This window comes from Balaenoptera borealis (assembly GCF_965194805.1).
Source record: "Balaenoptera borealis genome assembly, contig: HAP1_SCAFFOLD_1368, whole genome shotgun sequence".
In the NCBI taxonomy this organism is placed as follows: Eukaryota; Metazoa; Chordata; class Mammalia; order Artiodactyla; family Balaenopteridae; genus Balaenoptera; species Balaenoptera borealis.
This window is the reverse complement of record NW_028122853.1, coordinates 72424-142947: the sequence shown is the minus strand read 5'-3', so window position 1 is coordinate 142947 and position 70524 is coordinate 72424. Positions and strand designations below refer to the sequence as shown.

At 46.9% G+C, this 70524-nt stretch overlaps 2 protein-coding genes and 4 pseudogenes across 6 annotated transcripts; 4 read left to right on the top strand and 2 right to left on the bottom strand.

Moving 5' to 3' along the window:
* Positions 1 to 2732: 2732 nt before the first annotated feature.
* Positions 2733 to 6979, bottom strand: LOC309622007 (uncharacterized protein CXorf49 homolog pseudogene; annotated as a pseudogene). Its single transcript has 5 exons — positions 4557 to 6979; positions 3951 to 4027; positions 3590 to 3682; positions 3011 to 3052; positions 2733 to 2906 (listed from the first exon to the last, which is right to left on the bottom strand). The product of its transcript is annotated as an uncharacterized protein CXorf49 homolog pseudogene (transcript).
* Positions 6980 to 18723: 11744 nt separating this feature from the next.
* Positions 18724 to 24174, bottom strand: LOC309622006 (uncharacterized protein CXorf49 homolog pseudogene; annotated as a pseudogene). Its single transcript has 5 exons — positions 20548 to 24174; positions 19942 to 20018; positions 19581 to 19673; positions 19002 to 19043; positions 18724 to 18897 (listed from the first exon to the last, which is right to left on the bottom strand). The product of its transcript is annotated as an uncharacterized protein CXorf49 homolog pseudogene (transcript).
* An 879-nt stretch (positions 24175 to 25053) lies between these two features.
* LOC309622003 (uncharacterized protein CXorf49 homolog pseudogene) lies at positions 25054 to 51522 on the top strand (annotated as a pseudogene). Its single transcript has 2 exons — positions 25054 to 32327; positions 47264 to 51522. The product of its transcript is annotated as an uncharacterized protein CXorf49 homolog pseudogene (transcript).
* On the top strand, positions 32325 to 35515 carry LOC309622002 (uncharacterized protein CXorf49 homolog pseudogene; annotated as a pseudogene). Its single transcript has one exon. The product of its transcript is annotated as an uncharacterized protein CXorf49 homolog pseudogene (transcript).
* On the top strand, positions 35546 to 37592 carry LOC309622004 (uncharacterized protein CXorf49 homolog). The gene is made up of 5 exons (XM_082409232.1): positions 35546 to 35768; positions 36298 to 36374; positions 36643 to 36688; positions 37273 to 37314; positions 37419 to 37592. Exons 1-4 carry the CDS (start codon positions 35648 to 35650, stop codon positions 37311 to 37313), a joined length of 285 nt encoding a protein of 94 aa, XP_082265358.1. The 5' UTR covers positions 35546 to 35647; the 3' UTR covers position 37314; positions 37419 to 37592.
* Positions 51523 to 51555: 33 nt separating the features above from the next.
* LOC309622005 (uncharacterized protein CXorf49 homolog) lies at positions 51556 to 53601 on the top strand. The gene is made up of 5 exons (XM_082409233.1): positions 51556 to 51777; positions 52307 to 52383; positions 52652 to 52697; positions 53282 to 53323; positions 53428 to 53601. The coding sequence occupies exons 1-4, from the start codon at positions 51657 to 51659 to the stop codon at positions 53320 to 53322; spliced, it is 285 nt and encodes a 94-aa protein (XP_082265359.1). The 5' UTR covers positions 51556 to 51656; the 3' UTR covers position 53323; positions 53428 to 53601.
* Positions 53602 to 70524: the final 16923 nt, after the last annotated feature.

Below are 70524 nucleotides of genomic sequence, written 5' to 3'. Positions count from 1 at the left end.
TTAGGAGCTATCCCACCATTTTAACATCTAGTGAAAACCGTCTTTCAGACCTTGAAACATACACCCAAAGGTTATCAAACATTAGATAGGATTAATTTGGGATTTAAAAACATTGACTAATGTGGATCTGATGCCATCGTTCTGCAACTTGCAGCTTGACGTCAGGCGGATGCTTTCGAAAGCTGTGAGAATGGCCTGATGCATTCCTTTGGACTGCCACGCTTTATGCTACTGGATGCTAAGCCACGTTGCATTCATCCATTTCCTTACTGATGGGAATTTGGAGTGTTCCCAGTTTTTCCCATCACCAACACCCTTGTGCCTGTGTTCTTGTACACTACAGGTACCAGCGTGTCTCCGGAAGAAGTACCAGGCAGCGGACTTGCCGGAACATGGAGGAAATAGCTTTTATTTTTCCTTCCAGTTTTAAGATCTTGGGCTCAAAGCAAGGACTCTGGAGTCCCAGAGCAGGGATTAGGATTTGGACATCTTTGGGCATGATTACTCTGCCCACCACACCCAGCTCCCTCTCCAGAGCTCACCTACACCTACCTTCTTTGTTTGTATCAGTTCCCCCCAAGAGTCAGAGAGAGCAGTTGGCCTGTGGTTGGGCTGGTGCTGGTGTGGAGCGGGTGGGGTGGGGAGGGGGCATCTTCCCAGTAATTGGGCAGGGAGCAGAAGCAGGCAGGATGGGGTCTAGGGCTCTCCAGGCCAGCCGCCACTGTCTCCCAGGCTGGAGAAGGGGCTTGAGGGGAAAGGCAAATGGGGTGAACTGAATGAGGGTGGGGTTCTGACCTCCTCCTACACACGGGGGCCAGATGTATGACCTGCCACTATTTCCCTCTGGAACTGGAAAGCTCAGGGCCAAGCCACAGCCTGTGATATACATGTTTCCAGCAACATTTTTCTGTGGTAGTTGGTCAGAACACGGAACAGAGAGATTGTGTGCTCAGTGGAGGGAAGGGAGGCAGGGAAAATGCATCACCAAGGGTTGAGGTCACGCCCTCCCATGTCACCTCCCTTTCAACAAGCTTCTCTATTTCCTCACACTGGTGACCACAGCCCCGAGACCCCCTCTGCCGACAGGCGGTGCTGGTGCTGGTGCTGGACTTCTCCCCGGGCACAAGTTGCCTGCACGTCTCGGTGAGCAGAAACCTCAGCTGGAAGGTCTCTGCCAAACTTAGTTACGCAGACAGCAGCGAGATGTGCTACACCGCCAAGCAATAACCAGTGGATCAGGTTCAGGGTCAAAGCTGTAAACTAAGCAGTCAAGCCCACCTTCTCCAGGGAGGGGTTTGAGTGGAAGGATTAAGTCCCACGAACGTTCTTTTCTCACCCTGAGGTCTGTGACTGTCCCATCCCACATGTGGTCTGTCCGCCTGAGCTCATGCCATGAACTCTGGAAGCGAGTCAGGGTGAGAATATGGGGGAAGGGTGGACCCAAGTGCTTCCCATTGTCCAGGTGCAGTCACTCCTTACTTCCCATCCTCACTGCGCCCATCCCGCCCCTGTCCCGGGTAGCTCATGTTGGGTGGTCTCATATATGGGTCCCCTGATTCTAAGATGAGCTACTCTGAGGAGCCACCCTTCCCAATCTCATTCCATCCACACCCACAGTAGTTGTCAGACATCATAGGATCACAGAGTAGGATCGAGAGCCTCCTCCAGCGAATCCAACATTTTGAGCATCCCGACACCCTGTCGTGGGGTTTGGTGACTTCCGCATCATCCCCCTCCTATGTTTTGGGAATTTAACAACAACCCTTGAACAAAACAGATCCGACCCTTGCTTTTGCTCATTCAATGCCTTACAGAACCTGGACCAGCCTCTACTCCCTTTACTCCCTGAATCACATCTTTCTCCCTCAAGGGAGATTATCCCTGATTACTTTTATTCACACACAGGGACACACAGTCACCAACCTGGAATGTCCTATCTACCATCATACCCCCTTTTGTGTAGCAAAACACCGGTCTTTCGGGAAGGCGGTCAGGCAGAACCACCCTCGCCTCACTCAAACACAAATCTGTCCCTCTGAGTCTCAGGCTGGTACAGCCCTGGGTCCCGGCTGAGGGAAGGAAGTGCTCCCCAACCTCCAGTGAGGGGGAAATCGAACATGGAGTTCAGACTCAGTCTCGTGTGTCCTAAAGAGGCAGTCTGGGAGATTGAGCTGGCACACGGAAATATCATTTCCAGGAAAATCTGTGTCATGGGGCGGGTGGAAGAGTATTTGACGGGGACCATGCAAGAACACAGACCTACTAACCACACTTGCCATAGAACCTGACGGGCCAATTTCCACTCAAGGGTATAGAGACGACCAGGCTGGAGGAGGGTGGTCAGCTGGCTAGGGCAGGGAGGATGTGAAAGCTTCCAGATTGGAGCTCTGGAAGGGGGTCATGAGTTCCTGCTGATGGGGAGGGGGAATGGCAGAGATGAATGGGAACCGCCAGACCCCAAAGGAGGAGGGGGGTTTGGAGAGAACTAGAAGAGGGCCTTCGGGGGAAAGGGAGGACGTGCCAATGTGGCCTGGCAGAGCACACACAGGACCCAGACCTGGGACACTCCGCTGGCTTGACTGCAGGGATGGTAGCAGAGGCTGGCCCAGAGTCCCCACCACAGGATGCCAGAGATACTGTTCTGGAAAAGGCTCTGACGTGGAGCAGCGCCCCGCCCCGGCCCCCTACCCCTACCCCTACCCCTCCAGAGAGAAGGCAGAACACAGAACACAGAATAGGAGAGGTACTTTAATTGGAAACTGCTGTGAAACTGGGGCGGGGCGGGGGCAAAACAAGGGGGAGAGGAAGCCCTAGCTGAGGCAGAACAGGAGGGAACGAGCTTGGCCACAGCTCCCGGGCCCCAAAGGTACCAGCTGCTCCTCTTGCAGGAAGACGCTGGGCTCAACCTGTGAAACAGCGGAGTCAGGGAAGAGCCTCAAGCCAGGGCCAGCCCCCAGCCCTGCTCAACAGCCAGGACTGTGGGAAGGGGTACGGCGTGTGTAACACTCACTTCAAAGGGTCTGGAACTTGTCAGCCTGGTACTGCATGGCGGCTGCAACAGGGACAGGCATTAGCAGGCGCTCCAGACAGAGGGATATAGAAGCCCGTCCCCCTATCCCCGTGAGGAACCGCCTAGCCCTGCAACCTGAAACCCCCTCCAGACCCGATGCAAAGAGCTCTGGGCCTGATCACTCCCCACCACCCAAATTGAATGTGGAACCGGTTCCTAAAGGGAAACAAAATGTGCCAGCAGCTCTCATGCTGTGGGCCGTGCCACAACCAGTCAGAACTCGTCACACAAACAAACAAACAATCCAACAAGAACCTTAGAAGCCACACCAAGCAGCAGTTCAAGGAAAAAATCAACGAGGCATCTCTAAAAGTCCTATCAGAAGGAGATTCCCTAGGACTGGTCTGGTTGGCAAAGTGTGCATGCAGTCCAGACAGTACTTTGCTACTTGTACACACGCCCAGCTGTACATGCACAGCCGGCTTCAGGGCCAGGCCTGCTAGGTTCTCCTCCCCACAGGGATGTTGGTCCCTGCGAGGCCGACTGCACCTGCAGCCCACCCCCACCCCAGGTGCCCACCTGGGTTCTGCACTAAGACACCGCTCTCCGTCCCTGGTTCCTCATACCAAGTTGCTCCTTAAGGTCGTCTATTTCTCTCTGTAGCACGAGACACTAGGCCAGCAGACACAGGAGGAAGAGAAATGATTAGTATACTCTGGCCTCCTCTCTCCTCCACCTTCTCCTCTCTCCAGGGCCCTCCATCCCAAAGCCGGGTGGCTAGACTGGCAAGGGCTCCTCAGTGGAAAGGAGGTGGGCTCCCCTCCGTGGGGTACGCGATGGGGGCAGGGGAGGGGGGGCCCCACACATGTCAGTTGAACTTGGACCCAGATCCCGCCCTCGAGTTTGGGCCTGCATTTCCAGGAGCCAGAGGAAGCATTACCCAAGGACAGCCCGGCGTTCCCAGTGGCTGCTGCTGCCTTTCCGGTCTTGGGGGATGGTCAAGTGGCTCCCGGTCACCTGAGAGGGAAAGGACACACAATCCAGCTTCCCAGGCTCCCAGTGAGGTGGAAAGGGCCAAGCGGGGTCTAACGTGAGGTGAGGCAGCACCACCCTCCGCTGGCAACAAGCCGCCCCTGCTCTGCCCAGCAGCCCGAACCTTCTCTCTGGGCCTGCCTCCCCTGTTCCCCGGGGGCAGCCATTTCGCCACCGCGGTCCCCAAAGACTGTGGCTCTGGATTCGACCCTCCCAGAGCTGCAGCCACAGCCAGCACGTGGGAGAGCAATGTGGGCGAACAGGACTTAACAGAAAAGGCTGTTCCCCTGCAAGTCTACACCCGGAGGAGCTGTTTGGGGCACTGCCACCGATCACCCCGGCCGCACAAACCCCACACAGAGGATGATGTGGCTCAAGGCCAGCCCTGCCAGCACCCCGTCTCCTGTGGGAGAAGCTGCCTGGGAGCAAGGCTGTGCCCCCAGCAGAGACAGAGCCAGAGGTTTCTGTCCTCAACCCCTCTCCCCTCCCCTCATATCAAACCCACGACACTCACCTGAGGGGACAGGCCCCCTGGGCATGACTTCTCCTGGGTTCAGGGCCAAGGGCTCTGAGTTTCCTGGATCTTGGGGGCCTCTGGTGTTGAGGTCGCCACTGCTGGCTTTTCCACGATGCATGCGTGGAAAAGATGTGCCTGGCCTGTAAGCTGGCAGCTGAAACAAGAATTTCTCACCGATTTGGACTAAGGATGTGTGTGTGTGTGTGGGGTGTGTGGGGTGTGTGTGGGGTGTGTGTGTGTGTGTGTGTGTGTGTGTGTGTGTGAGAGAGAGAGAGAGAGAGAGAGAGAGAGAGAGAGAGAGAGAGAGAGAGAGAGAGAGAGAGAGAGAGAGAGAGTTGTGTGATTCGGGGCCGGGGTGAGGCAGGGAATTGGGAAGGGAATTGAAAGGCTGATCTCATTAGCACTTTCTCCCTCAGTCAGCCCCAGGCCAGCAGGCAGAGCTGATCTAGGGACAACAGTGGGGCACTGAGAAAGCCCAGGTCCCCTGCAAGGAAGGTCTGGGGAACAGCTAGGAAGTAGGAATCAGGAAGCTGGTGAGTCTAAATACTGAGGCTTTTGGGGGAAGCTTTTAAGGGATCCCCCGACCCAATTCAGCTACCAGCCCTCCCTTCCATCCCAGCCCCAGTCTCGCAGAGGAGGCTGGAAACAGGCCAAGGGTGGAGAACCGGGCCCAGCACACCCGAAGTGCTACCTTAATGTTTGTCCCTAGTAAAAGGAGCCCGACCTGGCATCCTAATGACCCAGTGACCGAGGGGCACCCAATGACGACCCCTGAGGGATGGACAGAGGCAGCATGGGTGAAGACGTGTGTCCTGGGGGCGGTTGGAGCGGGGGTGGGGGAAGAGTGGGGAGAGAGGAGGAGCATGGCCTACTCACTCGGCGCTTTGCGGCTGGGTCTCTATTTGGGTCCTTATCTTCTCCCGCCACCGCCTCAGACTCCCTTGCCCGCCTGGCCACGGATTTCTTCCCAGCGCCGGTGTGCTTGGACTGTTCGGTTCCCAAAGGGACCAAGGTATACCTCTTGGATCTCCCAAGCAGCAGAATACCAGAGATTGGGGGCAAGGTGGCCGGTTCCAGGGCAGTTGCCGAGATTCGCTCTCCCCCGGAAGGGAAGGTTGTCCCCAGGGCAAGTTTGGAGGCTCCCCTGAGGGATTTCTTCTCCTGGGCTCCCTTCTTCCTAGGAGTGACCCGCGGCAGGCCACCTGCAGCAGCAGCAGCAGCAGCAGCTCCCGGGTAGCTGGGCCTGCTGCCCCCCTTCCCCCAGAGCACGCTCCGCATTTTCTTAGGGGAAGAGATGCCCTGCTCTCCCACGTCCTGCGTTTCCACAACCGAAGTGAGTCCTCGTGGAGCCGAGGACAGGGAAGAGCCTGGCACGTGAAGAAAATTCTCCCTGACTTGGAAATTCGAGTGTCTGGGAGTGTCCCCGGGATCCTCGGGTGTGCTGGGCTCGGCCTGGCCTCCTCCTCTGGGGTAAGTGCTCACCGTCATCAGCTGTGTCTCACTGAACTCATCTGAGGACTCGGGGTTGGACAGCAGCCAGGCCAGGCCTTCCTCGGGGAGCCGCTGGCGATCCGCAGCCACGTTCAACCTACGCTTAGGGCCTCTCTCAGGGTTCGCCCAGGCCCGGCCCGCTTCGGGCCCACCGAGGTGGAGAGGGCGGGCCGGAGCTGGCGGCGCTTCCCCACAGCTCTGGTCGGGCGCTCCTCGACCGCCGGGACCCGCCTCGAGGCCGGCCCACACGGCGGACACTTCGAAGGCGGCGCAGCTCGCCGGGGACGGGTGTCTGCGGACGCCCAGCACGTCGCACTTGGCCAGCTGCAGCAAGATGGCCGCCGCAGACTCCTCGTCCAGGAGGTCCCTCGTGTCGTCAGCCGGGGAGCCAGGTCGGCCTTCGGGGCCCCACGGCACCGGCCCTCCCGCTTCCAGCATCTCCCGCTCCGACTGGAAGCCCTCGGGGTCCGGGAAGCCGCCCCCGCCCTCGCCGCTCCGCGGCTCCCCGGGCTCGGGGCCTGGGTCGGGTCCCCATGGGACTGTGGGGCCGGCCGGGCCGACGCCGGCCCGCTCCCCGCCCTCTGGGCCGAAACCCGTTCCCCACACAGACACCTCATCGGGGGAGCTCATGTCGCGACCCTGGCGGCGCCGGAACCGGGGCGACGGTCGATGGCCCGAGTCGCGGTCGCGGGCGCGGTCACGGCGGGTGAGGCGGGCGGCGCTCAGAGGGCAGCGGCAGCCACCTCACGCGCCGCACGAGCTCGCCTCAAACGAGACGACGCGCGGCTTCCAGCGCGCCTCCCACGCCCGCGCCGCGGCCTCCTCATTGGTCCGGGCCCCGCCAACCAGCGGGCGCCTTGTTCGCCTGCCGCCTCGAGGCCTAACCAATGGGGTCGAGGGCCTCTGGTTTGCCCCCAAGCCTGTGGGCGGTCCGGCCAGTGGGCTGGTGAAGGGGATGGTGGGAGTGCCTCCCTCTGTCAAGCCTCTCGGCCCGCCTCCTCCTGTCCCGCCTCCCCTTTCCGGTTAGAGTCACAGCTGCTCTGAGCCTCCGTCTCCCATCTACACAGGGGGTCGGGGAGTTAGGGCGCTGGGCTCCACGGGTGGTGAGGATGAAACGTCAAGATGGAGGCGCTGGACGCCTAGCACGCGCCGAAAGCATTTGCCAGCCTCCCTTCCACCGCAAGCCTTACGACCCGACAGGAGAATGGGCACGGGAGTCCCGCAGTCAGTGATCAGGGGTCGGCCAGAGAGCAAAGGGATCGTATTTTCGTTCTGTAAGGTCTCTGTCTCAACTGCTCCATCAAATGTGGCTCAGCAAACGTTATTGGCAGGCGGGTTTGCCGGACAGACTGGGGTTGGCCTCGCTCCATCAGCCCTTCCCCCGCTCTGAGGCAAATTCAAAGAAGAGGAAATCGCAGTGGCCAGTTACACCCCAAGAGATGCTCCCCACCGCTGATCCTGGAGATGTGAGCTAAAACCACGAATCGGGTTTCACACACTAGGTTGACAACCTTCAAAGAGCTTAACCATTCCGAGGGTGGGAGAGGTTAGGAGCAAACCCCTGTGGCGGTGGTGCAAGAGATCCATTTGGGAGGTAATCTGGCAGAATCCATTGAAAGCAACTTAGTGCCAGCACGGACTCTGTGCCTGGCACTCTTCTAAGCGCTGGGCATAAATAGTAATGCATCCGCGTGACACGCCTAGAACTATAGTACCAACTATTACTGGCCTCTTACCGGTGAGGAAACAGGCACTGAGAGGTTCAGCCACTGGCCCAAGGTCATTCGGCTCGTGGGGATCAGCGGCAGGATTGAAACCAATCAATCTGACTCCAGAGTCCTTGCTTTGAGCCCAAGATCTTAAAACTGGAAGGAAAAATAAAAGCTATTTCCTCTATGTTCCGGCAAGTCCGCTGCCTGGTACTTCTTCCGGAGACACGCTGGTACCTGTAGTGTACAAGAACACAGGCACAGGGTGTTGGTGATGGGAAAAACTGGGAACACTCCAAATTCCCATCAGTAAGGAAATGGATGAATGCAACGTGGCTTAGCATCCAGTAGCATAAAGCGTGGCAGTCCAAAGGAATGCATCAGGCCATTCTCACAGCCTTCGAAAGCATCCGCCTGACGTCAAACTGTAAGTTGCAGAACGATGGCTTTGGATTCACATTTGTAAATTAAAGCACTTGCGTGCGTGGGCACACACACACACACCAGTCAATCCTATGTAATATATGAGAATTCATTCAAGTATATGTACAAGTATGTTTTAAAGTTTTGAAGGACGCACAACCAAGGCCTACCAGTTGTGATGGCGGTGGGTGTGGATAGCCAGGTGTCTCTCAATTTTTCTTGGAACTGTCAGTTCTCAGCTTCCCTGAGCTGAGCAGTACTGATGTCTGGGGAGTGGTCCCTCTCTTGGTTTCTATATGGCCCATGGATGTTAGAATTTCCCTTGTCTGCCACCCAACTCCTACTCTGACACCCCTCCATTCCTCCCATACCTTCCTTCTGCTCTTTCCCTTTCATACTCCTCTGCCTTCAGTCACCTCTCTCTCCTGCATCCTGCTCTGGCTGACCTCCTGGAGAGTCCTGGGATGTCTGAACCCCTCTTGTCTGTGGAACTCAAAGGCCCAGTTTTCTGGGTCTGCACCTGAGAAGCTGGCCATGCTGGAGAAGTTACAGAGCAGGGGAGATTGGGTGCACTGTAAATCTGCAATCCTCCTCCTCGAGCCTGCCCCCGATGGTGCCTGCCTGTTTGTGGATACCGCCCTCTTCCACTTCTCCCAGTGACTTTTTAAGTCATGGTGTGCTATTTCAAATATGTTAAAATGAATAAGGAAGGATATAGCAAAATCTCCTGCATCCACCAGCATCCTATGAAACATTACCGGTGGATCCAGTGGAAGCCTCCGTCTTCCCTCTCACCATTTCCACTCCCTTCCTCCCTCCCCCATAGAGAGACTCCCAGAACTTCTTCTCACCTTCTCCACTCTCTTCGTCCCTGTGGCTCTCCTACCTGCTCTTCCCCTGCATCCCATACGTCTCCAATGATGTCACTAATCTCTGCTTTACCCCCCTACACTCACCAGGATCCAATACTGGTTTTGACTTACTCTCTTGGCCTGGGGTGGGAGCCAGTGTCAGAGGTTCCTCTTGGCCTTCCCAAGGTGATAGCTCTTACTCCACAGACCAATGACCCAATGTGCAGGTCATTGCTCCAACTGCCAAGTGTATCACTTAGAATTATCAGCTTGGGGACTGGAGAAATGACCACTATGTTGGTCCAGGGACCCAGTCAGCTCACCGTGAACTGATATCTATCCCCAACTCCTTTTACTGCCAGAACCTCATAAGCCCCACTCTAACAGGGCCCCATCATGACACTTTGGGCTTCCGGGATCAATGTCAGCTCAGAACCTGTGGCCAGTAGTCCTAGACATGTCTGTGTCCAGTGCCAGTGTGCAGTCACCCAAGCATCAAAGAAAACTGCTATAAACATTTGCATACAGATTTTTTGCGAATGTAAGTTTTCATTTCTCTTGGGTAAATATCTAGGAGTTAACTTGCTGGATTGAATCGTTAGTGTAGTTTTAACTGTTTCCAGAGCGTCTGTACCATTTTTTGCATTCTCACCAACAATGCAGGGGAGTTCTAGCTGTTCCTCAGTCTCTCTAGCACTTGGTATTGTCTGTATTTTGTTTTTATTTCAGCCATGCTTATAGCTATGTTGTGGTATTTCATTGTGGCTTTAGTTATTTCCCTAATGACTAATGAGGTCAAACATCTTCTCAATAGCTTACTGGCCATCCAGTAAGCACAATGTCAGTTCGATTTTTTTTTTTTTGCTCATTATTTATTGGGTTGTTTGATTTCTTATTACTGAATATCGAATGTTCTTTATCTCTTTCGGATACAAGTTCTTTACCATGTGTGCTTTGCAAATATTGTTTCCCAGTCTGTGGCTTATGCTTTCAAAAACAAAGAAACAGACAACACAATTTAAAAATGGGCAAAGGAATTGATTAGATATTTCTCCAAAGAAGACACATAAATGGCCTACAGGTATATGAAAAATGCTCAACATCACTAGTCATCAGAGAAATGCAATTCAAAACCACAATGAGTTATCACCTCAAAACTGTTAAGATGGCCAGTATTAAAAAAAAAAACAAAACAAAACTTAAAATAGCAAGTGTTGGCAAGGAAGTGAAGAAAATGAACCCCTTGTGCATTGCTGGGGGGAGTGTAAAATGGTGCACCCACCATGGAAAACAGTATGGAAGCTCCTAAAAAAATAAAAATAGAACTCCCATATGATCCAGCATTCCCACTTCCGTATATTTACATTTACATTACAAACTAATTGAAATCAGGATCTTGCATAGATTATTGCACTCCCATGTTCATTGCACCATTATTCACAATAGCCAAGAGATGAAAACAACCTAAATATCTGTCAACAGGTGAATGGATAAAAGGTAGTATATATAATGTATACATATAACAGAATATTATTCAGCCTTTAAAAAGAAGGAAATCTTGCTATATGCTGTAGTATGGATGAACTTTGAGGATATTATACTAAGTGAAGTAAGCCACTCACAAAGGACAAATACTGCATGTTTCCACTTATATGCGGTATCTAAAGTAGTCAAACTCTTAGAAGCAGGAAGTAGAATCCTGGTTGCCAAGGGCTTGGGGGAGGGGGAAATGGGGAGTTGTTGTTCAATGAGTATAGATTTGCAGTCATGCAAGATGAAGAATTCTGGAGATCTGATTACAACAATGTTCATATAGTTAACAACATTGTACACTAAAAAATTTGTTAATAAGGTCGGTTTCATATTATGTGTTTTGGCAATAAAAATAAGTTAAAAAATAAAATGCCTTATTCAGTGGCTTTTCATATATTCCCAGTTGTGCATCTATCACAATCAATTTTAGGATATTTTTGTTAGCCCAAGAAGATGCCCTGTATCCCTTAGCCATCACCCCCTACCCCCCAACCCACCCCAGCCCTATACGCAAGTAATAAACTACTTTCTGTCTCTATGATTTGCCTAGTTAGGAAATTTTGTATAAATGGAATCACACAATATATAGTACGTTTTGTCTGGCTTCTTTCACTTAATATAATGTTTTTGAGGTTCACTCATGTTGTAGCATGTATCAGTACTTCAGTTATTTTTATTGCCAAATAATATTCCATGGTATGGCTATACCACATTTTATTTATACATTCTTCAGTTTATGGGCATTTGGGTTATGTTTAGTTTGGGAATATTATGGATAATATTCCCAAACTAAATGCTGTTACGAATATTCATATACATTTTGAGTTCATGAGTTTTTTTGTGAACATATGTTTTCAGTTCTCTTAGGTAGATCCCTAGGAATGGACATTCTGGATCATATGGTAACTCTATGTTTAACTTTTTAAGAAAATACCAGAATATTTTCCAAAGAGATTCAACTATTTTACATTATCACCAGAAGTGTATGAGGATTCAAATTTCTCCAAATCCAAATATTTGTTATTATCTGTATTTTGGATTATAGCCATCCTATTGTTTTTGCAACATGGTATCTCATTATGGTCTTGATTTATATTTCCCTACTGACTAGTGGTTCTGAACATCCTTTCATATGCTTATTAACCGCTTCTATACCTTCTTTGGTGAAATGTCTATACAAATCTTTTACCCAATTTTTTAATGGGGTCATTTTCTTATTTATTTATTATTCTTATTCTTTATTCTGGATACAAGTTCTTTGTTAGATCTGTGACTTTCAAATATTTTCTCCCAGTCTGTACCTTGTCTTTTCATTTTCTGAATAGTGCCTTCTGAAGCATAAATGTTTTAAATTTTGATGAAGTCCAATTTATCAAGTTTTTCTTTTATGGATCATGCTTTTGGTGTTATATCTAAGAAATCATTGCCTAACTCATGTTTACAAAGATTTTTCTCCTAGGGTTTCTTTTAACAGATTTATAGTTGTAGGTTTTACTTTTAAGTCTCTGATCCATTTTGCATTAAGTTTTGTGTGTGCTGTGAAGTAAGGTTCTAAGTTTGTATTTTTGCATGATATCCAGTTGTACCAGCACCACGTGTTGAAAAGACTATCCTTTCCCCATTGAATTGAGAATCATTGACCATAAATATAAGGAGAGTTCGTTATTTCTGAACTCTCAATTCTGTTCCATTGATCTCTCTCTATGTCAGTACTACACTAACTTGATTATCTGTATTTTTATAGTAAATAGTTTACTATTATAGTAAACTATTACTATAATACTACTAATACTATAGTAGTATAGTATACTATAGTAGTATTATAGTAATAGTTTATAGTTTTGAAATCAGAAAGTGGACGTCTTCCAGGTTTGTTCTTTTTCAAAGTAGTTTTGGATATTCTGTTTTGTTTTGTTTTGTTTTGTTTTTCATTTCCATATGAATTTTTGGATCAGCCTGTGAATTTTTACAAAGAAAGCCTGCTGAAATTTCGATAGAGATTGAATTGAATCTATATATCAATTTGGGGAGAATTACCATATAAATATTGAGTCTTACAACCATGAACATGCAATGCCTTTCCATTTATTTAGATCATCTTTAATTTCTCTCAACAAACATCAATTTGTGTTTCTCAGTGCATAAGTATTACATTTGGTTTGTTAAATATATGCCTAAGCATTTTATTCTTTTTGATGCTATTGTAACTAGAAGTAAGTGTTCCTTAATTTCATTTTTGGATTATTTGCTACATGTATATAGCAATAAAATTTGTTTTATGTATTAATCTTGTATTCTGTGATCTGCTGAACTTCCGTATTAGTTCTACCATTAGAACCATTTTTGTGGATTCCTTAGGATTTTCTGCATATGAAATCATGTCATCTGAGAATAAAAAAATTTCCTTTTTTATTTCCTATCTGGATGACTTTTAGTCCTTCTTCTTCCCTGTTTGAACTGGCTCAAACTTCCAGTGCAATAATGAATAAAAGTAGTGAGCATGTCTTTGTTGCTGACTTTAGGGGAAAAGTATGCAGTCTTTCACTACTAAATATGATGTTAGCTGTAGGTTTTTCATAGATATTCTTTATCATGCTGAAGAAATTTCTTTCTATTCCTAGTTTTTTATTGTTTTTATCATGAAAGGTGGTCGAATTTTGTCACATGCTGTTTCTGTGTCAGTTAATATGATAATGTTTCAGTGCTTTCTTCTTTTAAAATAGTGTATTACATAAATTGATTTTTAGATGTTAAACCAACCTTGTATTTCTAGAATAAATCCCACTTGGTTATGGTATATAATCCTTTTTATATGTTTCTGAATTCAGTTTGTTAACATTTTCTTGAGGGTTATTTCATCTATATTCATGAGAAAGATTGGTATGCAATTTTCTTTATTTTGGATGTCTTTGTGTGTTTTGGGCATCAGGGTAATTGTGCTGGTCTCAGCCAATCGATAGTGATCCTGTCAGCTAGAAATACCTGGAGGCACTCACCTGGACTCCAAGGCGAGCCCCCACAGATATTTCCCCTTTCAGAACCAATGTTGTGGTTGAACTAGCCCTTGTGGTTCTTATTATAATTGCAAGATGCACCTCAGCAGTAACCTTTAGGAAACTTTGAAAGGAGGAAGTTTATTACTCACAAGTCCTGGAGGGTACATGGCATGCCTTGGACCACACAGAAAGGTTGTGGGTGGAGAAAGAGAGCTGGGACCTGGGGTTATGTTTTTATCGGGGTCAAGAGTGAGGGGCCTAGGGTTTCTCAGATTCACTCTTTATTGATGAATTTAAAACAGAATGGGAATTAAAGTACAAGAAGGGAAAAACAAGCAGCCAAAGGGTCAGTTATCTAAGTCAATCAGAGATCTCTAAAACAAAGGAAACTTCAGGGGTGTGGTGGCCTGGCTCTTTACCTAGTCGTGTAGCTGGCAATTTGTTCTTTTTGATATAGCTGTCTTTGAAGTGGTGCCTCAGCAATCAGAAGCTTAATGTCAGGCACTTGCATTACAATTAAAAAAAAAAAACTGTCAGAGGCTCACACTACAGTAATATTGGCCTACTAGAGCTATTTTGAAAGTGTTCATTCCTCTTCTATTTTCTGGAAGAATTTCTGGAGTGTTGCTATTATTTCCATCTGAAATGTTTGATAGCATTCAGCAGTGATGCCATCTGGACAGGAGCATCATTGTGGGAAGATTTTTAATTATTAATTTAATTGACTGTCTATTATTGAGTCTGTTTTGAAGTTTGTGTCTCTCTACAAATTTTTTCATTGCATATATGTGTCTAATTTGTTGGTATAAATTTTGTCATACTATTTTCTTATAATTTTTAAAATTCAATAGGCTCAATGGTGATGTCTCCTTTTTCAGTCCTGATTTTAGTGATTCCTTAGGAATCTCTTTTTTTCTTCTTGGTCAGTCTGCCTAAGGTTTGTGATTTGTTATCTTTTGGTTTCATTGTGTTGTCCAAAAAAATTAATCAATAGTCAATCTAAGAAAAATGGAAATTTTTATTTGAGCCAACCTGAGGACTATAACATAGGAGACAATCTTCAGAAAACTCTGAGGACTGTTCCACCCATTGGAGGTAAAACCGTTATATAAGTTTTTGAGACAAAGTAGCATATTAATAGTTTACATAGTCCAACAAGGCGAGTAGTGGGTATTAATGACCCATTACAGGATTGAGAAAGGAAAGTTACTCTTAAGGAGTTACCTTGCTGGTTCCAGGAGGAAATTTCTTTTCTTTCTTTCTTTTTTTTTTTTTCTGTTTTTTTTTTTTTTTTGGCGTGTGGGCATTCCTGTATCTTTTAAGGGGATCTAGTTAATGTATAATGTGATGCACAAATCACACTAAAGGGGAGGGGGTAGTGGCTCAAATGGGCAGAGAGAATTTTATGTTTAAAATTTTTCTTGTCCTGCCTGAAAATAATTTTATTTCATTAATTCCACTTTTGATCATTAATCTTTCAATAGGAAGCATTAGGTGATCAAGTATTTGGTCCCTAAATGTTAGGGTGATTCTTTACCTGCCTTGGGTCCATCATGTCCCTTGATGCTGGGTCCTAATAGCCCGGTTCTTTCTTTCCTTTTAGGGGGTGGTACTAGTAAGATGTCTGGCAAGGAATAACGGTCAATTCCAAGTTGTCCAATAGGACTTGCACCAATTTTACCTTGCATGTGCATTGTGCATGTCCATTATTTTATAGAGAACTATAGATGTGATCAATAGTTCCCAGTTGTTTAGATATCATTATCTTAGTAGGAGCAGGTGATACACAGTGCAAAAAACAAGAAACTAAAACTTTATAAGTTACACAAACTGTAATCAAAGTGGGCAATAGGAGGAACAATATCATTAGTAAAGATTTAAGCCAATATCCTCTTGAACCAAACCATTTTCCTAGCATTTCCCTTAAACTGGGAAGAGGATCATTCAGAGTGGAAATCTGATTTTTCAGACGCACCATAAGGGGGGGTTGCATTACAAGACTCATCAGGTATAAAAACACAACATTCACTATGTATTATAGCATAAGCTCCCCCTTGAGAGGTGTTAGAATATTGAGGGCCATGCAATTCTGTAGGACTGCTTTTCTCATCATGGAAATTTCTGAACTGAGCAAACAAATGGCTTGGTTACTATCATTTAAGGATTGCTGGGTGAATTTTGTTAAAGCCTCTGTATGAGTAATGATATCTTCTATTCCAAGTGAAGGAATAAATATTGCAGCCAAATAATCATACCATTGGAAAACTGATTGAACCCAACATGCCAACATTGAAAGCAGAATGACAGCAGCTGTTTTCAAGGCTACCTGTAGGTGACATTGAGCCTAAAGGAAACCAATTGTACACCATCCTAACCAATCTGGGGAGATCCAAGGCCATAAATTTGTTCCATAAACCTATTGGGTCCTGTTAGGAGCTATCCCACCATTTTAACATCTAGTGAAAACCGTCTTTCAGACCTTGAAACATACACCCAAAGGTTATCAAACATTAGATAGGATTAATTTGGGATTTAAAAACATTGACTAATGTGGATCTGATGCCATCGTTCTGCAACTTGCAGCTTGACGTCAGGCGGATGCTTTCGAAAGCTGTGAGAATGGCCTGATGCATTCCTTTGGACTGCCACGCTTTATGCTACTGGATGCTAAGCCACGTTGCATTCATCCATTTCCTTACTGATGGGAATTTGGAGTGTTCCCAGTTTTTCCCATCACCAACACCCTTGTGCCTGTGTTCTTGTACACTACAGGTACCAGCGTGTCTCCGGAAGAAGTACCAGGCAGCGGACTTGCCGGAACATGGAGGAAATAGCTTTTATTTTTCCTTCCAGTTTTAAGATCTTGGGCTCAAAGCAAGGACTCTGGAGTCCCAGAGCAGGGATTAGGATTTGGACATCTTTGGGCATGATTACTCTGCCCACCACACCCAGCTCCCTCTCCAGAGCTCACCTACACCTACCTTCTTTGTTTGTATCAGTTCCCCCCAAGAGTCAGAGAGAGCAGTTGGCCTGTGGTTGGGCTGGTGCTGGTGTGGAGCGGGTGGGGTGGGGAGGGGGCATCTTCCCAGTAATTGGGCAGGGAGCAGAAGCAGGCAGGATGGGGTCTAGGGCTCTCCAGGCCAGCCGCCACTGTCTCCCAGGCTGGAGAAGGGGCTTGAGGGGAAAGGCAAATGGGGTGAACTGAATGAGGGTGGGGTTCTGACCTCCTCCTACACACGGGGGCCAGATGTATGACCTGCCACTATTTCCCTCTGGAACTGGAAAGCTCAGGGCCAAGCCACAGCCTGTGATATACATGTTTCCAGCAACATTTTTCTGTGGTAGTTGGTCAGAACACGGAACAGAGAGATTGTGTGCTCAGTGGAGGGAAGGGAGGCAGGGAAAATGCATCACCAAGGGTTGAGGTCACGCCCTCCCATGTCACCTCCCTTTCAACAAGCTTCTCTATTTCCTCACACTGGTGACCACAGCCCCGAGACCCCCTCTGCCGACAGGCGGTGCTGGTGCTGGTGCTGGACTTCTCCCCGGGCACAAGTTGCCTGCACGTCTCGGTGAGCAGAAACCTCAGCTGGAAGGTCTCTGCCAAACTTAGTTACGCAGACAGCAGCGAGATGTGCTACACCGCCAAGCAATAACCAGTGGATCAGGTTCAGGGTCAAAGCTGTAAACTAAGCAGTCAAGCCCACCTTCTCCAGGGAGGGGTTTGAGTGGAAGGATTAAGTCCCACGAACGTTCTTTTCTCACCCTGAGGTCTGTGACTGTCCCATCCCACATGTGGTCTGTCCGCCTGAGCTCATGCCATGAACTCTGGAAGCGAGTCAGGGTGAGAATATGGGGGAAGGGTGGACCCAAGTGCTTCCCATTGTCCAGGTGCAGTCACTCCTTACTTCCCATCCTCACTGCGCCCATCCCGCCCCTGTCCCGGGTAGCTCATGTTGGGTGGTCTCATATATGGGTCCCCTGATTCTAAGATGAGCTACTCTGAGGAGCCACCCTTCCCAATCTCATTCCATCCACACCCACAGTAGTTGTCAGACATCATAGGATCACAGAGTAGGATCGAGAGCCTCCTCCAGCGAATCCAACATTTTGAGCATCCCGACACCCTGTCGTGGGGTTTGGTGACTTCCGCATCATCCCCCTCCTATGTTTTGGGAATTTAACAACAACCCTTGAACAAAACAGATCCGACCCTTGCTTTTGCTCATTCAATGCCTTACAGAACCTGGACCAGCCTCTACTCCCTTTACTCCCTGAATCACATCTTTCTCCCTCAAGGGAGATTATCCCTGATTACTTTTATTCACACACAGGGACACACAGTCACCAACCTGGAATGTCCTATCTACCATCATACCCCCTTTTGTGTAGCAAAACACCGGTCTTTCGGGAAGGCGGTCAGGCAGAACCACCCTCGCCTCACTCAAACACAAATCTGTCCCTCTGAGTCTCAGGCTGGTACAGCCCTGGGTCCCGGCTGAGGGAAGGAAGTGCTCCCCAACCTCCAGTGAGGGGGAAATCGAACATGGAGTTCAGACTCAGTCTCGTGTGTCCTAAAGAGGCAGTCTGGGAGATTGAGCTGGCACACGGAAATATCATTTCCAGGAAAATCTGTGTCATGGGGCGGGTGGAAGAGTATTTGACGGGGACCATGCAAGAACACAGACCTACTAACCACACTTGCCATAGAACCTGACGGGCCAATTTCCACTCAAGGGTATAGAGACGACCAGGCTGGAGGAGGGTGGTCAGCTGGCTAGGGCAGGGAGGATGTGAAAGCTTCCAGATTGGAGCTCTGGAAGGGGGTCATGAGTTCCTGCTGATGGGGAGGGGGAATGGCAGAGATGAATGGGAACCGCCAGACCCCAAAGGAGGAGGGGGGTTTGGAGAGAACTAGAAGAGGGCCTTCGGGGGAAAGGGAGGACGTGCCAATGTGGCCTGGCAGAGCACACACAGGACCCAGACCTGGGACACTCCGCTGGCTTGACTGCAGGGATGGTAGCAGAGGCTGGCCCAGAGTCCCCACCACAGGATGCCAGAGATACTGTTCTGGAAAAGGCTCTGACGTGGAGCAGCGCCCCGCCCCGGCCCCCTACCCCTACCCCTACCCCTCCAGAGAGAAGGCAGAACACAGAACACAGAATAGGAGAGGTACTTTAATTGGAAACTGCTGTGAAACTGGGGCGGGGCGGGGGCAAAACAAGGGGGAGAGGAAGCCCTAGCTGAGGCAGAACAGGAGGGAACGAGCTTGGCCACAGCTCCCGGGCCCCAAAGGTACCAGCTGCTCCTCTTGCAGGAAGACGCTGGGCTCAACCTGTGAAACAGCGGAGTCAGGGAAGAGCCTCAAGCCAGGGCCAGCCCCCAGCCCTGCTCAACAGCCAGGACTGTGGGAAGGGGTACGGCGTGTGTAACACTCACTTCAAAGGGTCTGGAACTTGTCAGCCTGGTACTGCATGGCGGCTGCAACAGGGACAGGCATTAGCAGGCGCTCCAGACAGAGGGATATAGAAGCCCGTCCCCCTATCCCCGTGAGGAACCGCCTAGCCCTGCAACCTGAAACCCCCTCCAGACCCGATGCAAAGAGCTCTGGGCCTGATCACTCCCCACCACCCAAATTGAATGTGGAACCGGTTCCTAAAGGGAAACAAAATGTGCCAGCAGCTCTCATGCTGTGGGCCGTGCCACAACCAGTCAGAACTCGTCACACAAACAAACAAACAATCCAACAAGAACCTTAGAAGCCACACCAAGCAGCAGTTCAAGGAAAAAATCAACGAGGCATCTCTAAAAGTCCTATCAGAAGGAGATTCCCTAGGACTGGTCTGGTTGGCAAAGTGTGCATGCAGTCCAGACAGTACTTTGCTACTTGTACACACGCCCAGCTGTACATGCACAGCCGGCTCCAGGGCCAGGCCTGCTAGGTTCTCCTCCCCACAGGGATGTTGGTCCCTGCGAGGCCGACTGCACCTGCAGCCCACCCCCACCCCAGGTGCCCACCTGGGTTCTGCACTAAGACACCGCTCTCCGTCCCTGGTTCCTCATACCAAGTTGCTCCTTAAGGTCGTCTATTTCTCTCTGTAGCACGAGACACTAGGCCAGCAGACACAGGAGGAAGAGAAATGATTAGTATACTCTGGCCTCCTCTCTCCTCCACCTTCTCCTCTCTCCAGGGCCCTCCATCCCAAAGCCGGGTGGCTAGACTGGCAAGGGCTCCTCAGTGGAAAGGAGGTGGGCTCCCCTCCGTGGGGTACGCGATGGGGGCAGGGGAGGGGGGGCCCCACACATGTCAGTTGAACTTGGACCCAGATCCCGCCCTCGAGTTTGGGCCTGCATTTCCAGGAGCCAGAGGAAGCATTACCCAAGGACAGCCCGGCGTTCCCAGTGGCTGCTGCTGCCTTTCCGGTCTTGGGGGATGGTCAAGTGGCTCCCGGTCACCTGAGAGGGAAAGGACACACAATCCAGCTTCCCAGGCTCCCAGTGAGGTGGAAAGGGCCAAGCGGGGTCTAACGTGAGGTGAGGCAGCACCACCCTCCGCTGGCAACAAGCCGCCCCTGCTCTGCCCAGCAGCCCGAACCTTCTCTCTGGGCCTGCCTCCCCTGTTCCCCGGGGGCAGCCATTTCGCCACCGCGGTCCCCAAAGACTGTGGCTCTGGATTCGACCCTCCCAGAGCTGCAGCCACAGCCAGCACGTGGGAGAGCAATGTGGGCGAACAGGACTTAACAGAAAAGGCTGTTCCCCTGCAAGTCTACACCCGGAGGAGCTGTTTGGGGCACTGCCACCGATCACCCCGGCCGCACAAACCCCACACAGAGGATGATGTGGCTCAAGGCCAGCCCTGCCAGCACCCCGTCTCCTGTGGGAGAAGCTGCCTGGGAGCAAGGCTGTGCCCCCAGCAGAGACAGAGCCAGAGGTTTCTGTCCTCAACCCCTCTCCCCTCCCCTCATATCAAACCCACGACACTCACCTGAGGGGACAGGCCCCCTGGGCATGACTTCTCCTGGGTTCAGGGCCAAGGGCTCTGAGTTTCCTGGATCTTGGGGGCCTCTGGTGTTGAGGTCGCCACTGCTGGCTTTTCCACGATGCATGCGTGGAAAAGATGTGCCTGGCCTGTAAGCTGGCAGCTGAAACAAGAATTTCTCACCGATTTGGACTAAGGATGTGTGTGTGTGTGTGGGGTGTGTGGGGTGTGTGTGGGGTGTGTGTGTGTGTGTGTGTATGTGTGTGTGTGTGTGTGTGTGTGAGAGAGAGAGAGAGAGAGAGAGAGAGAGAGAGAGAGAGAGAGAGAGAGAGAGAGAGAGAGAGAGAGAGAGAGTTGTGTGATTCGGGGCCGGGGTGAGGCAGGGAATTGGGAAGGGAATTGAAAGGCTGATCTCATTAGCACTTTCTCCCTCAGTCAGCCCCAGGCCAGCAGGCAGAGCTGATCTAGGGACAACAGTGGGGCACTGAGAAAGCCCAGGTCCCCTGCAAGGAAGGTCTGGGGAACAGCTAGGAAGTAGGAATCAGGAAGCTGGTGAGTCTAAATACTGAGGCTTTTGGGGGAAGCTTTTAAGGGATCCCCCGACCCAATTCAGCTACCAGCCCTCCCTTCCATCCCAGCCCCAGTCTCGCAGAGGAGGCTGGAAACAGGCCAAGGGTGGAGAACCGGGCCCAGCACACCCGAAGTGCTACCTTAATGTTTGTCCCTAGTAAAAGGAGCCCGACCTGGCATCCTAATGACCCAGTGACCGAGGGGCACCCAATGACGACCCCTGAGGGATGGACAGAGGCAGCATGGGTGAAGACGTGTGTCCTGGGGGCGGTTGGAGCGGGGGTGGGGGAAGAGTGGGGAGAGAGGAGGAGCATGGCCTACTCACTCGGCGCTTTGCGGCTGGGTCTCTATTTGGGTCCTTATCTTCTCCCGCCACCGCCTCAGACTCCCTTGCCCGCCTGGCCACGGATTTCTTCCCAGCGCCGGTGTGCTTGGACTGTTCGGTTCCCAAAGGGACCAAGGTATACCTCTTGGATCTCCCAAGCAGCAGAATACCAGAGATTGGGGGCAAGGTGGCCGGTTCCAGGGCAGTTGCCGAGATTCGCTCTCCCCCGGAAGGGAAGGTTGTCCCCAGGGCAAGTTTGGAGGCTCCCCTGAGGGATTTCTTCTCCTGGGCTCCCTTCTTCCTAGGAGTGACCCGCGGCAGGCCACCTGCAGCAGCAGCAGCAGCAGCAGCTCCCGGGTAGCTGGGCCTGCTGCCCCCCTTCCCCCAGAGCACGCTCCGCATTTTCTTAGGGGAAGAGATGCCCTGCTCTCCCACGTCCTGCGTTTCCACAACCGAAGTGAGTCCTCGTGGAGCCGAGGACAGGGAAGAGCCTGGCACGTGAAGAAAATTCTCCCTGACTTGGAAATTCGAGTGTCTGGGAGTGTCCCCGGGATCCTCGGGTGTGCTGGGCTCGGCCTGGCCTCCTCCTCTGGGGTAAGTGCTCACCGTCATCAGCTGTGTCTCACTGAACTCATCTGAGGACTCGGGGTTGGACAGCAGCCAGGCCAGGCCTTCCTCGGGGAGCCGCTGGCGATCCGCAGCCACGTTCAACCTACGCTTAGGGCCTCTCTCAGGGTTCGCCCAGGCCCGGCCCGCTTCGGGCCCACCGAGGTGGAGAGGGCGGGCCGGAGCTGGCGGCGCTTCCCCACAGCTCTGGTCGGGCGCTCCTCGACCGCCGGGACCCGCCTCGAGGCCGGCCCACACGGCGGACACTTCGAAGGCGGCGCAGCTCGCCGGGGACGGGTGTCTGCGGACGCCCAGCACGTCGCACTTGGCCAGCTGCAGCAAGATGGCCGCCGCAGACTCCTCGTCCAGGAGGTCCCTCGTGTCGTCAGCCGGGGAGCCAGGTCGGCCTTCGGGGCCCCACGGCACCGGCCCTCCCGCTTCCAGCATCTCCCGCTCCGACTGGAAGCCCTCGGGGTCCGGGAAGCCGCCCCCGCCCTCGCCGCTCCGCGGCTCCCCGGGCTCGGGGCCTGGGTCGGGTCCCCATGGGACTGTGGGGCCGGCCGGGCCGACGCCGGCCCGCTCCCCGCCCTCTGGGCCGAAACCCGTTCCCCACACAGACACCTCATCGGGGGAGCTCATGTCGCGACCCTGGCGGCGCCGGAACCGGGGCGACGGTCGATGGCCCGAGTCGCGGTCGCGGGCGCGGTCACGGCGGGTGAGGCGGGCGGCGCTCAGAGGGCAGCGGCAGCCACCTCACGCGCCGCACGAGCTCGCCTCAAACGAGACGACGCGCGGCTTCCAGCGCGCCTCCCACGCCCGCGCCGCGGCCTCCTCATTGGTCCGGGCCCCGCCAACCAGCGGGCGCCTTGTTCGCCTGCCGCCTCGAGGCCTAACCAATGGGGTCGAGGGCCTCTGGTTTGCCCCCAAGCCTGTGGGCGGTCCGGCCAGTGGGCTGGCGAAGGGGATGGTGGGAGTGCCTCCCTCTGTCAAGCCTCTCGGCCCGCCTCCTCCTGTCCCGCCTCCCCTTTCCGGTTAGAGTCACAGCTGCTCTGAGCCTCCGTCTCCCATCTACACAGGGGGTCGGGGAGTTAGGGCGCTGGGCTCCACGGGTGGTGAGGATGAAACGTCAAGATGGAGGCGCTGGACGCCTAGCACGCGCCGAAAGCATTTGCCAGCCTCCCTTCCACCGCAAGCCTTACGACCCGACAGGAGAATGGGCACGGGAGTCCCGCAGTCAGTGATCAGGGGTCGGCCAGAGAGCAAAGGGATCGTATTTTCGTTCTGTAAGGTCTCTGTCTCAACTGCTCCATCAAATGTGGCTCAGCAAACGTTATTGGCAGGCGGGTTTGCCGGACAGACTGGGGTTGGCCTCGCTCCATCAGCCCTTCCCCCGCTCTGAGGCAAATTCAAAGAAGAGGAAATCGCAGTGGCCAGTTACACCCCAAGAGATGCTCCCCACCGCTGATCCTGGAGATGTGAGCTAAAACCACGAATCGGGTTTCACACACTAGGTTGACAACCTTCAAAGAGCTTAACCATTCCGAGGGTGGGAGAGGTTAGGAGCAAACCCCTGTGGCGGTGGTGCAAGAGATCCATTTGGGAGGTAATCTGGCAGAATCCATTGAAAGCAACTTAGTGCCAGCACGGACTCTGTGCCTGGCACTCTTCTAAGCGCTGGGCATAAATAGTAATGCATCCGCGTGACACGCCTAGAACTATAGTACCAACTATTACTGGCCTCTTACCGGTGAGGAAACAGGCACTGAGAGGTTCAGCCACTGGCCCAAGGTCATTCGGCTCGTGGGGATCAGCGGCAGGATTGAAACCAATCAATCTGACTCCAGAGTCCTTGCTTTGAGCCCAAGATCTTAAAACTGGAAGGAAAAATAAAAGCTATTTCCTCTATGTTCCGGCAAGTCCGCTGCCTGGTACTTCTTCCGGAGACACGCTGGTACCTGTAGTGTACAAGAACACAGGCACAAGGGTGTTGGTGATGGGAAAAACTGGGAACACTCCAAATTCCCATCAGTAAGGAAATGGATGAATGCAACGTGGCTTAGCATCCAGTAGCATAAAGCGTGGCAGTCCAAAGGAATGCATCAGGCCATTCTCACAGCCTTCGAAAGCATCCGCCTGACGTCAAACTGTAAGTTGCAGAACGATGGCTTTGGATTCACATTTGTAAATTAAAGCACTTGCGTGCGTGGGCACACACACACACACCAGTCAATCCTATGTAATATATGAGAATTCATTCAAGTATATGTACAAGTATGTTTTAAAGTTTTGAAGGACGCACAACCAAGGCCTACCAGTTGTGATGGCGGTGGGTGTGGATAGCCAGGTGTCTCTCAATTTTTCTTGGAACTGTCAGTTCTCAGCTTCCCTGAGCTGAGCAGTACTGATGTCTGGGGAGTGGTCCCTCTCTTGGTTTCTATATGGCCCATGGATGTTAGAATTTCCCTTGTCTGCCACCCAACTCCTACTCTGACACCCCTCCATTCCTCCCATACCTTCCTTCTGCTCTTTCCCTTTCATACTCCTCTGCCTTCAGTCACCTCTCTCTCCTGCATCCTGCTCTGGCTGACCTCCTGGAGAGTCCTGGGATGTCTGAACCCCTCTTGTCTGTGGAACTCAAAGGCCCAGTTTTCTGGGTCTGCACCTGAGAAGCTGGCCATGCTGGAGAAGTTACAGAGCAGGGGAGATTGGGTGCACTGTAAATCTGCAATCCTCCTCCTCGAGCCTGCCCCCGATGGTGCCTGCCTGTTTGTGGATACCGCCCTCTTCCACTTCTCCCAGTGACTTTTTAAGTCATGGTGTGCTATTTCAAATATGTTAAAATGAATAAGGAAGGATATAGCAAAATCTCCTGCATCCACCAGCATCCTATGAAACATTACCGGTGGATCCAGTGGAAGCCTCCGTCTTCCCTCTCACCATTTCCACTCCCTTCCTCCCTCCCCCATAGAGAGACTCCCAGAACTTCTTCTCACCTTCTCCACTCTCTTCGTCCCTGTGGCTCTCCTACCTGCTCTTCCCCTGCATCCCATACGTCTCCAATGATGTCACTAATCTCTGCTTTACCCCCCTACACTCACCAGGATCCAATACTGGTTTTGACTTACTCTCTTGGCCTGGGGTGGGAGCCAGTGTCAGAGGTTCCTCTTGGCCTTCCCAAGGTGATAGCTCTTACTCCACAGACCAATGACCCAATGTGCAGGTCATTGCTCCAACTGCCAAGTGTATCACTTAGAATTATCAGCTTGGGGACTGGAGAAATGACCACTATGTTGGTCCAGGGACCCAGTCAGCTCACCGTGAACTGATATCTATCCCCAACTCCTTTTACTGCCAGAACCTCATAAGCCCCACTCTAACAGGGCCCCATCATGACACTTTGGGCTTCCGGGATCAATGTCAGCTCAGAACCTGTGGCCAGTAGTCCTAGACATGTCTGTGTCCAGTGCCAGTGTGCAGTCACCCAAGCATCAAAGAAAACTGCTATAAACATTTGCATACAGATTTTTTGCGAATGTAAGTTTTCATTTCTCTTGGGTAAATATCTAGGAGTTAACTTGCTGGATTGAATCGTTAGTGTAGTTTTAACTGTTTCCAGAGCGTCTGTACCATTTTTTGCATTCTCACCAACAATGCAGGGGAGTTCTAGCTGTTCCTCAGTCTCTCTAGCACTTGGTATTGTCTGTATTTTGTTTTTATTTCAGCCATGCTTATAGCTATGTTGTGGTATTTCATTGTGGCTTTAGTTATTTCCCTAATGACTAATGAGGTCAAACATCTTCTCAATAGCTTACTGGCCATCCAGTAAGCACAATGTCAGTTCGATTTTTTTTTTTTTTGCTCATTATTTATTGGGTTGTTTGATTTCTTATTACTGAATATCGAATGTTCTTTATCTCTTTCGGATACAAGTTCTTTACCATGTGTGCTTTGCAAATATTGTTTCCCAGTCTGTGGCTTATGCTTTCAAAAACAAAGAAACAGACAACACAATTTAAAAATGGGCAAAGGAATTGATTAGATATTTCTCCAAAGAAGACACATAAATGGCCTACAGGTATATGAAAAATGCTCAACATCACTAGTCATCAGAGAAATGCAATTCAAAACCACAATGAGTTATCACCTCAAAACTGTTAAGATGGCCAGTATTAAAAAAAAAAACAAAACAAAACTTAAAATAGCAAGTGTTGGCAAGGAAGTGAAGAAAATGAACCCCTTGTGCATTGCTGGGGGGAGTGTAAAATGGTGCACCCACCATGGAAAACAGTATGGAAGCTCCTAAAAAAATAAAAATAGAACTCCCATATGATCCAGCATTCCCACTTCCGTATATTTACATTTACATTACAAACTAATTGAAATCAGGATCTTGCATAGATTATTGCACTCCCATGTTCATTGCACCATTATTCACAATAGCCAAGAGATGAAAACAACCTAAATATCTGTCAACAGGTGAATGGATAAAAGGTAGTATATATAATGTATACATATAACAGAATATTATTCAGCCTTTAAAAAGAAGGAAATCTTGCTATATGCTGTAGTATGGATGAACTTTGAGGATATTATACTAAGTGAAGTAAGCCACTCACAAAGGACAAATACTGCATGTTTCCACTTATATGCGGTATCTAAAGTAGTCAAACTCTTAGAAGCAGGAAGTAGAATCCTGGTTGCCAAGGGCTTGGGGGAGGGGGAAATGGGGAGTTGTTGTTCAATGAGTATAGATTTGCAGTCATGCAAGATGAAGAATTCTGGAGATCTGATTACAACAATGTTCATATAGTTAACAACATTGTACACTAAAAAATTTGTTAATAAGGTCGGTTTCATATTATGTGTTTTGGCAATAAAAATAAGTTAAAAAATAAAATGCCTTATTCAGTGGCTTTTCATATATTCCCAGTTGTGCATCTATCACAATCAATTTTAGGATATTTTTGTTAGCCCAAGAAGATGCCCTGTATCCCTTAGCCATCACCCCCTACCCCCCAACCCACCCCAGCCCTATAGGCAAGTAATAAACTACTTTCTGTCTCTATGATTTGCCTAGTTAGGAAATTTTGTATAAATGGAATCACACAATATATAGTACGTTTTGTCTGGCTTCTTTCACTTAATATAATGTTTTTGAGGTTCACTCATGTTGTAGCATGTATCAGTACTTCAGTTATTTTTATTGCCAAATAATATTCCATGGTATGGCTATACCACATTTTATTTATACATTCTTCAGTTTATGGGCATTTGGGTTATGTTTAGTTTGGGAATATTATGGATAATATTCCCAAACTAAATGCTGTTACGAATATTCATATACATTTTGAGTTCATGAGTTTTTTTGTGAACATATGTTTTCAGTTCTCTTAGGTAGATCCCTAGGAATGGACATTCTGGATCATATGGTAACTCTATGTTTAACTTTTTAAGAAAATACCAGAATATTTTCCAAAGAGATTCAACTATTTTACATTATCACCAGAAGTGTATGAGGATTCAAATTTCTCCAAATCCAAATATTTGTTATTATCTGTATTTTGGATTATAGCCATCCTATTGTTTTTGCAACATGGTATCTCATTATGGTCTTGATTTATATTTCCCTACTGACTAGTGGTTCTGAACATCCTTTCATATGCTTATTAACCGCTTCTATACCTTCTTTGGTGAAATGTCTATACAAATCTTTTACCCAATTTTTTAATGGGGTCATTTTCTTATTTATTTATTATTCTTATTCTTTATTCTGGATACAAGTTCTTTGTTAGATCTGTGACTTTCAAATATTTTCTCCCAGTCTGTACCTTGTCTTTTCATTTTCTGAATAGTGCCTTCTGAAGCATAAATGTTTTAAATTTTGATGAAGTCCAATTTATCAAGTTTTTCTTTTATGGATCATGCTTTTGGTGTTATATCTAAGAAATCATTGCCTAACTCATGTTTACAAAGATTTTTCTCCTAGGGTTTCTTTTAACAGATTTATAGTTGTAGGTTTTACTTTTAAGTCTCTGATCCATTTTGCATTAAGTTTTGTGTGTGCTGTGAAGTAAGGTTCTAAGTTTGTATTTTTGCATGATATCCAGTTGTACCAGCACCACGTGTTGAAAAGACTATCCTTTCCCCATTGAATTGAGAATCATTGACCATAAATATAAGGAGAGTTCGTTATTTCTGAACTCTCAATTCTGTTCCATTGATCTCTCTCTATGTCAGTACTACACTAACTTGATTATCTGTATTTTTATAGTAAATAGTTTACTATTATAGTAAACTATTACTATAATACTACTAATACTATAGTAGTATAGTATACTATAGTAGTATTATAGTAATAGTTTATAGTTTTGAAATCAGAAAGTGGACGTCTTCCAGGTTTGTTCTTTTTCAAAGTAGTTTTGGATATTCTGTTTTGTTTTGTTTTGTTTTGTTTTTCATTTCCATATGAATTTTTGGATCAGCCTGTGAATTTTTACAAAGAAAGCCTGCTGAAATTTCGATAGAGATTGAATTGAATCTATATATCAATTTGGGGAGAATTACCATATAAATATTGAGTCTTACAACCATGAACATGCAATGCCTTTCCATTTATTTAGATCATCTTTAATTTCTCTCAACAAACATCAATTTGTGTTTCTCAGTGCATAAGTATTACATTTGGTTTGTTAAATATATGCCTAAGCATTTTATTCTTTTTGATGCTATTGTAACTAGAAGTAAGTGTTCCTTAATTTCATTTTTGGATTATTTGCTACATGTATATAGCAATAAAATTTGTTTTATGTATTAATCTTGTATTCTGTGATCTGCTGAACTTCCGTATTAGTTCTACCATTAGAACCATTTTTGTGGATTCCTTAGGATTTTCTGCATATGAAATCATGTCATCTGAGAATAAAAAAATTTCCTTTTTTATTTCCTATCTGGATGACTTTTAGTCCTTCTTCTTCCCTGTTTGAACTGGCTCAAACTTCCAGTGCAATAATGAATAAAAGTAGTGAGCATGTCTTTGTTGCTGACTTTAGGGGAAAAGTATGCAGTCTTTCACTACTAAATATGATGTTAGCTGTAGGTTTTTCATAGATATTCTTTATCATGCTGAAGAAATTTCTTTCTATTCCTAGTTTTTTATTGTTTTTATCATGAAAGGTGGTCGAATTTTGTCACATGCTGTTTCTGTGTCAGTTAATATGATAATGTTTCAGTGCTTTCTTCTTTTAAAATAGTGTATTACATAAATTGATTTTTAGATGTTAAACCAACCTTGTATTTCTAGAATAAATCCCACTTGGTTATGGTATATAATCCTTTTTATATGTTTCTGAATTCAGTTTGTTAACATTTTCTTGAGGGTTATTTCATCTATATTCATGAGAAAGATTGGTATGCAATTTTCTTTATTTTGGATGTCTTTGTGTGTTTTGGGCATCAGGGTAATTGTGCTGGTCTCAGCCAATCGATAGTGATCCTGTCAGCTAGAAATACCTGGAGGCACTCACCTGGACTCCAAGGCGAGCCCCCACAGATATTTCCCCTTTCAGAACCAATGTTGTGGTTGAACTAGCCCTTGTGGTTCTTATTATAATTGCAAGATGCACCTCAGCAGTAACCTTTAGGAAACTTTGAAAGGAGGAAGTTTATTACTCACAAGTCCTGGAGGGTACATGGCATGCCTTGGACCACACAGAAAGGTTGTGGGTGGAGAAAGAGAGCTGGGACCTGGGGTTATGTTTTTATCGGGGTCAAGAGTGAGGGGCCTAGGGTTTCTCAGATTCACTCTTTATTGATGAATTTAAAACAGAATGGGAATTAAAGTACAAGAAGGGAAAAACAAGCAGCCAAAGGGTCAGTTATCTAAGTCAATCAGAGATCTCTAAAACAAAGGAAACTTCAGGGGTGTGGTGGCCTGGCTCTTTACCTAGTCGTGTAGCTGGCAATTTGTTCTTTTTGATATAGCTGTCTTTGAAGTGGTGCCTCAGCAATCAGAAGCTTAATGTCAGGCACTTGCATTACAATTAAAAAAAAAAAACTGTCAGAGGCTCACACTACAGTAATATTGGCCTACTAGAGCTATTTTGAAAGTGTTCATTCCTCTTCTATTTTCTGGAAGAATTTCTGGAGTGTTGCTATTATTTCCATCTGAAATGTTTGATAGCATTCAGCAGTGATGCCATCTGGACAGGAGCATCATTGTGGGAAGATTTTTAATTATTAATTTAATTGACTGTCTATTATTGAGTCTGTTTTGAAGTTTGTGTCTCTCTACAAATTTTTTCATTGCATATATGTGTCTAATTTGTTGGTATAAATTTTGTCATACTATTTTCTTATAATTTTTAAAATTCAATAGGCTCAATGGTGATGTCTCCTTTTTCAGTCCTGATTTTAGTGATTCCTTAGGAATCTCTTTTTTTCTTCTTGGTCAGTCTGCCTAAGGTTTGTGATTTGTTATCTTTTGGTTTCATTGTGTTGTCCAAAAAAATTAATCAATAGTCAATCTAAGAAAAATGGAAATTTTTATTTGAGCCAACCTGAGGACTATAACATAGGAGACAATCTTCAGAAAACTCTGAGGACTGTTCCACCCATTGGAGGTAAAACCGTTATATAAGTTTTTGAGACAAAGTAGCATATTAATAGTTTACATAGTCCAACAAGGCGAGTAGTGGGTATTAATGACCCATTACAGGATTGAGAAAGGAAAGTTACTCTTAAGGAGTTACCTTGCTGGTTCCAGGAGGAAATTTCTTTTCTTTCTTTCTTTTTTTTTTTTTTCTGTTTTTTTTTTTTTTTTGGCGTGTGGGCATTCCTGTATCTTTTAAGGGGATCTAGTTAATGTATAATGTGATGCACAAATCACACTAAAGGGGAGGGGGTAGTGGCTCAAATGGGCAGAGAGAATTTTATGTTTAAAATTTTTCTTGTCCTGCCTGAAAATAATTTTATTTCATTAATTCCACTTTTGATCATTAATCTTTCAATAGGAAGCATTAGGTGATCAAGTATTTGGTCCCTAAATGTTAGGGTGATTCTTTACCTGCCTTGGGTCCATCATGTCCCTTGATGCTGGGTCCTAATAGCCCGGTTCTTTCTTTCCTTTTAGGGGGTGGTACTAGTAAGATGTCTGGCAAGGAATAACGGTCAATTCCAAGTTGTCCAATAGGACTTGCACCAATTTTACCTTGCATGTGCATTGTGCATGTCCATTATTTTATAGAGAACTATAGATGTGATCAATAGTTCCCAGTTGTTTAGATATCATTATCTTAGTAGGAGCAGGTGATACACAGTGCAAAAAACAAGAAACTAAAACTTTATAAGTTACACAAACTGTAATCAAAGTGGGCAATAGGAGGAACAATATCATTAGTAAAGATTTAAGCCAATATCCTCTTGAACCAAACCATTTTCCTAGCATTTCCCTTAAACTGGGAAGAGGATCATTCAGAGTGGAAATCTGATTTTTCAGACGCACCATAAGGGGGGGTTGCATTACAAGACTCATCAGGTATAAAAACACAACATTCACTATGTATTATAGCATAAGCTCCCCCTTGAGAGGTGTTAGAATATTGAGGGCCATGCAATTCTGTAGGACTGCTTTTCTCATCATGGAAATTTCTGAACTGAGCAAACAAATGGCTTGGTTACTATCATTTAAGGATTGCTGGGTGAATTTTGTTAAAGCCTCTGTATGAGTAATGATATCTTCTATTCCAAGTGAAGGAATAAATATTGCAGCCAAATAATCATACCATTGGAAAACTGATTGAACCCAACATGCCAACATTGAAAGCAGAATGACAGCAGCTGTTTTCAAGGCTACCTGTAGGTGACATTGAGCCTAAAGGAAACCAATTGTACACCATCCTAACCAATCTGGGGAGATCCAAGGCCATAAATTTGTTCCATAAACCTATTGGGTCCTGTTAGGAGCTATCCCACCATTTTAACATCTAGTGAAAACCGTCTTTCAGACCTTGAAACATACACCCAAAGGTTATCAAACATTAGATAGGATTAATTTGGGATTTAAAAACATTGACTAATGTGGATCTGATGCCATCGTTCTGCAACTTGCAGCTTGACGTCAGGCGGATGCTTTCGAAAGCTGTGAGAATGGCCTGATGCATTCCTTTGGACTGCCACGCTTTATGCTACTGGATGCTAAGCCACGTTGCATTCATCCATTTCCTTACTGATGGGAATTTGGAGTGTTCCCAGTTTTTCCCATCACCAACACCCTTGTGCCTGTGTTCTTGTACACTACAGGTACCAGCGTGTCTCCGGAAGAAGTACCAGGCAGCGGACTTGCCGGAACATGGAGGAAATAGCTTTTATTTTTCCTTCCAGTTTTAAGATCTTGGGCTCAAAGCAAGGACTCTGGAGTCAGATTGATTGGTTTCAATCCTGCCGCTGATCCCCACGAGCCGAATGACCTTGGGCCAGTGGCTGAACCTCTCAGTGCCTGTTTCCTCACCGGTAAGAGGCCAGTAATAGTTGGTACTATAGTTCTAGGCGTGTCACGCGGATGCATTACTATTTATGCCCAGCGCTTAGAAGAGTGCCAGGCACAGAGTCCGTGCTGGCACTAAGTTGCTTTCAATGGATTCTGCCAGATTACCTCCCAAATGGATCTCTTGCACCACCGCCACAGGGGTTTGCTCCTAACCTCTCCCACCCTCGGAATGGTTAAGCTCTTTGAAGGTTGTCAACCTAGTGTGTGAAACCCGATTCGTGGTTTTAGCTCACATCTCCAGGATCAGCGGTGGGGAGCATCTCTTGGGGTGTAACTGGCCACTGCGATTTCCTCTTCTTTGAATTTGCCTCAGAGCGGGGGAAGGGCTGATGGAGCGAGGCCAACCCCAGTCTGTCCGGCAAACCCGCCTGCCAATAACGTTTGCTGAGCCACATTTGATGGAGCAGTTGAGACAGAGACCTTACAGAACGAAAATACGATCCCTTTGCTCTCTGGCCGACCCCTGATCACTGACTGCGGGACTCCCGTGCCCATTCTCCTGTCGGGTCGTAAGGCTTGCGGTGGAAGGGAGGCTGGCAAATGCTTTCGGCGCGTGCTAGGCGTCCAGCGCCTCCATCTTGACGTTTCATCCTCACCACCCGTGGAGCCCAGCGCCCTAACTCCCCGACCCCCTGTGTAGATGGGAGACGGAGGCTCAGAGCAGCTGTGACTCTAACCGGAAAGGGGAGGCGGGACAGGAGGAGGCGGGCCGAGAGGCTTGACAGAGGGAGGCACTCCCACCATCCCCTTCGCCAGCCCACTGGCCGGACCGCCCACAGGCTTGGGGGCAAACCAGAGGCCCTCGACCCCATTGGTTAGGCCTCGAGGCGGCAGGCGAACAAGGCGCCCGCTGGTTGGCGGGGCCCGGACCAATGAGGAGGCCGCGGCGCGGGCGTGGGAGGCGCGCTGGAAGCCGCGCGTCGTCTCGTTTGAGGCGAGCTCGTGCGGCGCGTGAGGTGGCTGCCGCTGCCCTCTGAGCGCCGCCCGCCTCACCCGCCGTGACCGCGCCCGCGACCGCGACTCGGGCCATCGACCGTCGCCCCGGTTCCGGCGCCGCCAGGGTCGCGACATGAGCTCCCCCGATGAGGTGTCTGTGTGGGGAACGGGTTTCGGCCCAGAGGGCGGGGAGCGGGCCGGCGTCGGCCCGGCCGGCCCCACAGTCCCATGGGGACCCGACCCAGGCCCCGAGCCCGGGGAGCCGCGGAGCGGCGAGGGCGGGGGCGGCTTCCCGGACCCCGAGGGCTTCCAGTCGGAGCGGGAGATGCTGGAAGCGGGAGGGCCGGTGCCGTGGGGCCCCGAAGGCCGACCTGGCTCCCCGGCTGACGACACGAGGGACCTCCTGGACGAGGAGTCTGCGGCGGCCATCTTGCTGCAGCTGGCCGAGTGCGCCGTGCTGGGCGTCCGCAGACACCCGTCCCCGGCGAGCTGCGCCGCCTTCGAAGTGTCCGCCGTGTGGGCCGGCCTCGAGGCGGGTCCCGGCGGTCGAGGAGCGCCCGACCAGAGCTGTGGGGAAGCGCCGCCAGCTCCGGCCCGCCCTCTCCACCTCGGTGGGCCCGAAGCGGGCCGGGCCTGGGCGAACCCTGAGAGAGGCCCTAAGCGTAGGTTGAACGTGGCTGCGGATCGCCAGCGGCTCCCCGAGGAAGGCCTGGCCTGGCTGCTGTCCAACCCCGAGTCCTCAGATGAGTTCAGTGAGACACAGCTGATGACGGTGAGCACTTACCCCAGAGGAGGAGGCCAGGCCGAGCCCAGCACACCCGAGGATCCCGGGGACACTCCCAGACACTCGAATTTCCAAGTCAGGGAGAATTTTCTTCACGTGCCAGGCTCTTCCCTGTCCTCGGCTCCACGAGGACTCACTTCGGTTGTGGAAACGCAGGACGTGGGAGAGCAGGGCATCTCTTCCCCTAAGAAAATGCGGAGCGTGCTCTGGGGGAAGGGGGGCAGCAGGCCCAGCTACCCGGGAGCTGCTGCTGCTGCTGCTGCTGCAGGTGGCCTGCCGCGGGTCACTCCTAGGAAGAAGGGAGCCCAGGAGAAGAAATCCCTCAGGGGAGCCTCCAAACTTGCCCTGGGGACAACCTTCCCTTCCGGGGGAGAGCGAATCTCGGCAACTGCCCTGGAACCGGCCACCTTGCCCCCAATCTCTGGTATTCTGCTGCTTGGGAGATCCAAGAGGTATACCTTGGTCCCTTTGGGAACCGAACAGTCCAAGCACACCGGCGCTGGGAAGAAATCCGTGGCCAGGCGGGCAAGGGAGTCTGAGGCGGTGGCGGGAGAAGATAAGGACCCAAATAGAGACCCAGCCGCAAAGCGCCGAGTGAGTAGGCCATGCTCCTCCTCTCTCCCCACTCTTCCCCCACCCCCGCTCCAACCGCCCCCAGGACACACGTCTTCACCCATGCTGCCTCTGTCCATCCCTCAGGGGTCGTCATTGGGTGCCCCTCGGTCACTGGGTCATTAGGATGCCAGGTCGGGCTCCTTTTACTAGGGACAAACATTAAGGTAGCACTTCGGGTGTGCTGGGCCCGGTTCTCCACCCTTGGCCTGTTTCCAGCCTCCTCTGCGAGACTGGGGCTGGGATGGAAGGGAGGGCTGGTAGCTGAATTGGGTCGGGGGATCCCTTAAAAGCTTCCCCCAAAAGCCTCAGTATTTAGACTCACCAGCTTCCTGATTCCTACTTCCTAGCTGTTCCCCAGACCTTCCTTGCAGGGGACCTGGGCTTTCTCAGTGCCCCACTGTTGTCCCTAGATCAGCTCTGCCTGCTGGCCTGGGGCTGACTGAGGGAGAAAGTGCTAATGAGATCAGCCTTTCAATTCCCTTCCCAATTCCCTGCCTCACCCCGGCCCCGAATCACACAACTCTCCCTCTCTCTCTCTCTCTCTCTCTCTCTCTCTCTCTCTCTCTCTCTCTCTCACACACACACACACACACACATACACACACACACACACACACCCCACACACACCCCACACCCCCCACACACACACACACATCCTTAGTCCAAATCGGTGAGAAATTCTTGTTTCAGCTGCCAGCTTACAGGCCAGGCACATCTTTTCCACGCATGCATCGTGGAAAAGCCAGCAGTGGCGACCTCAACACCAGAGGCCCCCAAGATCCAGGAAACTCAGAGCCCTTGGCCCTGAACCCAGGAGAAGTCATGCCCAGGGGGCCTGTCCCCTCAGGTGAGTGTCGTGGGTTTGATATGAGGGGAGGGGAGAGGGGTTGAGGACAGAAACCTCTGGCTCTGTCTCTGCTGGGGGCACAGCCTTGCTCCCAGGCAGCTTCTCCCACAGGAGACGGGGTGCTGGCAGGGCTGGCCTTGAGCCACATCATCCTCTGTGTGGGGTTTGTGCGGCCGGGGTGATCGGTGGCAGTGCCCCAAACAGCTCCTCCGGGTGTAGACTTGCAGGGGAACAGCCTTTTCTGTTAAGTCCTGTTCGCCCACATTGCTCTCCCACGTGCTGGCTGTGGCTGCAGCTCTGGGAGGGTCGAATCCAGAGCCACAGTCTTTGGGGACCGCGGTGGCGAAATGGCTGCCCCCGGGGAACAGGGGAGGCAGGCCCAGAGAGAAGGTTCGGGCTGCTGGGCAGAGCAGGGGCGGCTTGTTGCCAGCGGAGGGTGGTGCTGCCTCACCTCACGTTAGACCCCGCTTGGCCCTTTCCACCTCACTGGGAGCCTGGGAAGCTGGATTGTGTGTCCTTTCCCTCTCAGGTGACCGGGAGCCACTTGACCATCCCCCAAGACCGGAAAGGCAGCAGCAGCCACTGGGAACGCCGGGCTGTCCTTGGGTAATGCTTCCTCTGGCTCCTGGAAATGCAGGCCCAAACTCGAGGGCGGGATCTGGGTCCAAGTTCAACTGACATGTGTGGGGCCCCCCCTCCCCTGCCCCCATCGCGTACCCCACGGAGGGGAGCCCACCTCCTTTCCACTGAGGAGCCCTTGCCAGTCTAGCCACCCGGCTTTGGGATGGAGGGCCCTGGAGAGAGGAGAAGGTGGAGGAGAGAGGAGGCCAGAGTATACTAATCATTTCTCTTCCTCCTGTGTCTGCTGGCCTAGTGTCTCGTGCTACAGAGAGAAATAGACGACCTTAAGGAGCAACTTGGTATGAGGAACCAGGGACGGAGAGCGGTGTCTTAGTGCAGAACCCAGGTGGGCACCTGGGGTGGGGGTGGGCTGCAGGTGCAGTCGGCCTCGCAGGGACCAACATCCCTGTGGGGAGGAGAACCTAGCAGGCCTGGCCCTGGAGCCGGCTGTGCATGTACAGCTGGGCGTGTGTACAAGTAGCAAAGTACTGTCTGGACTGCATGCACACTTTGCCAACCAGACCAGTCCTAGGGAATCTCCTTCTGATAGGACTTTTAGAGATGCCTCGTTGATTTTTTCCTTGAACTGCTGCTTGGTGTGGCTTCTAAGGTTCTTGTTGGATTGTTTGTTTGTTTGTGTGACGAGTTCTGACTGGTTGTGGCACGGCCCACAGCATGAGAGCTGCTGGCACATTTTGTTTCCCTTTAGGAACCGGTTCCACATTCAATTTGGGTGGTGGGGAGTGATCAGGCCCAGAGCTCTTTGCATCGGGTCTGGAGGGGGTTTCAGGTTGCAGGGCTAGGCGGTTCCTCACGGGGATAGGGGGACGGGCTTCTATATCCCTCTGTCTGGAGCGCCTGCTAATGCCTGTCCCTGTTGCAGCCGCCATGCAGTACCAGGCTGACAAGTTCCAGACCCTTTGAAGTGAGTGTTACACACGCCGTACCCCTTCCCACAGTCCTGGCTGTTGAGCAGGGCTGGGGGCTGGCCCTGGCTTGAGGCTCTTCCCTGACTCCGCTGTTTCACAGGTTGAGCCCAGCGTCTTCCTGCAAGAGGAGCAGCTGGTACCTTTGGGGCCCGGGAGCTGTGGCCAAGCTCGTTCCCTCCTGTTCTGCCTCAGCTAGGGCTTCCTCTCCCCCTTGTTTTGCCCCCGCCCCGCCCCAGTTTCACAGCAGTTTCCAATTAAAGTACCTCTCCTATTCTGTGTTCTGTGTTCTGCCTTCTCTCTGGAGGGGTAGGGGTAGGGGTAGGGGGCCGGGGCGGGGCGCTGCTCCACGTCAGAGCCTTTTCCAGAACAGTATCTCTGGCATCCTGTGGTGGGGACTCTGGGCCAGCCTCTGCTACCATCCCTGCAGTCAAGCCAGCGGAGTGTCCCAGGTCTGGGTCCTGTGTGTGCTCTGCCAGGCCACATTGGCACGTCCTCCCTTTCCCCCGAAGGCCCTCTTCTAGTTCTCTCCAAACCCCCCTCCTCCTTTGGGGTCTGGCGGTTCCCATTCATCTCTGCCATTCCCCCTCCCCATCAGCAGGAACTCATGACCCCCTTCCAGAGCTCCAATCTGGAAGCTTTCACATCCTCCCTGCCCTAGCCAGCTGACCACCCTCCTCCAGCCTGGTCGTCTCTATACCCTTGAGTGGAAATTGGCCCGTCAGGTTCTATGGCAAGTGTGGTTAGTAGGTCTGTGTTCTTGCATGGTCCCCGTCAAATACTCTTCCACCCGCCCCATGACACAGATTTTCCTGGAAATGATATTTCCGTGTCCCAGCTCAATCTCCCAGACTGCCTCTTTAGGACACACGAGACTGAGTCTGAACTCCATGTTCGATTTCCCCCTCACTGGAGGTTGGGGAGCACTTCCTTCCCTCAGCCGGGACCCAGGGCTGTACCAGCCTGAGACTCAGAGGGACAGATTTGTGTTTGAGTGAGGCGAGGGTGGTTCTGCCTGACCGCCTTCCCGAAAGACCGGTGTTTTGCTACACAAAAGGGGGTATGATGGTAGATAGGACATTCCAGGTTGGTGACTGTGTGTCCCTGTGTGTGAATAAAAGTAATCAGGGATAATCTCCCTTGAGGGAGAAAGATGTGATTCAGGGAGTAAAGGGAGTAGAGGCTGGTCCAGGTTCTGTAAGGCATTGAATGAGCAAAAGCAAGGGTCGGATCTGTTTTGTTCAAGGGTTGTTGTTAAATTCCCAAAACATAGGAGGGGGATGATGCAGAAGTCACCAAACCCCACGACAGGGTGTCGGGATGCTCAAAATGTTGGATTCGCTGGAGGAGGCTCTCGATCCTACTCTGTGATCCTATGATGTCTGACAACTACTGTGGGTGTGGATGGAATGAGATTGGGAAGGGTGGCTCCTCAGAGTAGCTCATCTTAGAATCAGGGGACCCATATATGAGACCACCCAACATGAGCTACCCGGGACAGGGGCGGGATGGGCGCAGTGAGGATGGGAAGTAAGGAGTGACTGCACCTGGACAATGGGAAGCACTTGGGTCCACCCTTCCCCCATATTCTCACCCTGACTCGCTTCCAGAGTTCATGGCATGAGCTCAGGCGGACAGACCACATGTGGGATGGGACAGTCACAGACCTCAGGGTGAGAAAAGAACGTTCGTGGGACTTAATCCTTCCACTCAAACCCCTCCCTGGAGAAGGTGGGCTTGACTGCTTAGTTTACAGCTTTGACCCTGAACCTGATCCACTGGTTATTGCTTGGCGGTGTAGCACATCTCGCTGCTGTCTGCGTAACTAAGTTTGGCAGAGACCTTCCAGCTGAGGTTTCTGCTCACCGAGACGTGCAGGCAACTTGTGCCCGGGGAGAAGTCCAGCACCAGCACCAGCACCGCCTGTCGGCAGAGGGGGTCTCGGGGCTGTGGTCACCAGTGTGAGGAAATAGAGAAGCTTGTTGAAAGGGAGGTGACATGGGAGGGCGTGACCTCAACCCTTGGTGATGCATTTTCCCTGCCTCCCTTCCCTCCACTGAGCACACAATCTCTCTGTTCCGTGTTCTGACCAACTACCACAGAAAAATGTTGCTGGAAACATGTATATCACAGGCTGTGGCTTGGCCCTGAGCTTTCCAGTTCCAGAGGGAAATAGTGGCAGGTCATACATCTGGCCCCCGTGTGTAGGAGGAGGTCAGAACCCCACCCTCATTCAGTTCACCCCATTTGCCTTTCCCCTCAAGCCCCTTCTCCAGCCTGGGAGACAGTGGCGGCTGGCCTGGAGAGCCCTAGACCCCATCCTGCCTGCTTCTGCTCCCTGCCCAATTACTGGGAAGATGCCCCCTCCCCACCCCACCCGCTCCACACCAGCACCAGCCCAACCACAGGCCAACTGCTCTCTCTGACTCTTGGGGGGAACTGATACAAACAAAGAAGGTAGGTGTAGGTGAGCTCTGGAGAGGGAGCTGGGTGTGGTGGGCAGAGTAATCATGCCCAAAGATGTCCAAATCCTAATCCCTGCTCTGGGACTCCAGAGTCCTTGCTTTGAGCCCAAGATCTTAAAACTGGAAGGAAAAATAAAAGCTATTTCCTCCATGTTCCGGCAAGTCCGCTGCCTGGTACTTCTTCCGGAGACACGCTGGTACCTGTAGTGTACAAGAACACAGGCACAAGGGTGTTGGTGATGGGAAAAACTGGGAACACTCCAAATTCCCATCAGTAAGGAAATGGATGAATGCAACGTGGCTTAGCATCCAGTAGCATAAAGCGTGGCAGTCCAAAGGAATGCATCAGGCCATTCTCACAGCTTTCGAAAGCATCCGCCTGACGTCAAGCTGCAAGTTGCAGAACGATGGCATCAGATCCACATTAGTCAATGTTTTTAAATCCCAAATTAATCCTATCTAATGTTTGATAACCTTTGGGTGTATGTTTCAAGGTCTGAAAGACGGTTTTCACTAGATGTTAAAATGGTGGGATAGCTCCTAACAGGACCCAATAGGTTTATGGAACAAATTTATGGCCTTGGATCTCCCCAGATTGGTTAGGATGGTGTACAATTGGTTTCCTTTAGGCTCAATGTCACCTACAGGTAGCCTTGAAAACAGCTGCTGTCATTCTGCTTTCAATGTTGGCATGTTGGGTTCAATCAGTTTTCCAATGGTATGATTATTTGGCTGCAATATTTATTCCTTCACTTGGAATAGAAGATATCATTACTCATACAGAGGCTTTAACAAAATTCACCCAGCAATCCTTAAATGATAGTAACCAAGCCATTTGTTTGCTCAGTTCAGAAATTTCCATGATGAGAAAAGCAGTCCTACAGAATTGCATGGCCCTCAATATTCTAACACCTCTCAAGGGGGAGCTTATGCTATAATACATAGTGAATGTTGTGTTTTTATACCTGATGAGTCTTGTAATGCAACCCCCCCTTATGGTGCGTCTGAAAAATCAGATTTCCACTCTGAATGATCCTCTTCCCAGTTTAAGGGAAATGCTAGGAAAATGGTTTGGTTCAAGAGGATATTGGCTTAAATCTTTACTAATGATATTGTTCCTCCTATTGCCCACTTTGATTACAGTTTGTGTAACTTATAAAGTTTTAGTTTCTTGTTTTTTGCACTGTGTATCACCTGCTCCTACTAAGATAATGATATCTAAACAACTGGGAACTATTGATCACATCTATAGTTCTCTATAAAATAATGGACATGCACAATGCACATGCAAGGTAAAATTGGTGCAAGTCCTATTGGACAACTTGGAATTGACCGTTATTCCTTGCCAGACATCTTACTAGTACCACCCCCTAAAAGGAAAGAAAGAACCGGGCTATTAGGACCCAGCATCAAGGGACATGATGGACCCAAGGCAGGTAAAGAATCACCCTAACATTTAGGGACCAAATACTTGATCACCTAATGCTTCCTATTGAAAGATTAATGATCAAAAGTGGAATTAATGAAATAAAATTATTTTCAGGCAGGACAAGAAAAATTTTAAACATAAAATTCTCTCTGCCCATTTGAGCCACTACCCCCTCCCCTTTAGTGTGATTTGTGCATCACATTATACATTAACTAGATCCCCTTAAAAGATACAGGAATGCCCACACGCCAAAAAAAAAAAAAAAACAGAAAAAAAAAAAAAAGAAAGAAAGAAAAGAAATTTCCTCCTGGAACCAGCAAGGTAACTCCTTAAGAGTAACTTTCCTTTCTCAATCCTGTAATGGGTCATTAATACCCACTACTCGCCTTGTTGGACTATGTAAACTATTAATATGCTACTTTGTCTCAAAAACTTATATAACGGTTTTACCTCCAATGGGTGGAACAGTCCTCAGAGTTTTCTGAAGATTGTCTCCTATGTTATAGTCCTCAGGTTGGCTCAAATAAAAATTTCCATTTTTCTTAGATTGACTATTGATTAATTTTTTTGGACAACACAATGAAACCAAAAGATAACAAATCACAAACCTTAGGCAGACTGACCAAGAAGAAAAAAAGAGATTCCTAAGGAATCACTAAAATCAGGACTGAAAAAGGAGACATCACCATTGAGCCTATTGAATTTTAAAAATTATAAGAAAATAGTATGACAAAATTTATACCAACAAATTAGACACATATATGCAATGAAAAAATTTGTAGAGAGACACAAACTTCAAAACAGACTCAATAATAGACAGTCAATTAAATTAATAATTAAAAATCTTCCCACAATGATGCTCCTGTCCAGATGGCATCACTGCTGAATGCTATCAAACATTTCAGATGGAAATAATAGCAACACTCCAGAAATTCTTCCAGAAAATAGAAGAGGAATGAACACTTTCAAAATAGCTCTAGTAGGCCAATATTACTGTAGTGTGAGCCTCTGACAGTTTTTTTTTTTTAATTGTAATGCAAGTGCCTGACATTAAGCTTCTGATTGCTGAGGCACCACTTCAAAGACAGCTATATCAAAAAGAACAAATTGCCAGCTACACGACTAGGTAAAGAGCCAGGCCACCACACCCCTGAAGTTTCCTTTGTTTTAGAGATCTCTGATTGACTTAGATAACTGACCCTTTGGCTGCTTGTTTTTCCCTTCTTGTACTTTAATTCCCATTCTGTTTTAAATTCATCAATAAAGAGTGAATCTGAGAAACCCTAGGCCCCTCACTCTTGACCCCGATAAAAACATAACCCCAGGTCCCAGCTCTCTTTCTCCACCCACAACCTTTCTGTGTGGTCCAAGGCATGCCATGTACCCTCCAGGACTTGTGAGTAATAAACTTCCTCCTTTCAAAGTTTCCTAAAGGTTACTGCTGAGGTGCATCTTGCAATTATAATAAGAACCACAAGGGCTAGTTCAACCACAACATTGGTTCTGAAAGGGGAAATATCTGTGGGGGCTCGCCTTGGAGTCCAGGTGAGTGCCTCCAGGTATTTCTAGCTGACAGGATCACTATCGATTGGCTGAGACCAGCACAATTACCCTGATGCCCAAAACACACAAAGACATCCAAAATAAAGAAAATTGCATACCAATCTTTCTCATGAATATAGATGAAATAACCCTCAAGAAAATGTTAACAAACTGAATTCAGAAACATATAAAAAGGATTATATACCATAACCAAGTGGGATTTATTCTAGAAATACAAGGTTGGTTTAACATCTAAAAATCAATTTATGTAATACACTATTTTAAAAGAAGAAAGCACTGAAACATTATCATATTAACTGACACAGAAACAGCATGTGACAAAATTCGACCACCTTTCATGATAAAAACAATAAAAAACTAGGAATAGAAAGAAATTTCTTCAGCATGATAAAGAATATCTATGAAAAACCTACAGCTAACATCATATTTAGTAGTGAAAGACTGCATACTTTTCCCCTAAAGTCAGCAACAAAGACATGCTCACTACTTTTATTCATTATTGCACTGGAAGTTTGAGCCAGTTCAAACAGGGAAGAAGAAGGACTAAAAGTCATCCAGATAGGAAATAAAAAAGGAAATTTTTTTATTCTCAGATGACATGATTTCATATGCAGAAAATCCTAAGGAATCCACAAAAATGGTTCTAATGGTAGAACTAATACGGAAGTTCAGCAGATCACAGAATACAAGATTAATACATAAAACAAATTTTATTGCTATATACATGTAGCAAATAATCCAAAAATGAAATTAAGGAACACTTACTTCTAGTTACAATAGCATCAAAAAGAATAAAATGCTTAGGCATATATTTAACAAACCAAATGTAATACTTATGCACTGAGAAACACAAATTGATGTTTGTTGAGAGAAATTAAAGATGATCTAAATAAATGGAAAGGCATTGCATGTTCATGGTTGTAAGACTCAATATTTATATGGTAATTCTCCCCAAATTGATATATAGATTCAATTCAATCTCTATCGAAATTTCAGCAGGCTTTCTTTGTAAAAATTCACAGGCTGATCCAAAAATTCATATGGAAATGAAAAACAAAACAAAACAAAACAAAACAGAATATCCAAAACTACTTTGAAAAAGAACAAACCTGGAAGACGTCCACTTTCTGATTTCAAAACTATAAACTATTACTATAATACTACTATAGTATACTATACTACTATAGTATTAGTAGTATTATAGTAATAGTTTACTATAATAGTAAACTATTTACTATAAAAATACAGATAATCAAGTTAGTGTAGTACTGACATAGAGAGAGATCAATGGAACAGAATTGAGAGTTCAGAAATAACGAACTCTCCTTATATTTATGGTCAATGATTCTCAATTCAATGGGGAAAGGATAGTCTTTTCAACACGTGGTGCTGGTACAACTGGATATCATGCAAAAATACAAACTTAGAACCTTACTTCACAGCACACACAAAACTTAATGCAAAATGGATCAGAGACTTAAAAGTAAAACCTACAACTATAAATCTGTTAAAAGAAACCCTAGGAGAAAAATCTTTGTAAACATGAGTTAGGCAATGATTTCTTAGATATAACACCAAAAGCATGATCCATAAAAGAAAAACTTGATAAATTGGACTTCATCAAAATTTAAAACATTTATGCTTCAGAAGGCACTATTCAGAAAATGAAAAGACAAGGTACAGACTGGGAGAAAATATTTGAAAGTCACAGATCTAACAAAGAACTTGTATCCAGAATAAAGAATAAGAATAATAAATAAATAAGAAAATGACCCCATTAAAAAATTGGGTAAAAGATTTGTATAGACATTTCACCAAAGAAGGTATAGAAGCGGTTAATAAGCATATGAAAGGATGTTCAGAACCACTAGTCAGTAGGGAAATATAAATCAAGACCATAATGAGATACCATGTTGCAAAAACAATAGGATGGCTATAATCCAAAATACAGATAATAACAAATATTTGGATTTGGAGAAATTTGAATCCTCATACACTTCTGGTGATAATGTAAAATAGTTGAATCTCTTTGGAAAATATTCTGGTATTTTCTTAAAAAGTTAAACATAGAGTTACCATATGATCCAGAATGTCCATTCCTAGGGATCTACCTAAGAGAACTGAAAACATATGTTCACAAAAAAACTCATGAACTCAAAATGTATATGAATATTCGTAACAGCATTTAGTTTGGGAATATTATCCATAATATTCCCAAACTAAACATAACCCAAATGCCCATAAACTGAAGAATGTATAAATAAAATGTGGTATAGCCATACCATGGAATATTATTTGGCAATAAAAATAACTGAAGTACTGATACATGCTACAACATGAGTGAACCTCAAAAACATTATATTAAGTGAAAGAAGCCAGACAAAACGTACTATATATTGTGTGATTCCATTTATACAAAATTTCCTAACTAGGCAAATCATAGAGACAGAAAGTAGTTTATTACTTGCGTATAGGGCTGGGGTGGGTTGGGGGGTAGGGGGTGATGGCTAAGGGATACAGGGCATCTTCTTGGGCTAACAAAAATATCCTAAAATTGATTGTGATAGATGCACAACTGGGAATATATGAAAAGCCACTGAATAAGGCATTTTATTTTTTAACTTATTTTTATTGCCAAAACACATAATATGAAACCGACCTTATTAACAAATTTTTTAGTGTACAATGTTGTTAACTATATGAACATTGTTGTAATCAGATCTCCAGAATTCTTCATCTTGCATGACTGCAAATCTATACTCATTGAACAACAACTCCCCATTTCCCCCTCCCCCAAGCCCTTGGCAACCAGGATTCTACTTCCTGCTTCTAAGAGTTTGACTACTTTAGATACCGCATATAAGTGGAAACATGCAGTATTTGTCCTTTGTGAGTGGCTTACTTCACTTAGTATAATATCCTCAAAGTTCATCCATACTACAGCATATAGCAAGATTTCCTTCTTTTTAAAGGCTGAATAATATTCTGTTATATGTATACATTATATATACTACCTTTTATCCATTCACCTGTTGACAGATATTTAGGTTGTTTTCATCTCTTGGCTATTGTGAATAATGGTGCAATGAACATGGGAGTGCAATAATCTATGCAAGATCCTGATTTCAATTAGTTTGTAATGTAAATGTAAATATACGGAAGTGGGAATGCTGGATCATATGGGAGTTCTATTTTTATTTTTTTAGGAGCTTCCATACTGTTTTCCATGGTGGGTGCACCATTTTACACTCCCCCCAGCAATGCACAAGGGGTTCATTTTCTTCACTTCCTTGCCAACACTTGCTATTTTAAGTTTTGTTTTGTTTTTTTTTTTAATACTGGCCATCTTAACAGTTTTGAGGTGATAACTCATTGTGGTTTTGAATTGCATTTCTCTGATGACTAGTGATGTTGAGCATTTTTCATATACCTGTAGGCCATTTATGTGTCTTCTTTGGAGAAATATCTAATCAATTCCTTTGCCCATTTTTAAATTGTGTTGTCTGTTTCTTTGTTTTTGAAAGCATAAGCCACAGACTGGGAAACAATATTTGCAAAGCACACATGGTAAAGAACTTGTATCCGAAAGAGATAAAGAACATTCGATATTCAGTAATAAGAAATCAAACAACCCAATAAATAATGAGCAAAAAAAAAAAAATCGAACTGACATTGTGCTTACTGGATGGCCAGTAAGCTATTGAGAAGATGTTTGACCTCATTAGTCATTAGGGAAATAACTAAAGCCACAATGAAATACCACAACATAGCTATAAGCATGGCTGAAATAAAAACAAAATACAGACAATACCAAGTGCTAGAGAGACTGAGGAACAGCTAGAACTCCCCTGCATTGTTGGTGAGAATGCAAAAAATGGTACAGACGCTCTGGAAACAGTTAAAACTACACTAACGATTCAATCCAGCAAGTTAACTCCTAGATATTTACCCAAGAGAAATGAAAACTTACATTCGCAAAAAATCTGTATGCAAATGTTTATAGCAGTTTTCTTTGATGCTTGGGTGACTGCACACTGGCACTGGACACAGACATGTCTAGGACTACTGGCCACAGGTTCTGAGCTGACATTGATCCCGGAAGCCCAAAGTGTCATGATGGGGCCCTGTTAGAGTGGGGCTTATGAGGTTCTGGCAGTAAAAGGAGTTGGGGATAGATATCAGTTCACGGTGAGCTGACTGGGTCCCTGGACCAACATAGTGGTCATTTCTCCAGTCCCCAAGCTGATAATTCTAAGTGATACACTTGGCAGTTGGAGCAATGACCTGCACATTGGGTCATTGGTCTGTGGAGTAAGAGCTATCACCTTGGGAAGGCCAAGAGGAACCTCTGACACTGGCTCCCACCCCAGGCCAAGAGAGTAAGTCAAAACCAGTATTGGATCCTGGTGAGTGTAGGGGGGTAAAGCAGAGATTAGTGACATCATTGGAGACGTATGGGATGCAGGGGAAGAGCAGGTAGGAGAGCCACAGGGACGAAGAGAGTGGAGAAGGTGAGAAGAAGTTCTGGGAGTCTCTCTATGGGGGAGGGAGGAAGGGAGTGGAAATGGTGAGAGGGAAGACGGAGGCTTCCACTGGATCCACCGGTAATGTTTCATAGGATGCTGGTGGATGCAGGAGATTTTGCTATATCCTTCCTTATTCATTTTAACATATTTGAAATAGCACACCATGACTTAAAAAGTCACTGGGAGAAGTGGAAGAGGGCGGTATCCACAAACAGGCAGGCACCATCGGGGGCAGGCTCGAGGAGGAGGATTGCAGATTTACAGTGCACCCAATCTCCCCTGCTCTGTAACTTCTCCAGCATGGCCAGCTTCTCAGGTGCAGACCCAGAAAACTGGGCCTTTGAGTTCCACAGACAAGAGGGGTTCAGACATCCCAGGACTCTCCAGGAGGTCAGCCAGAGCAGGATGCAGGAGAGAGAGGTGACTGAAGGCAGAGGAGTATGAAAGGGAAAGAGCAGAAGGAAGGTATGGGAGGAATGGAGGGGTGTCAGAGTAGGAGTTGGGTGGCAGACAAGGGAAATTCTAACATCCATGGGCCATATAGAAACCAAGAGAGGGACCACTCCCCAGACATCAGTACTGCTCAGCTCAGGGAAGCTGAGAACTGACAGTTCCAAGAAAAATTGAGAGACACCTGGCTATCCACACCCACCGCCATCACAACTGGTAGGCCTTGGTTGTGCGTCCTTCAAAACTTTAAAACATACTTGTACATATACTTGAATGAATTCTCATATATTACATAGGATTGACTGGTGTGTGTGTGTGTGCCCACGCACGCAAGTGCTTTAATTTACAAATGTGAATCCAAAGCCATCGTTCTGCAACTTACAGTTTGAAGTCAGGCGGATGCTTTCGAAGGCTGTGAGAATGGCCTGATGCATTCCTTTGGACTGCCACGCTTTATGCTACTGGATGCTAAGCCACGTTGCATTCATCCATTTCCTTACTGATGGGAATTTGGAGTGTTCCCAGTTTTTCCCATCACCAACACCCTTGTGCCTGTGTTCTTGTACACTACAGGTACCAGCGTGTCTCCGGAAGAAGTACCAGGCAGCGGACTTGCCGGAACATAGAGGAAATAGCTTTTATTTTTCCTTCCAGTTTTAAGATCTTGGGCTCAAAGCAAGGACTCTGGAGTCAGATTGATTGGTTTCAATCCTGCCGCTGATCCCCACGAGCCGAATGACCTTGGGCCAGTGGCTGAACCTCTCAGTGCCTGTTTCCTCACCGGTAAGAGGCCAGTAATAGTTGGTACTATAGTTCTAGGCGTGTCACGCGGATGCATTACTATTTATGCCCAGCGCTTAGAAGAGTGCCAGGCACAGAGTCCGTGCTGGCACTAAGTTGCTTTCAATGGATTCTGCCAGATTACCTCCCAAATGGATCTCTTGCACCACCGCCACAGGGGTTTGCTCCTAACCTCTCCCACCCTCGGAATGGTTAAGCTCTTTGAAGGTTGTCAACCTAGTGTGTGAAACCCGATTCGTGGTTTTAGCTCACATCTCCAGGATCAGCGGTGGGGAGCATCTCTTGGGGTGTAACTGGCCACTGCGATTTCCTCTTCTTTGAATTTGCCTCAGAGCGGGGGAAGGGCTGATGGAGCGAGGCCAACCCCAGTCTGTCCGGCAAACCCGCCTGCCAATAACGTTTGCTGAGCCACATTTGATGGAGCAGTTGAGACAGAGACCTTACAGAACGAAAATACGATCCCTTTGCTCTCTGGCCGACCCCTGATCACTGACTGCGGGACTCCCGTGCCCATTCTCCTGTCGGGTCGTAAGGCTTGCGGTGGAAGGGAGGCTGGCAAATGCTTTCGGCGCGTGCTAGGCGTCCAGCGCCTCCATCTTGACGTTTCATCCTCACCACCCGTGGAGCCCAGCGCCCTAACTCCCCGACCCCCTGTGTAGATGGGAGACGGAGGCTCAGAGCAGCTGTGACTCTAACCGGAAAGGGGAGGCGGGACAGGAGGAGGCGGGCCGAGAGGCTTGACAGAGGGAGGCACTCCCACCATCCCCTTCGCCAGCCCACTGGCCGGACCGCCCACAGGCTTGGGGGCAAACCAGAGGCCCTCGACCCCATTGGTTAGGCCTCGAGGCGGCAGGCGAACAAGGCGCCCGCTGGTTGGCGGGGCCCGGACCAATGAGGAGGCCGCGGCGCGGGCGTGGGAGGCGCGCTGGAAGCCGCGCGTCGTCTCGTTTGAGGCGAGCTCGTGCGGCGCGTGAGGTGGCTGCCGCTGCCCTCTGAGCGCCGCCCGCCTCACCCGCCGTGACCGCGCCCGCGACCGCGACTCGGGCCATCGACCGTCGCCCCGGTTCCGGCGCCGCCAGGGTCGCGACATGAGCTCCCCCGATGAGGTGTCTGTGTGGGGAACGGGTTTCGGCCCAGAGGGCGGGGAGCGGGCCGGCGTCGGCCCGGCCGGCCCCACAGTCCCATGGGGACCCGACCCAGGCCCCGAGCCCGGGGAGCCGCGGAGCGGCGAGGGCGGGGGCGGCTTCCCGGACCCCGAGGGCTTCCAGTCGGAGCGGGAGATGCTGGAAGCGGGAGGGCCGGTGCCGTGGGGCCCCGAAGGCCGACCTGGCTCCCCGGCTGACGACACGAGGGACCTCCTGGACGAGGAGTCTGCGGCGGCCATCTTGCTGCAGCTGGCCAAGTGCGACGTGCTGGGCGTCCGCAGACACCCGTCCCCGGCGAGCTGCGCCGCCTTCGAAGTGTCCGCCGTGTGGGCCGGCCTCGAGGCGGGTCCCGGCGGTCGAGGAGCGCCCGACCAGAGCTGTGGGGAAGCGCCGCCAGCTCCGGCCCGCCCTCTCCACCTCGGTGGGCCCGAAGCGGGCCGGGCCTGGGCGAACCCTGAGAGAGGCCCTAAGCGTAGGTTGAACGTGGCTGCGGATCGCCAGCGGCTCCCCGAGGAAGGCCTGGCCTGGCTGCTGTCCAACCCCGAGTCCTCAGATGAGTTCAGTGAGACACAGCTGATGACGGTGAGCACTTACCCCAGAGGAGGAGGCCAGGCCGAGCCCAGCACACCCGAGGATCCCGGGGACACTCCCAGACACTCGAATTTCCAAGTCAGGGAGAATTTTCTTCACGTGCCAGGCTCTTCCCTGTCCTCGGCTCCACGAGGACTCACTTCGGTTGTGGAAACGCAGGACGTGGGAGAGCAGGGCATCTCTTCCCCTAAGAAAATGCGGAGCGTGCTCTGGGGGAAGGGGGGCAGCAGGCCCAGCTACCCGGGAGCTGCTGCTGCTGCTGCTGCTGCAGGTGGCCTGCCGCGGGTCACTCCTAGGAAGAAGGGAGCCCAGGAGAAGAAATCCCTCAGGGGAGCCTCCAAACTTGCCCTGGGGACAACCTTCCCTTCCGGGGGAGAGCGAATCTCGGCAACTGCCCTGGAACCGGCCACCTTGCCCCCAATCTCTGGTATTCTGCTGCTTGGGAGATCCAAGAGGTATACCTTGGTCCCTTTGGGAACCGAACAGTCCAAGCACACCGGCGCTGGGAAGAAATCCGTGGCCAGGCGGGCAAGGGAGTCTGAGGCGGTGGCGGGAGAAGATAAGGACCCAAATAGAGACCCAGCCGCAAAGCGCCGAGTGAGTAGGCCATGCTCCTCCTCTCTCCCCACTCTTCCCCCACCCCCGCTCCAACCGCCCCCAGGACACACGTCTTCACCCATGCTGCCTCTGTCCATCCCTCAGGGGTCGTCATTGGGTGCCCCTCGGTCACTGGGTCATTAGGATGCCAGGTCGGGCTCCTTTTACTAGGGACAAACATTAAGGTAGCACTTCGGGTGTGCTGGGCCCGGTTCTCCACCCTTGGCCTGTTTCCAGCCTCCTCTGCGAGACTGGGGCTGGGATGGAAGGGAGGGCTGGTAGCTGAATTGGGTCGGGGGATCCCTTAAAAGCTTCCCCCAAAAGCCTCAGTATTTAGACTCACCAGCTTCCTGATTCCTACTTCCTAGCTGTTCCCCAGACCTTCCTTGCAGGGGACCTGGGCTTTCTCAGTGCCCCACTGTTGTCCCTAGATCAGCTCTGCCTGCTGGCCTGGGGCTGACTGAGGGAGAAAGTGCTAATGAGATCAGCCTTTCAATTCCCTTCCCAATTCCCTGCCTCACCCCGGCCCCGAATCACACAACTCTCCCTCTCTCTCTCTCTCTCTCTCTCTCTCTCTCTCTCTCTCTCTCTCTCTCTCTCTCTCTCTCTCTCTCTCTCTCTCTCACACACACACACACACACATACACACACACACACACACACCCCACACACACCCCACACCCCCCCCACACACACACACATCCTTAGTCCAAATCGGTGAGAAATTCTTGTTTCAGCTGCCAGCTTACAGGCCAGGCACATCTTTTCCACGCATGCATCGTGGAAAAGCCAGCAGTGGCGACCTCAACACCAGAGGCCCCCAAGATCCAGGAAACTCAGAGCCCTTGGCCCTGAACCCAGGAGAAGTCATGCCCAGGGGGCCTGTCCCCTCAGGTGAGTGTCGTGGGTTTGATATGAGGGGAGGGGAGAGGGGTTGAGGACAGAAACCTCTGGCTCTGTCTCTGCTGGGGGCACAGCCTTGCTCCCAGGCAGCTTCTCCCACAGGAGACGGGGTGCTGGCAGGGCTGGCCTTGAGCCACATCATCCTCTGTGTGGGGTTTGTGCGGCCGGGGTGATCGGTGGCAGTGCCCCAAACAGCTCCTCCGGGTGTAGACTTGCAGGGGAACAGCCTTTTCTGTTAAGTCCTGTTCGCCCACATTGCTCTCCCACGTGCTGGCTGTGGCTGCAGCTCTGGGAGGGTCGAATCCAGAGCCACAGTCTTTGGGGACCGCGGTGGCGAAATGGCTGCCCCCGGGGAACAGGGGAGGCAGGCCCAGAGAGAAGGTTCGGGCTGCTGGGCAGAGCAGGGGCGGCTTGTTGCCAGCGGAGGGTGGTGCTGCCTCACCTCACGTTAGACCCCGCTTGGCCCTTTCCACCTCACTGGGAGCCTGGGAAGCTGGATTGTGTGTCCTTTCCCTCTCAGGTGACCGGGAGCCACTTGACCATCCCCCAAGACCGGAAAGGCAGCAGCAGCCACTGGGAACGCCGGGCTGTCCTTGGGTAATGCTTCCTCTGGCTCCTGGAAATGCAGGCCCAAACTCGAGGGCGGGATCTGGGTCCAAGTTCAACTGACATGTGTGGGGCCCCCCCTCCCCTGCCCCCATCGCGTACCCCACGGAGGGGAGCCCACCTCCTTTCCACTGAGGAGCCCTTGCCAGTCTAGCCACCCGGCTTTGGGATGGAGGGCCCTGGAGAGAGGAGAAGGTGGAGGAGAGAGGAGGCCAGAGTATACTAATCATTTCTCTTCCTCCTGTGTCTGCTGGCCTAGTGTCTCGTGCTACAGAGAGAAATAGACGACCTTAAGGAGCAACTTGGTATGAGGAACCAGGGACGGAGAGCGGTGTCTTAGTGCAGAACCCAGGTGGGCACCTGGGGTGGGGGTGGGCTGCAGGTGCAGTCGGCCTCGCAGGGACCAACATCCCTGTGGGGAGGAGAACCTAGCAGGCCTGGCCCTGGAGCCGGCTGTGCATGTACAGCTGGGCGTGTGTACAAGTAGCAAAGTACTGTCTGGACTGCATGCACACTTTGCCAACCAGACCAGTCCTAGGGAATCTCCTTCTGATAGGACTTTTAGAGATGCCTCGTTGATTTTTTCCTTGAACTGCTGCTTGGTGTGGCTTCTAAGGTTCTTGTTGGATTGTTTGTTTGTTTGTGTGACGAGTTCTGACTGGTTGTGGCACGGCCCACAGCATGAGAGCTGCTGGCACATTTTGTTTCCCTTTAGGAACCGGTTCCACATTCAATTTGGGTGGTGGGGAGTGATCAGGCCCAGAGCTCTTTGCATCGGGTCTGGAGGGGGTTTCAGGTTGCAGGGCTAGGCGGTTCCTCACGGGGATAGGGGGACGGGCTTCTATATCCCTCTGTCTGGAGCGCCTGCTAATGCCTGTCCCTGTTGCAGCCGCCATGCAGTACCAGGCTGACAAGTTCCAGACCCTTTGAAGTGAGTGTTACACACGCCGTACCCCTTCCCACAGTCCTGGCTGTTGAGCAGGGCTGGGGGCTGGCCCTGGCTTGAGGCTCTTCCCTGACTCCGCTGTTTCACAGGTTGAGCCCAGCGTCTTCCTGCAAGAGGAGCAGCTGGTACCTTTGGGGCCCGGGAGCTGTGGCCAAGCTCGTTCCCTCCTGTTCTGCCTCAGCTAGGGCTTCCTCTCCCCCTTGTTTTGCCCCCGCCCCGCCCCAGTTTCACAGCAGTTTCCAATTAAAGTACCTCTCCTATTCTGTGTTCTGTGTTCTGCCTTCTCTCTGGAGGGGTAGGGGTAGGGGTAGGGGTAGGGGGCCGGGGCGGGGCGCTGCTCCACGTCAGAGCCTTTTCCAGAACAGTATCTCTGGCATCCTGTGGTGGGGACTCTGGGCCAGCCTCTGCTACCATCCCTGCAGTCAAGCCAGCGGAGTGTCCCAGGTCTGGGTCCTGTGTGTGTTCTGCCAGGCCACATTGGCACGTCCTCCCTTTCCCCCGAAGGCCCTCTTCTAGTTCTCTCCAAACCCCCCTCCTCCTTTGGGGTCTGGCGGTTCCCATTCATCTCTGCCATTCCCCCTCCCCATCAGCAGGAACTCATGACCCCCTTCCAGAGCTCCAATCTGGAAGCTTTCACATCCTCCCTGCCCTAGCCAGCTGACCACCCTCCTCCAGCCTGGTCGTCTCTATACCCTTGAGTGGAAATTGGCCCGTCAGGTTCTATGGCAAGTGTGGTTAGTAGGTCTGTGTTCTTGCATGGTCCCCGTCAAATACTCTTCCACCCGCCCCATGACACAGATTTTCCTGGAAATGATATTTCCGTGTCCCAGCTCAATCTCCCAGACTGCCTCTTTAGGACACACGAGACTGAGTCTGAACTCCATGTTCGATTTCCCCCTCACTGGAGGTTGGGGAGCACTTCCTTCCCTCAGCCGGGACCCAGGGCTGTACCAGCCTGAGACTCAGAGGGACAGATTTGTGTTTGAGTGAGGCGAGGGTGGTTCTGCCTGACCGCCTTCCCGAAAGACCGGTGTTTTGCTACACAAAAGGGGGTATGATGGTAGATAGGACATTCCAGGTTGGTGACTGTGTGTCCCTGTGTGTGAATAAAAGTAATCAGGGATAATCTCCCTTGAGGGAGAAAGATGTGATTCAGGGAGTAAAGGGAGTAGAGGCTGGTCCAGGTTCTGTAAGGCATTGAATGAGCAAAAGCAAGGGTCGGATCTGTTTTGTTCAAGGGTTGTTGTTAAATTCCCAAAACATAGGAGGGGGATGATGCAGAAGTCACCAAACCCCACGACAGGGTGTCGGGATGCTCAAAATGTTGGATTCGCTGGAGGAGGCTCTCGATCCTACTCTGTGATCCTATGATGTCTGACAACTACTGTGGGTGTGGATGGAATGAGATTGGGAAGGGTGGCTCCTCAGAGTAGCTCATCTTAGAATCAGGGGACCCATATATGAGACCACCCAACATGAGCTACCCGGGACAGGGGCGGGATGGGCGCAGTGAGGATGGGAAGTAAGGAGTGACTGCACCTGGACAATGGGAAGCACTTGGGTCCACCCTTCCCCCATATTCTCACCCTGACTCGCTTCCAGAGTTCATGGCATGAGCTCAGGCGGACAGACCACATGTGGGATGGGACAGTCACAGACCTCAGGGTCAGAAAAGAACGTTCGTGGGACTTAATCCTTCCACTCAAACCCCTCCCTGGGGAAGGTGGGCTTGATTGCTGCCCAGGCCTCTGGCTGGATTCCTAGGATGTACCCAGTGCCCCCCGCAGCCTGTACCAGGCTTATTTTCTTGCCCCTTGTGTTCCAGCACTGCTCTCCACTGAGCTGAGGCCATTACCAATGAGTGTGTGTGCACTTCTAGGAAACAGAGCTAGCTCAGACCTTGGACCTGCCTCTGACCAGTAGAGAAAGTTATTCCAGGTCATGTGTCCCTGCAGACACTCTGAGGAGAGTGAAGAGACCACCATCACAGGAACTCGCTTCCCAGTGCACACTATGGAGGGTGTGGGACCAGCTCAGTGGTATGGCACCAACCCCTCCAGCCTGAACCCTTCTGGCTCAGAGCCCATTCCCTCCAGCCTGTAACCACAGTGTGCACACTGGGGAAAAAGTGAAACCAGCACAGAAATACTGCCCCAAGCCCTCAGGAGCTGGCTGTATCCCAGACCAATGTGGAGACTGCCATCACACCCGGGAGAAACCCAACTTCCTCAGGGCTCTTACTCTAGCCCCTCAGGACCCAACCCCACACCTGAAAGGGCAGTGATGGCCATTGAGCATAGAAGAAGCCCCAGCTCACACCTTGTTCTGGCTTTAGCCCCTTCAACTCCAGACCTGTTTCCCACCCGGGCAGTGACTGCCACCAGACCCTAGGGGAAGATGCAGCCCATGCTCACTTCATATCTAGCTCTCCCTCCAGAGCCACTGGGCACATGCAGACTGAACAGGGATGGTCCCACACAAGAACACACCCTCAAGACTGGGATAGATAACTGTCTCACCTTATTTCATTGAGACAGAGAAAGTTTTTAGAAAATGAGTAGACAGGGGAACATGTTTCAAATTAAAGACAAGAAAAAATGCTGGAAAAAACCCTAAAGAAACTGATAAATAATTTAACTGATGAAGACTTCAAAGCAGTAGTAATATGAATGCTAACTGAACTGGGGAAAAGAATAGATGAACACAGTGAGAATTTTTAACAAAGAACTAGAAAATATAAAAAGGACCAGTCAGAGCCAAATATAATAACTGAAATTACAAATACACTAGAGGGAATTAACAGCAGATTAGGTGACAGAGAAGGAAACATAAGCAGTCTGGAAAGTAGAATAATGGAAATCACTCAATCATAAGAGCAAAAAAAATTTTTTTTAAATGAGAATAGTTTAAGGGACCTGTGGGACAACATCAAGCATACTCACATTTGCATTATAGGGGTCCCAGAGGAGAAGAGAGAGAGTAAGGGGTTGAAAATGTATTTGATGAAATTATGGCTGTAAACTTCCCTAATCTGAAGAAAGAAACACAGAGGAAGCACAGAGAGTCCCAAACAAAATGAACCCATACACACCCACATCAAGACATATAATTAAAAGGGCAAAAGTTAAAGAGAGAATTCTAAAGGTAGCAAGAGAAAAACAAGAGTCACATACAAAGGAACTCCCATAAGCCTATCAGCTAATTTTTCTGCATAAACTTTGCAGGTCAGAAGGGAGTGGCATGATAAGATTTAAAGTGCTGAGGGGGAAAACCCCACAACCTAGGATACTTTACCCAGCAAGGTTATCATTCAGAATTGAAGGAGAGATAAAGGCTTCTCAGACAAGCAAAAATTAAAAGAGTTCATCAATACTAAACCAACCTTACAAGAAGTGTTAAAAGGTCTTCTTGAAGTAAAAAAAAAAAACAAAAAAAAAACAATGGCTACAACAGGAAATAAGAAATTAAAAGATGGGGAAAATATACTGGTGAAGCAATTATATCATAAAGGCTGGGTATTTACCAGTTAAATAAGCTAGTACAAAGGTTAAAAGACAAAAATTGTAAAATCAACTCTAACTACAATAAACAGTTAAATGATAGACATGAAGATGTGAAATATGACATCAAAAACACAAAATGTTGGGAGGTGAGTAAAAAATGTAGAGCTTTCAGAATGTGTTTGAACTTAAATGACTATCAGTTTAAATCAAATAGATATAGGTCAACATAAATGAACTCCATGGTAACCACAAATCAAAGACCTACTATAGATATACCAAAACTATAGAGAAAGGAACACAAACATAACACTGAAGAAAATCATCAAACCACAAGAGAGACACTAAAAGAAGAAAGCAATGGAGAAGAACTACAAAAACAACCAGAAAACAAATAACAAAATAGCAATAAGTACATACCTACAAAAAACCACTTTAAATGTCAATGGAGGAGATTGGTTCAAGACAGCGGAGTAGAAGGATGTGCGCTCCTCCCTCCTGTGAGAACACCGGAATCACAACTAACTGCTGAACAATCATCGACAAAAAGACACTGGAACTCACCAAAAAAGATATCCCACATCCAAAGACAAAGGAGGAGCCACAATGAGACAGTAGGAGGGGCGCAATCATGATAAAATCAAATCACATAACTGCTGGGTGGGCGACACACAAACTGGAGAACAATTATACCACAGAAGTCTGCCCACTGCAGGGCTTCCCTGGTGGCACAGTGGTTAGCAATCTGCCTGCCAATGCAGGGGACACGGGTTCGAGGCCTGGTCCGCGAAGATCCCACATGCTGTGGAGCAGCTGAGCCTGTGCGCCACAACTACTGAGCCTGCACTCTAGGGCCTGCAAGCCACAACTACTGAAGCCCGTGCACCTAGAGCCTGTGCTCCGCAACAAGAGAAACTACCACGATGAGAAACCCGTGCACCGCAACGAAGAGTAGTCCCTGCTCACCACAATTAGAGAAAGCCCACGTGCAGCAACAAAGACCCAACACAGCCAAAAATAAATAAATAAATAAAATTATTTTTTTAAAAAAGAAGCCTGCCCACTGCAGTGAAGATTCTGAGCCCCACATCAGGCTTCCCAACCTGGGGGTCCAGCAACGGGAGGAGAAATCCCCAGAGAACCGGACTTTGAAGGCCAGCGGGAATTGATTGCAGGACTTCACCAGGACTGGGGGAAACAGAGACTCCACGCTTGGAGGGCACACACAAAGTAGTGTGTGCAACAGGACTCAGGGGGAAGGAGTAGTGACCCCATAGGAAACTGAACCAGTCCTACCTGCTAGTGTCCGAGGGTCTCCTGCAGAGCTGGGGGTGGCTGTGGCACACTGCGGGGATAAGGACACTAGCAGCAGAAGTTATGGGAAGTACTCATTGGCATAAGCCCTCCCAGAGTCCACCATTAGCCCCACCAAAGAGCCTGTAGGCTCCAGTGCTGGGTCGCCTCAGGCCAAACAACCAACAAGGAGGGAACACAGCCCCACCCATCAGCAGACAACTGGATTAAAGTTTTACTGAGCTCTACCCACCACCACTCCCTCCCATCAGGAAGCTTGCACAAGCCTCTTAGATAGCCTCATCCACCAGAGGGCAGACAGCAGAAGTGAGAACTACAATCCTGCAGCCCATGGAACGAAAACCACAGTCACAGAAAGACAGACAAAATGAAAAGCAGAGGACTATGTCCCAGATGAAGGAACATGACCAATAGCTGCACTATTGTTTCTTGACTGCTCCTCCCTTATTTCTGCATCCCCTCCCTTCCCTGATTAGCAGCTTCTCTTTTTTTTTCTAACATCTTTATTGGAGTATAATTGCTTTACAATGGTGTGTTAGTTTCTGCTTTATAACAAAGTGAATCAGTTATACATATACATATGTTCCCATATCTCTTCCCTCTTGCATCTCCCTCCCTCCCACCCTCCCTATCCCACCCCTCTAGGTGGTCACAAAGCACCGAGCTGATCTCCCTGTGCTATGCGGTTGCTTCCCACTAGCTATTTTATGTTTGGTAGTGTATATATGTCCATGCCACTCTCTCACTTTGTCACATCTTACCCTTCCCCCTCCCCATATCCTCAAGTCCATTCTCTAGTAGGTCTGTGTCTTTATTCCCGTCTTGCCACTAGGTTCTTCATGACCTTTTTTTTTTTCCTTAGAATCCATATATATGTGTTAGCATACTGTATTTGTTTTTCTCTTTCTGACTTACTTCACTCTGTATGACAGACTCTAACTCCATCCACCTCACTACAAATATCTCCATTTCGTTTCTTTTTATGGCTGAGTAATATTCCATTGTACATATGTGCCACATCTTCTTTATCCATTCATCTGATGATGGACACTTAGGTTGCTTCCATGTCCTGGCTATTGTAAATAGAGCTGCAATGAACATTTTGGTACATGACTCTTTTTGAATTATGGTTTTATCAGGGTATATGCCCAGTAGTGGGATTGCTGGGTCGTATGGTAGTTTTATTTTAAGTTTTTTAAGGAACCTCCATACTGTTCTCCATAGTGGCTGTATCAATTTACATTCCCACCAACAGTGCAAGAGTGTTCCCTTTTCTCCACACCCTCTCCAGCATTTATTGTTTCTAGATTTTTTGATGATGGCCATTCTGACCGGTGTGAGATCATATCTCATTGTAGTTTTGATTTGCATTTCTCTAATGATTAATGACGTTGAGCATTCTTTCATGTGTTTCTTGGCAATCTGTATATCTTCTTTGGAGAAATGTCTATTTAGGTCTTCTGCCCATTTTTGGATTGGGTTGTTTGTTTTTTTCTTATTGAGCTGCATGACCTGCTTGTTAATTTTGGAGATTAATCCTATGTCAGTTGCTTCATTTGCAAATATTTTCTCCCATTCTGAGGGTTGTCTTTTTGTCTTGTTTATGGTTTCCTTTGCTGTGCAAAAGCTTTTAAGTTTCATTAGGTCCCATTTGTTTATTTTTGTTTTTATTTCCATTTCTCTAGGAGCTGAGTCAAAAAGGATCTTGCTGTGATTTATGTCATAGAGTGTTCCGCCTATGTTTTTCTCTAAGAGTTTGATAGTGTCTGGCCTTACATTTAGGTCTTTAATCCATTTTGAGTTTATTTTTGTGTATGGTGTTAGGGAGTGTTCTAATTTTATACTTTTACTTGTACCTGTCCAGTTTTCCCAGGACCACTTATTGAAGAGGCTGTCTTTTCTCCACTGTATATTCTTGCCTCCTTTATCAAAGATAAGGTGACCATATGTGTGTGGATTTATCTCTGGGCTTTCTATCCTGTTCCATTGATCTATATTTTTGTTTTTGTGCCAGTACCATACTGTCTTGATTACTGTAGCTTTGTAACATAGTTTGAAGTCAGGGAGCCTGATTCCTCCAGCTCCATTTTTCGTTCTCAAGATTGCTTTGGCTATTCGGGGTCTTTTGTGTTTCCATACAAATTGTGAAATTTTTTGTTCTAGTTCTGTGAAAAATGCCATTGGTAGTTTGACAGGGATTGCATTGAATCTGTAGATTGCTTTGGGTAGTAGAGTCATTTTTTACAATGTTGATTCTTCCAATCCAAGAACATGGTATATCTCTCCATCGATTTGTATCATCTTTAATTTCTTTCATCAGTGTCTTATAATTTTCTGCATACAGGTCTTTTGTCTCCTTTGGTAGGTTTATTCCTAGATGTTTTATTCTTTTTGTTGCAATGGTAAATGGGAGTGTTTTCTTAATTTCACTTTCAGATTTTTCATCATTAGTGTCTCGGAATGCAAGAGATTTCTGTGCATTAATTTTGTATCCTGCTACTTTACCAAATTCGTTGATTAGCTCTAGTAGTTTTCTGGTAGCATCTTTAGGATTCTCTATGTATAGTATCATGTCATCTGCAAACAGTGACAGCTTTACTTCTTCTTTTCCAATTTGGATTCCTTTTATTTCTTTTTCTTCTCTGATTGCTGTGGATAACACTTCTAAAACTATGTTGAATAATAGTGGTGAGAGTGGGCAACCTTGTCTTGTTCCTGATCTTAGTGGAAATGGTTTCAATTTTTCACCATTGAGGACAATGTTGGCTGTGGGTTTGTAATATATGGCCTTTATTATGTTGAGGAAAGTTCCCTCTATGCCTACTTTCTGCAGGGCTTTTATCATAAATGGGTGTTGAACTTTGTCGAAAGCTTTCTCTGCATCTATTGAGATGATCATATGGTTTTTCTCCTTCAATTTGTTAATATGGTGTATCACATTGATTGATTTACGTATATTGAAGAATCCTTGCATTCCTGGGATAAACCCCACTTGATCATGGTGTATGATCCTTTTAATGTGCTGTTGGATTCTGTTTGCTAGTATTTTGTTGAGGATTTTTGCATCTATGTTCATCAGTGATATTGGCCTGTAGTTTTCTTTGTTTGTGACATCTTTGTCTGGTTTTGGTATCAGGGTGATGGTGGCCTTGTAGAATGAGTTGGGGAGTGTTCTTCCCTCTGCTATATTTGGGAATAGTTTGAGAAGGATATGTGTTAGCTCTTCTCTAAATGTTTGATAGAATTCGCCTGTGAAGCCATCTGGTCCTGAGCTTTTGTTTGTTGGAAGATTTTTAATCACAGTTTCAATTTCAGTGCTTGTGATTAGTCTGTTCATATTTTCTATTTCTTCCTTGTTTAGTCTCGGCATGTTGTGCATTTCTAAGAATTTGTCCATTTCTTCCAGGTTGTCCATTTTATTGGCATAGAGTTGCTTGCAGTAATCTCTCATGATCGTTTGTATTTCTGCAGTGTCAGTGGTTACTTCTCCTTTTTCATTTCTAATTCTATTGATTTGAGTCTTCTCACTTTTTTTCTTGATGAGTCTGGCTAATGGTTTATCAATTTTGTTTATCTTCTCAAAGAACCAGCTTTTAGTTTTATTGATATTTGCTATCATTTCCTTCATTTCTTTTTCATTTATTTCTGATCTGATCTTTATAGTTACTGTTCTTTGACTTAATCTGCTCTTTGGAACTCAGGGAAGGTCAAGGAAGCTGAATGAAGTCTCTTTCCTACAAACAAGAAACTGGGGACACGGAAAGACTTTATACCCAGGAGGACCCCACTGGGTCCTGCTTCATTTCATTAGCTCTTAATCATGTATTTTATATTATTAAGGGATTTTTTTATAGATTCCTGAGTTATATAGTTTATTCATTTTTATTCTTTACTGTTTTCTAATTAGGGAACTTTAGAGCCTGAATTTTACTCTAGCTCTTACTATAACCCATTTCTTCAAATTTTAATATGGAGTGTTCTTAATGCTTATCATTTCCAGATAGTGTATAATCTCAATTATAAATTTTTGATCCAAGCATTACTTAGATTAGTGTCTAAAATCCCATCTCCCAGTTGTTCTACCTCACTGGCCATTCCTTCCTTGACTCTTTTATTGGTTCCTCCTCATCTCCAAGACCTGTAAATATCTATTTTCTATCTATACTCCTATTCAGTTGCATGGCTTAAAATGCCATCTATGCATTGACAGGTCTCAAATAGGTACCTCCAATCTGGCCCTTACTCCTGAATTCAAGGCTCTATGTCCAGCTCTAAGAATCTCTTCTTGATATTTTCACTTGGATGTCTAATGAAATCTCAAACTTTAACATGACCCAAAACAACTTCTGGTATTCTCCAAATTCACTGAGTCAAGGCTCCTGCTAAAATCTTCATCATTTCAGTGAATCTCAAGTTCATCCCTGTAAATTCTTCCTGATAAAAACGGAATCAATCTTGATTCCTCTCTTTTTTTCTCACACTGCTCCACCAATCAATCGAGAAATGGTTCTGCTTTAAAAATATATCCACAATCTCATCAGTTCTCATCACTTCCATTGCACACCCTGGTCTAAGTCATCATCACCTCTTGCCTGGATCATTCTAATACCCTTATAACAGCTCTCCCTACTTCTCACTTGCAGAATATCACAGTCTCAATACAACAGTCAAAATAATCCTTCAAAAAGGTAAGTCAAATCATGTTACTCATCTATTCAAATCCTTCCAATGACTTATCTCATGTAGAATAAAATTCAAAGTCCTTAAAATCTAAAAATTTCTTCCCTACATGAATCTGATGCCGTCTCCCTACTACCTCTCTGACCTCATCCACTACTCTCTGTCAGAATCACTCTGTTCCAGCCTTTCTGGCCTCCTCCATTTTTTTTGAGCAAAGCCGGCACATTCCTACTTCAGGGCATTTGCTCTAGCTTTTCCTTCTTCTTGAAATGTTCTTTTTTCCCAGATAGCCACATGGCCCTCTCCCTTACCTTCAAGTTATCTCTGGGAGGCCTTCTCTCCCCACTCTATTTATAATTGTATACTCATTTCTCCCCACACACACCCACTGCTGTTACCTCCTGCTCTTCCCTGCTTTACCTTTCTCTATAAAACATAATTATTTAACATAGTATATATTTTACTTATTTAAATTTGTATTGTCTCCCTTGCTTCAACTGAATATAAGCTCATTGAAGGTTCACCTTTTTGCCTGTTTTGTTTACTGCTGTTTTCCTAATGCCTAGAAGACTGCTTGGTATATGTTAGGTGTTCAGTAAATATTTATGGAATAAATGAAAGAATATTAATTTTTTTCAGTTTCTAAGTAGGTAATTGGAGATGGGTCTGTGTATTTGTTGTTGATTTTTACTTTTATTGTATTTTACTCTTGTGGAATTTATTCAATTTTCTTTTGGCTATTTATTTATTTATTTATTTATTCTCCACACATCCTTATTCTACCACTTTTCATTTTTTGTGATTCGGTTTTAAATATATATATATATATATATAAAATTTCAGATTCTTTTTCATCAGAGGTAATTACAAGATATTGAATAAAGTTCCTTGTGCTATAGAGTAAATCCTTGTTGTTTATCTATTTTATGTATAGTGGTATGTATCTGTTAATCCCAAAACTCCTAATTTTGATTTGGCCTTTTATATTCAAATTTTTCTTTGTGAAATTTTACATTTAAAACTGAATCCTGTATTTAAATAATTTCATGCAAACATGTAAAACTATTTTTTATTATTTTTATCTGATACATGATAAATATATAATGATACCCTTTATTTGAAGAATCAGATGGTTATTCAAACCAATAGCATATCTTATTTTTAGAACTTTTCTCTGTTATTATCCTATTCTTTTACACACAAGAACACTGATCAACCATATGTTAAAGTGGTCATTTCTATCTTTCATCTCTGTTGCCTTCCTTCTTACCACCTTAATTTTTCTTTTTTTTCATTTCTAATTCTTTTTTATTTTATACAATCTGGGGATATTACCAAATAATTAAAAACGGCACAAAAACAGCACCAGGATGAAGAAATGAGAATTTTAGATGGTTTATTCAATAAAAACTGAATTTTTTTCTTTTTAATGCCCTCCTGAATCCTAAATGATCAATTTATGTTTATGTGCTGTGTCCTTGCTTCTGTTTTCTATAGTTATGTTTCTTTGCTTGCTTCCTCAAAGTAAATTCAAATTTTACTGTGCCATTTTTTTTCTCATTAATTTTTTTTTTTTTTGGTCCCTCAGCTAGGACCACTCCATTATTTTATTTTATTTTTTTAATTTATTTATTTATTTATTTTTGGCTGCATTGGGTCTTCATTGCTGTGCACGGGCTTTCTCTAGTTGCGGCAAGCGGGGGCTACTCTTGGCTGTGGTGTGTGGGCTTCTCATTGTGGTGGCTTCTCTTTGTCGTGGAGCACGGGCTCTAGGCACACGGGCTTCAGTAGTTGTGGCTCGTGGGCTCTAGAATGCTGGCTCAGTAGTTGTGGCGCATGGGCTTAGTTGCTCTGTGGCATGTGGGATCTTCCCGGATCAGGGATCGAACTCATGTCCCCTGCCTTAGCAGGTGGATTCTTAACCACTGCACCACCAGAGAAGCCCCACCACTCCATTATTTTAATCCATTTTTATTTTCTTCTTTCATTGTTTATGTATTTGAAATCCATGTTTCTTTACTTTGACAGTTCAATTATTATCTAAATTTGCCTCTAGTTCCTCATGCAAATTTTCTTCCAAAGTTTGCTCTTCATCCAAGTTTGCATGTTGTATACCTTTCCTTCTTTTTTGTTGCAGAAATTTTTATTGATCCTATTTTTTCACTCATCTTTGAGTGGAACATTTCTACCTGCCTTTGCCCCCAATGAGTTTTGCTGATTTCTATTTGATCTCCTTCCTGTTTACCTACAGACCATTTAAATATTTAAACTGCAGAGCTGAGTTGATGGTTTACATAATCTGTTTAGCCATTCAATTGTCTGGAGTAGAAGGGAGTAGTAGCTGACAAGATCTGAGTCTTTTGGATGTCTGTAATCAGGGAACTCTCTTATGCATTCTTTCCAAGCTTATGGAAACTCTGGCATCTGGGGCCAGCATTATCACTTTGAGGAACAGATATTTTCCCCACTGGAGTTATCCTTTGTTATTAATTTTGGATCCTCCCTTTTAGATGAGCTGGCCAACATTTTAAAAAGTTGGATTACATATATTTACCTTGATTTGTGGGCATTTTTTGATATGGCTACATATTTTCCTCATAAAAACTTGCCTTTGTTTTGCTGCCATTTACCTTCACCATGAAAAGATCTCTGATGAAACTATTTTATTTCTCTTATACCCCTTTGTCCTTTCACTTTAAGGATTATCACGTATATCAAAGCAAGTCTATAATCCTTTTAGGAATACTTGTCATAAAACACCAGAGAAAGGAAAGACATGTTTACAGTTTCCCTATAGCACTACTTCCATGGCCTTGGATGAACAAGGCTTCTGGTTGGAACAAGGACTCTATAGGGGGAATTCTTCATTGTCCCTGTGATCTATCCAGAATTCCAAAATTTCCTCTAAATAGAATGATGTTAATGTGTTTTTTTTTCCTTCAGAATTCCTTCCACATACTTTCCACAAAAGTTCTCCTCTATTTTGGGAATGACAACTGTTTTTAAATTCCCAGAAGGTTAGTATAATTTGGTTTAATCTGTATTACATTTGGCAAGTATTGCTTGCAATTTGTTATTGAGTTGGGAATGATCCCTAATCTCACTGTTAACTATGTTCCTTTTATTTATAACTTATTTTGGTCAGTGTGGTGGCTTAAAAAGATGTCCACAAATTTGATACACTTTCCTTCAAAAGGTAGAGCCTAATTTCCCTTCCCTTGACTGTGAGCTGTACTTTGTTACTCACTTGTAATAAATGGAATTAAGTAGAAGTGATGGTGTGTAACTTCTGAGACCAGGTAACAAAAGTCACTGTTACTTCCTCCTTTCTCTCTCTCCTGAATGACTCACTCCGGGAAAGAATAACTGATATTTTTTAAAGAACACTGAACCAGCTTCATGGAGAGGCCAACATGGCAAGGAACTGAGGCCTCCTGCCAACAGCCAGCATTAACTTGCCAAGATGTGAGTGAGCCATCTTGGAAGTGGGACCTCAAGTCTTGGTCAAGACTTCAGATGACTGCAGGCTGGTTGGCATCTTGATTGCAGGCTCAGTAGAGACATTGAGCCATCACTCATTCACCTAAGCTATTCCTGAATGCCTTACTCACAGAAACTGTAGCTATAGAGTCAAATGCCTGGTTACCTGCCTGAATGCCACTTTTTTCTTACTACGTCTCTTACTATTAAATTTACCACTACTACTATATCTAGTATTATAGGCATAAGTGTATGTATGTTTGTGGAGGTGCACATAAGCATGCACACAAATGAAAGCTATGATTATTTCCAGGTTGTGAGATTATGAATGTCTTCTTTTCTTCTCTTTGTTCTTCTGCATTTTTTCATATTTTCTACAATTATTCATTTATCAAACTAGTATATCTTGAGCAGCTTTTGTATTTTAGACACTGTTTTAGATGCTGGAAATATAACAATAACATAAACAGATAATTTGTGGCCCATATTTACTTAAACATATGATTACAATGCATGCTACTTCATATGATGATAAATATTATGGAGAAAAATATCCAAGAAGGGGAAGAGAAATTGCTGGCAGGAGATCAGTGATTTTGCTATTTTAAATGAGGTGGACAAAGATCTCCTTGAGAAGGCAATAATTGAAAATCACCTGAAGGAAATGAGAGAAAGAGCCATGAAGATTTCTTGGGCAAGAGCATTCCAGGCAGAGAGAAAAGCAAGTACAAAGCCCTTGAGATGGATGTATATCTAACGTGGTTAATGAATAGTCAGAAGGCCAGTGTGGCTGGAACAAACTGAATCAGGAGCAGAGTAGTAGGAGATGAGATCAGAGAGGTTAATATGCACAAGATCACACTGTACAATCTGGGTAAGTGAATATTTAGTACTTTTGTCATTAAAAAATTACACTATGAAAAAATTTTTAAATGGTTTAAAAAAATCTCCTAAAACTGTTGAAATAAACATTGCACTGAGAATTATAAATGTATTCATCTAGTGAAATGAGAGCACCAAAATTATTTTTAAAAGGCCTTTGTCAAGGTTTATATGTGTGATATCACAAAGCTGAAGAAATGTAAGGAACATTATCAAATTATCTTGGATAAAATTAGTCCATTTTTATTAATATGATTTTCTCATCTACTGGCTATTTTAATACAAATTAAATCCAAATTAAAAGCTAAGATTAGGCTCCAACACTTAGACTGGATATTTCATTACATTACCTATCAAAAATGTCTCCATCCAAAAAAATCCTATCTCTAACTCTTTCATTAGAAATTCAATTTTCAAAAGAAAAGTGATAATTTCCACTTTTAAAAACTCTTGCTGAGCCGAGTATATTCCAAATTTCAATTTGAAATAATTTTACCCACAAAGAGAGTGGAGACTGAGAGTCAGAAATTAAAAATAAACATTTCTGGGCTTCCCTGGTGGCGCAGTGGTTGAGAGTCTGCCTGCCAATGCAGGGGACACGGGTTCGAGCCCTGGTCTGGGAGGATCCCACATGCCACGGAGCAACTAAGCCCGTGTGCCACAACTGCTGAGCTTGCGCGTCTGGAGCCTGTGCTCCGCAACGAGAGGCTGCGATAGTGAGAGGCCCGCGCGCCGCGATGAAGAGTGGCCCCTGCTTGCCGCAACTGGAGAGAGCCCTTGCAAAGAGACGAAGACCCATCACAGCCAAAAAAATAAACAAATAAATAAATAAAAGTGAAATTCTTTAAAAAAATAAATAAATAAATAAAATAAACATTTCTACTGAAAAAGTATAAATAAATTCCAAACTGTGAGAATAACACAGATATTATCCTGACATATTGTAAAAGCACATCAGCTGCCTCAATGACATCATTGTCATTCAATGTGGGTTCAAACATGTCCTAAGACTAATGAAACAATACAGAAGATTTTCCTTTTCCATTAGCTTTCTCTACATTGGTTTACAGGGCAAGAGGAGGAAAACGGGCAATGGCAGGAGGCATTTGGGGATTTCCCATAAAAATATGCACTCTGCCGTCCAAAATAAACATTGAAGTACAGTCTGTGGGCTACATTTAAAATGATACTTGATAATAACTATAAATGGAGTATAACCTTTAAAAATTATGAATCACTATTGTACACTTGTAACTTATAAAATATTGTACATCAACTATATTTCAATAAAAATAAACAAAAAGAAAAAATAATATTTGTATTACTCCCTGCTCTGTCCTAAAACTCTGAAAGAACAGTAGATTAACAAGAAAATATAACGTTTTTTAATAATACGCTTCATTTCTGCATGCATACAGCTTATAGGTGGTGAATAAAATTCCGTAACCCTAAAGACTGATACCTCTCCAAATTCATGGCCTCCAACTTCATCAGGGCCCTCAAAGCTTATTGACAGTCCTTCTTTTTTTTTTTTTTTCTGGGTTGTAATGTGAAAGGTGTTTTTTTTTTTAACATCTTTATTGGAGTATAATTACTTTACAATGGTGTTTTACTTTCTGCTTTATAACAAAGTGAAAAAGCTATACATATACATATATCACCATACCTCTTCCCTCCCACCCTCCCTATCTCACCACTCTAGGTGGTCACAAAGCACCGAGATGATCTCCATGTGCTATGTGGCTGCTTCCCACTAGCTATGTATTTTACATTTGGTAGTGTATATATGTCCATGCCACTGTCGCACTTTGTCCCAGCTTACCATTCTCCCTCCCCGTGTCCTCAAGTCCATTCTCTACATCTGCGTCTTTATTCCTGTCCTGCCCCTAGGTTCTTCAGAACTATTTTATTTATTCTTTTTAGATTCCATACATATGTGTTAGCATATGGTATTTGTTTTCATCTTTCTGACTTACTTCACTCTGTATGACAGATTCTAGGTCCATCCACCTCACTACAAAAAACTTAATTTCATTTCTTTTTATGGCTGAGTAATATTCCATTGTATATATGTGCCACATTTTCTTTATCCATTCATATGTCGATGGACACTTAAGTTGCTTCTATGTCCTGGCTATTGTAAATAGAGCTGCAATGAACATTGTGGTCACATGACTCTTTTTGAATTATGGTTTTCTCAGGGTATATGCCCAATAGTGGGATTGCTGGGTCATATGGTAGTTCTATTTTTAGTTTTTTAAGGAACCTCTATACTATTCTCCATAGTGACTATATCAATTTACATTCCCACCAATGGTGCAAGAGGGTTCCCTTTTCTTCACACCCTCTCCAGCATTTTATTGTTTGTGGATTTCTGATGATGGCCATTCTGAATGGTGTGAGGTGATACCTCATTGTAGTTTTGATTTGCATTTCTCTAACGATTAGTGATGTTGAGCATCCTTTCATGTGTTTGTTGGCAATCTGTATATCTTCTTTGGATAACTCTCTGTTTAGGACTTCTGCCCATTTATGGATTGGAGAACTCTCTATTTAGGTCTTCTCCCCATTTTTGGATTGGGTTGTTTGTTTTTCTGATATTGAGCTGCATGAGCTGCTTGTAAATTTGGGAGATTAATCTTTTGTCAGTTGATTCATTTGAAAATATTTTCTCCCATTTAGAGGGTTGTCTTTTCATCTTGTTTATGGTTTCCTTTGCTGTGCAAAGGCTTTTAAGTTTCCTTAGGTCCCATTTGTTTATTTTTGTTTTTATTTCCATTTCTCTAGGAGGTGGGTCAAAAAGCATCCTGCTGTGACTTACAGAGTGTTTTTCCTATGTTTTCCTCTAAGAGTTTTATAGTGCTGGCCTTACTTTTAGGTCTTTAATCCATTTTGAGTTTATTTTCACGTATGATGTTAGGGAGTGTTCTAATTTCATTCTTTTACATGTAGCTGTCCAGTTTTCCCAGCACCAGTTATTGAGCAGGCTGTCTTTTCTCCATTGTATATTCTTGCCTCTTTTATCAAAATTAAGGTGACCATATGTGCATGGGTTTATCTCTGGGCTCTCTATCCTGTTCCATTGATCTATATTTCTGTTTTTCTGCCAGTACCATACACTCTTGATTACTGTAGCTTTGTGGTATAGTGTGAAATCCAGGAGCCTGATTCCTCCAGCTCCGTTTTTCTTTCTCAAGATTGCTTTGGCTATTCAGGGTCTTTTCTGTTTCTGTACAAATTGTGAAATTTTTTGTTCTAGTTCTGTGAAAAATGCCATTGGTAGTTTGATAGGGATTGCATTGAATCTGTAGATTGCTTTGGGTAGTATAG

What these genes read in the sequence shown, in the direction of transcription:
- LOC309622004 (XM_082409232.1), top strand. Translation starts at nt 35,648, where the DNA reads ATGCATCGTGGAAAAGCCAGCAGTGGCGACCTCAACACCAGAGGCCCC. An exon ending in CAGGGGGCCTGTCCCCTCAG is followed by an intron (nt 35,769 to 36,297) that starts GTGAGTGTCGTG and finishes TTTCCCTCTCAG; the next exon opens with GTGACCGGGAGCCACTTGAC. An exon ending in GAACGCCGGGCTGTCCTTGG is followed by an intron (nt 36,375 to 36,642) that starts GTAATGCTTCCT and finishes CTGCTGGCCTAG; the next exon opens with TGTCTCGTGCTACAGAGAGA.
- LOC309622005 (XM_082409233.1), top strand. Translation starts at nt 51,657, where the DNA reads ATGCATCGTGGAAAAGCCAGCAGTGGCGACCTCAACACCAGAGGCCCC. An exon ending in CAGGGGGCCTGTCCCCTCAG is followed by an intron (nt 51,778 to 52,306) that starts GTGAGTGTCGTG and finishes TTTCCCTCTCAG; the next exon opens with GTGACCGGGAGCCACTTGAC. An exon ending in CGACCTTAAGGAGCAACTTG is followed by an intron (nt 52,698 to 53,281) that starts GTATGAGGAACC and finishes TCCCTGTTGCAG; the next exon opens with CCGCCATGCAGTACCAGGCT.